At 38.1% G+C, this 70,062-nt stretch overlaps 10 protein-coding genes across 17 annotated transcripts in view; 3 read left to right on the top strand and 7 right to left on the bottom strand.

Annotated features, from left to right (window-relative positions):
* Positions 1-2,105, top strand: part of LOC131795769 (eukaryotic translation initiation factor 3 subunit G-like) — a 6,012-nt gene extending 3,907 nt beyond the window's left edge. The window contains exons 8-10 of the mRNA XM_059113380.2: positions 421-554; positions 1,579-1,685; positions 2,004-2,105. Of these exons, the coding sequence (XP_058969363.1) occupies positions 421-554; positions 1,579-1,685; positions 2,004-2,025 (263 nt within the window). The 3' untranslated portion in view covers positions 2,026-2,105. The remainder of the gene's footprint in view (positions 1-420; positions 555-1,578; positions 1,686-2,003) is intronic.
* A 1,211-nt stretch (positions 2,106-3,316) lies between these two features.
* Positions 3,317-4,135, bottom strand: LOC131795776 (transmembrane protein 163a-like). Its single transcript, XM_059113396.1, has one exon. The coding sequence runs from the start codon at positions 4,133-4,135 to the stop codon at positions 3,317-3,319; it is 819 nt and encodes a 272-aa protein (XP_058969379.1).
* A 1,189-nt stretch (positions 4,136-5,324) lies between these two features.
* On the bottom strand, positions 5,325-6,161 carry LOC131795777 (transmembrane protein 163a). Its single transcript, XM_059113398.2, has one exon. It carries the CDS (start codon positions 6,159-6,161, stop codon positions 5,325-5,327), a length of 837 nt encoding a protein of 278 aa, XP_058969381.2.
* Positions 6,162-13,457: 7,296 nt separating this feature from the next.
* LOC131795778 (transmembrane protein 163a-like) lies at positions 13,458-14,294 on the bottom strand. The gene has a single exon (XM_059113399.2). It carries the CDS (start codon positions 14,292-14,294, stop codon positions 13,458-13,460), a length of 837 nt encoding a protein of 278 aa, XP_058969382.2.
* A 2,743-nt stretch (positions 14,295-17,037) lies between these two features.
* On the bottom strand, positions 17,038-17,994 carry LOC131795779 (histamine H2 receptor-like). Its single transcript, XM_059113400.2, has one exon. It carries the CDS (start codon positions 17,992-17,994, stop codon positions 17,038-17,040), a length of 957 nt encoding a protein of 318 aa, XP_058969383.2.
* Positions 17,995-20,708: 2,714 nt separating this feature from the next.
* Positions 20,709-24,673, bottom strand: LOC131795780 (histamine H2 receptor-like). Its single transcript, XM_059113401.2, has 2 exons — positions 24,448-24,673; positions 20,709-22,634 (listed from the first exon to the last, which is right to left on the bottom strand). Exon 2 carries the CDS (start codon positions 22,620-22,622, stop codon positions 21,681-21,683), a length of 942 nt encoding a protein of 313 aa, XP_058969384.2. The 5' UTR covers positions 22,623-22,634; positions 24,448-24,673; the 3' UTR covers positions 20,709-21,680.
* A 1,454-nt stretch (positions 24,674-26,127) lies between these two features.
* Positions 26,128-28,688, bottom strand: LOC131795805 (alpha-1A adrenergic receptor-like). Its single transcript, XM_059113418.2, has 2 exons — positions 28,602-28,688; positions 26,128-27,685 (listed from the first exon to the last, which is right to left on the bottom strand). Exon 2 carries the CDS (start codon positions 27,662-27,664, stop codon positions 26,723-26,725), a length of 942 nt encoding a protein of 313 aa, XP_058969401.1. The 5' UTR covers positions 27,665-27,685; positions 28,602-28,688; the 3' UTR covers positions 26,128-26,722.
* A 3,055-nt stretch (positions 28,689-31,743) lies between these two features.
* LOC131795770 (retinoic acid receptor RXR-alpha-B) lies at positions 31,744-40,479 on the bottom strand. 8 transcript variants are annotated; one of them, XM_059113385.2, is made up of 7 exons: positions 38,552-38,704; positions 38,418-38,465; positions 36,964-37,224; positions 34,504-34,645; positions 33,554-33,720; positions 33,162-33,383; positions 31,744-32,803 (listed from the first exon to the last, which is right to left on the bottom strand). In XM_059113385.2, exons 3-7 carry the CDS (start codon positions 37,199-37,201, stop codon positions 32,556-32,558), a joined length of 1,017 nt encoding a protein of 338 aa, XP_058969368.1. In that variant the 5' UTR covers positions 37,202-37,224; positions 38,418-38,465; positions 38,552-38,704; the 3' UTR covers positions 31,744-32,555. The 8 variants fall into 8 exon arrangements, with proteins under 8 accessions (XP_058969368.1, XP_058969369.1, XP_058969371.1 ...); XM_059113386.2 differs by having other exon boundaries at positions 36,964-37,221; XM_059113388.2 differs by having other exon boundaries at positions 38,418-38,432; positions 38,552-38,702.
* Positions 40,480-44,717: 4,238 nt separating this feature from the next.
* LOC131795744 (uncharacterized) lies at positions 44,718-59,722 on the top strand. The gene is made up of 16 exons (XM_059113350.2): positions 44,718-45,179; positions 48,006-48,107; positions 49,414-49,551; positions 49,709-49,804; positions 49,910-50,053; positions 50,216-50,311; positions 50,852-50,947; positions 51,318-51,373; positions 52,163-52,261; positions 52,610-52,667; positions 52,872-52,938; positions 55,263-55,402; positions 55,888-55,941; positions 56,849-56,898; positions 57,471-57,614; positions 58,358-59,722. The coding sequence occupies exons 1-16, from the start codon at positions 45,078-45,080 to the stop codon at positions 58,497-58,499; spliced, it is 1,584 nt and encodes a 527-aa protein (XP_058969333.2). The 5' UTR covers positions 44,718-45,077; the 3' UTR covers positions 58,500-59,722.
* Positions 59,723-61,349: 1,627 nt separating this feature from the next.
* Positions 61,350-65,723, top strand: LOC131795745 (uncharacterized). Its single transcript, XM_059113351.2, has 3 exons — positions 61,350-61,504; positions 64,049-64,148; positions 64,626-65,723. The coding sequence occupies exons 2-3, from the start codon at positions 64,070-64,072 to the stop codon at positions 64,961-64,963; spliced, it is 417 nt and encodes a 138-aa protein (XP_058969334.1). The 5' UTR covers positions 61,350-61,504; positions 64,049-64,069; the 3' UTR covers positions 64,964-65,723.
* The last annotated feature ends 4,339 nt before the right edge of the window (positions 65,724-70,062 follow it).

Genomic DNA, 70,062 nt, shown 5'->3' with positions numbered 1-70,062 from the left:
GGATGAATTCTTTTGAATTCAAAAGGTATCATTGCTAATTAAAAGTGCCCCTTCCCCCTAAAACAATGTTGAACTCTTTGAAGTTAGATAGAAAAAACCTGGCATTTAACATGGGAAGGGTAGGGTATACTTGCCCTACTAGGTATTTTTGAGAGCAAAATTAATTTTTTTCTCCTTGACACCTCAGAGGTTAGTGTGAGAGTTGAATCAGCAGTGGAGCTATATACAATATGTAGCGTACAAAGAAATTTAAAAAATTATCCACTGCTATTATTGACTCTCACTGGAACTGTGCTACAGTGATAGAAGAGTGTGTCTTGCAAGTTTTTTAGTTGAATGTTGATTTGACCTGATTTTCTAGTGTGCAAGATAAGAGATAAAGTTGTGTATTAAAAACTATATATTGTACCTTCCATTCAGATGAAACAGCCACAATACGTGTGACAAACTTGTCAGAGGATACTAGGGAATCTGACCTCATGGAACTCTTCCGTCCATTTGGACCAATCTCAAGGATTTTCTTGGCCAAAGACAAGAATACCAACCAGTCTAAGGTAGTGGCTCCAAAGATAATTTGTCTACTGTGTGTGTGTATTTTCCAAGGGATTGAATTTGTGGGAGAGAATGAATTTATCTCATTTATATATGGTCTAATAGTAGCATAAGCTGTTTCTTGTCCTTGTAAACATCCACTTTTCATCTTTGCAGAAAGGGGGGGGGGGAGGGGGAAAGAGTTGCTTAATGGTTAGGGCACTTAACACTTTAGCTCCCGTGAGTGACCAAGACAGAATTTCCCCTTACTATATCTATGCAATATCATGCAGACAACTGATGAGAATAAAGGAAAATATCAATTCTGGGATTACCAATTGATCTGTTAAACCAAATTCTCCAAACTAACATAATGAGAATCATTTGGCAGACAGTAAGGAGAATTACTAATGAAATCTTGGGAGTTTAGGGGTTAACACTGAGTCAAAAGATTTCAGGTTCAAACCTTGGGCAAGTCATTGCGATCTATGAATAACTGTAAATATATGCAAATCATATATGTGAAATGCAGATGTAGAAATGAATATGTAAGAAATCTTTGTAGTAATGAACACATTGTGTTGTGTTTAAGGGCCAGATATTTTACTCCTGCTGTGTCTCTCTGTGCCCAGTAGTATATGTAAGTGCAGGTGAACTGTCACAGAAATCTGTTGAAATGCTGATGGGTAACTTGTGATTGACTAGGATCCCATTCAGAAGGAGATATTGCAATACTCTTTCTTGCTTCTTGCTAGAGAAATCTGTCCCAATTAGAGGCTTTTAACCTTTTACACCCTAACATCAGTATGCATATTCTCCATACTGTTCTCTTTACATTTCCTAAGGTGCTGACAAGGAGAATTTGTTTAAAAATCAAGAGCTTCTTTAGTTGGGGATCATTTCTTTTATTCTCATGCCCATAATGTTTGATTCTGGGGTGATATTTTAAGGAGAAATTAGATGCTAATCACTCTCAGAGGTCAAAGAATAAGGGGTGGAAGCTTTGAAAAAAGTATATTTACCCTTTTTACGCTTTCTGTTCTGCAGGGTTTTGCATTCATCAACTTCGTCCATCGTGAGGATGCCGCCCGAGCTATTCAAAGTGTTCAAGGATTTGGTTATGATCATCTGATCTTGAGCGTGGAATGGGCCAAGTAAGTTGATGTTTTGAAAGTCCTTTTTTGTGGGCATGTATCTGTAAGAATATATTTGTAAGATCCATGCACTTCACATTACAACTCTACTGCGTACATGTACATGTTTCAGGGTTCGTAAGAGTATTGATTTCTAGAAAAATGAAAACTTTTGGAATTAATGTTTGGCTTGAATTAGTGCATCATTTCTGAGTGTTCTATGTGAGGCAGCTGAATTACCAAAATTTACCTCAGCTGATACGGTTTTATGATGTGATCGAAGACTTTTAGTGTTCAGTCTTAATTAAAGCAGAAATTTGTACATGTTTCTCTCCACAGACCATCAACTAATCAGCAATGAGAAGCAACCAGAAGTGATGTGCGTCATTCGTCCCTTTAGAAAAAGGAAGATAAATGAATAAAAAATATATCATTCCATTATACTTGACCTAGTGCTTGAACCTCTTTTAGAGCTAGAGAAACGTTTGGCCTGACTTTTGTTTATAGCTTGCTTACCCTATCATACCACAATTTTTTTGCCCATCTGCAAAATTCAGAGCCGTGTGACAATTTTTTACTAGAGAATAAATACAAGACCATGTCAAAGGCAAGTTTGGCATTTTATTATATTTGTCAGTTAGTGCCTGCGCCATAGTTGGTCAGTTATGCGGGCCGTTTTTTACTGAACAGGCCGGTAAACTCAAAAGTTTGTTTGAATTGAAATCTTCCCATCTTTGAACCCAGAGTGATGATTAGTATCTTTTGAACCACGTTTTGACGGTGCGTGCTGTAAGTTCACAACACAGAACCTGCTTTTCTCTTGTAAAACTGGGGCTTTGATACCATAGCGATGGAATTGAAATCAATCGAAGGCAGTACAAGGTCCTATTGTGAAGGCTTGCCCCTTGTCCGACTTTTCTTTTTAAAAAACGTCACGTATTTTAAAATGACTACTAACTTTTACAGAGTCGAAATAATGTACCTCCTTTGCCCAACGAAAACGTAGTTTTAAAATGCTAACGGCACTCGGTGTTTTCAATTTCATTCATTTTCATGCAAATCTCCGACAAATTGAAGGAATCCCTTAAGGCCGTAGGGAGAAAGGCTTTATGTTAATCCATTCTTATAGAGAGGTGTTTTCTAATTAAGTTCAGTTAGATAATAGACTACTTTGCTCAATTGAATAATACGCCTGGTACATTGCACAGGACGGACTATTAAAAAAGAACTCCAATAAAATAGTGGGCTAGGAAAATCATTGACTCGCACTCCAGAGTGAATATTTTTCATCTATTTTTATTTAATATTCTTTTTGATCAACAAATGAGCTAATATTCATAATGTTCCATTCGCCAATATTCCATTGGCTATTTTTCTTTTCGCTCTGACGAAGGGCTAACGCACGAAATCTCACTTTTTGGAAACTTTACGGTGGTCAATTTACATTAACTCGGTTGATAAAGCCAAATTAAGAGGCTAATTTTCGGCTAGGGCACGTTTTCTGGGGAAATTCGGAGACGTGAAGGTGGCAAAGCACACAATTCCTCTCTACTGACTCTATTGTGTAGAGTTTTGACGGTTTATTGACAAGACTCAAGCGCACCCACGTCCCGTTCTGAGAAGTTTTCCTGACAAGGAACAAGGGTAAGAATTTAACCCAACACCTGGAAAGGAAGTTCTTTGCGCACAAAAATATCGATAAGAATCTTAACACCACTTGCAAGAAGAACAACTGCCAATACAATGGCGACTATATGATCTAAATACCACACGTAAGTGTATTGATCCACAAGTAAAGTACTTATTGCCATACCCAGCAAAAGACCACTTGTGACTGCGTCGTCAATACACAAAGAAACGAGAACTGAACTTTGGTATCTCTTAGAGATCCAGAACTCCAAAGTAGCTAAAAGACAGTAGGTAATGCTAAAACCAAGAAGAGCAGACCACAATAAGTTCGCATGTCTGGGTCTTTTTTCATCTTCCAAGTTAAAACTAGATACTATAATTGTTACGAGACCATTGAAAGTAAAGGCGATACCAAAGGCAACTGATCCGTATCTTTCCCTCCTTGGCCCCATGACCTTCTCATTCGAATAGTCCCGGAAGCGCCAAATAACAACAGCAGTACTGAAAACTGCGAGGAGAGTGTCGAGCGCAGTGGCAAGGGCAGAAGAACTATCTGTTGTAGCCGTGCCGTAAAATGCAGCAGCCGAAAAAAAAATTGAAGTGATCAGGCTCGCAACTGAAACAGCAACGATAGCTCGTCTCCATTTGTATCTTTCGTGAATTTCCAATACCGATTCCTGTTTATTAGTGCCGATGTCGTCAGCAGAAACACAAGGTGAATGATCTAGATCTCCTTCGCTTCCCGAGGGATTGAATTCAGCCCTGAAGTTTGCTGCTAATTTAGGTGAATGTATTGGTGACTGCCAACCTCGGACAGTATTCTGTGAGGAAAGCGGAAACATCTGTCGTTTCCCTATCTTCTGGTTCGCTCCTTGCCAATTCCACGATATATCAGCCGATGCAAGTTCTACCTGGGGAAATGTACTGTGTTAAAGACTTACTTGTGGATTATTCAGTGTTTCCTTAATGAGATATGCGCATACAAAAATAATGTGTGTGCATTGTTGTTGAAACAATCGAGAGCAGAAGTCATCTCTTCGCGAAAGTCCTCCTGACACGGAATTTTTTGTGCCTAAGTATTTAGCTTATCATACAGTACAAACCAATTCCGATAGAGGAAAAAATTTCAAAAAACTTAAAACTCGGTTTTTCGGGCCCTTAAATGCTCTTATTTTGTCTTAAAAGTGTCCCGTGGACTAGTAACGAACGAATTAGCGTTTCGTGACGTAGAACACTATGAAAACTGACAAAGACGGTTTCTTGCCTTTGGTGTTCAGGTCGAGATTAGAGCAAAAAATTCCCGTTTCTCAATATTTACTTTATTGCATTTGTGTTTTGTTTTTTATGGCGAAATCTATATTAAAAATGGGTTGGGTAATAATGTAAGGTAAGCGAAAATCAAGGACCGTGCCATGATGTTTCTTCAATCAGTTATTTTATGATACGCACCTGTAGGCTTAAGTTATTGGAGTGTTTAAGTCTCATTCTTCCTTTGTGTTTCAATATGCAGCTCTCAGTAATGTTAGGTAAGCTTAAATCAGTCACCGTGCCATGATTTTAAAATGAGGTCGTATTCGTCATCTTCATGTCGCTGTAAATACTGAGAAGTTTTCGAAAGGCAATGAGCTCAAACAGTACGCTTGAGAACTGCGCCGATTGAACAAAAATCCACGAGACTGCTAGCAAAGTGAAATTCACCCTATAAAAGTCTCGGTATTAAAGGGAATCAGTAATCTTAGTTCAATGAGCCATAACTGGCGAAACATGGAACAGCTAAATTAATCCCCCCCAAGTTCCGAGGCTCGATTATCAACGTTTCAGTCTGTTTCATTTAATGGTATCTCAGGGCTGAGTCATTTGACTCAAAGGCCAATATGGTTACAACTGTCCTTCTCTTAATGAAGACTCGGTTCAAAGAACGTGAAAGACAGGGTTAATTCCAAGTCATTTTGTGAGCTACACTTGCGTGCGATTCGCCTGACCGTGTACAAACTGGTCGTGCGTGTCCTTTTTAGAAAATTCGTCCTGAAATCATGATTTGAAAATTTGGAAAGGAAGTTTCTTGTGAACAAATATCTCCACCAGAATTTTCATGCCGCAATAAAACAGCATGAGTGAAACAGCAATCGCCGCGGAATGATCTAAATACCACAAGTTTGGAAGTTTACATTCAATTAATTCATTCACAGAAAGGGCAAACATTAACCCTCCTGTAAGTCCATCATCTATACTCAGGGCTATAAGAATAGCGCTCTTAAGCTTCGAAGATATCCAGAATTCCGTCCAGGCCAGTAAGCAATAAACAAAACAAAACGCCAGTAGACATGGCCACATAATGCTGGCTCCATCTGGTTTGGTTTTATCAGTCAGGTGCTTCACTGAAACTGCTATAACTATCAGCGCGTCCACGATGAATGCTATTCCAAAGGCAATGGATCCATGCTTTTCTTTCTGAGGAACGATTTTGGCGTTCGTTTCTTCATGAAATCTCCAGACTAAGACGAAACATGTGAGTACGGTGAGCGTTGTGTCTAGAGCAGTGGCGAGGACAGATGAACTGTTCATAGTGGCTGAGAGGAAGAAAGATGCCCCCGCAAAAATCACAGACACCAATAATCTCGTCATAGTCACTGCTAGCGCCATTTTTCTCCATTTATGCCTTTCACGAACCTGTAATATTGTTTGTGGCTTAGTTTCTTCCCTGTGTTCGTCGACAAAGGAAACGCAGGGTGATTTTTCACAAACGCTGTCATTTTGTCCGGGATTGAACTCTGCTTTAAGGCGCATTCCCAACTGTGGGGAAGATAAGGGCGAAAGGCTCTGAGCACTGGAATTGGCCACCTGCGTTGACGACTTTAGCTGAGCCATGATCATGTGAGGATCTCTTGAGAAGAGTTGTTCATTAATATCTACACACCCTAAGCAGGGGTGACTTGTTTGGATAACCAGCAGTAATGAAAGATAACATCAACGACGCATTTGCTAAATTTGAGACAATCTTTTGTTTTTGTGTTCATATAGGGTGACTGAATAAATCAGATAGAAGAATTGATCAGTAAGTTCATAATGATTGGAATGCTATTGTGGTTTTGTTACATGTTAGGTCAAAAAAGAGTCTAGAAAAAACATATATAACAAAGGAACTTGCCAGGTTATAAGTCAGTGACCGCTGCTAACTTTTGAAAAAATTATTCAGAAAAGTGCAGGTATTTGACATAAACTATTGAATGCGGTTCATTTAAACCGCCGAGGACTGAAAAATTGCTGTTAGTAACAACCTTGAGGACGCTCAATGTGAAATGAGGCACTGGAGTTAGAACCACGCTTCAATGACCTTTTTGAAAAGGACGACTCTAGAAGTAAACTATTCTGTTGTGCATGTTCCCCTGTAGAGTTAAAGTAAGTAGTTGTTATGTTATCATAGAAGCTTATTTACATATCATTTAAAGTTCTCTGAAGACTCCTGCTAGATTGCCGCAGTCTCGATGCGTCACTTAGGCTCCGAGTCTTTGACTTAGCTCGCCACAATTTGTGAAGCTAGAGAATTTTTGGGATCTTATTGACTGAGTTACAATGGCAGAATGTATACTGTGATACAGTGATAGAAGAGTGCGTCTTGAATTAGAAGAGTGTTTCTGCAAGTCTTTTGGGTGAATGTTGATTTGACCTGATTTTCCAGTGCGAAAGATAAGAGATAAAGTTATATATTTATAGGTTATTTTACGGTTGGTGAGCGCGTACGATTTTTATTCACAAGTTGAGTATTTGCTGGGGTTAGGAAGAGTTGCCTCACGGTTAGTGCACTTAAGACTACGTCAAGAGTTTTCTGGTTCAAACCTTGGGCAAGTCATTGTGTTGTATAAATGACTGTGAATATATCAAAATCATATATGTGAACCACAGGTATAGAGGTGAATATGAAAGCGATCTTTACAGTACTGAACACATTGAGTTGTGGTTATGAACAAGATATTTTTATTCCACGTGCCTCTCTCCACTCAGGAGTAAATGCAGGTACAGGTGAACTGTAACGGAACTTTGTGGAAATGATTTTTTAGAATCCCATTCAGAAGGAGATATTGCGATGCCCTTCTTGCTTGCTTGTCCCAACTAGAGGCTTTTAACCTTTTACATCCTAACATCAGTAGGTATATTCTCCATACTGTTCTTTTTACATTTCCTAAGTTGCTGACAAGGAGAATTTGTTTAAAAATCAAGAGCTTCTTTAGTTGGTGATCATTTCCTTTATTCGCATGCCCATAATGTTTGATTCAGGGGTGATATTTTAAGGAGAAATTAGATGCTTATCAATCTTAGGAGTAAAAGGATTTGGGATGGAAGCTTTCAAAAAAAGTGTATTAATCCATTGTTCGCCTTCTGTTCTGTTTGCAGGGTTTTGCATTCATCAACTTTGTCCATCGTGAGGATGCCGCCCGAACTATTCAAAGTGTTCAAGAATTTGGTTATTATCATCTTATCTTAGGCGAGGAATGGCCCAAGTAAGTTAATGTTTTGAAAGTCCTTTTATGGGCATGTATCTTTAAAAATATGTTTGTAAGATCCATAAACTAAACGTTACAACTCTACTGCGTACATATACATGTTTCAGGGTTCGTAAGAGTCTTGATTTCTGGAAAAATGAAAACTTTTGAAATTAATTTTAGGCTTGAATTAGTGCATCATTGCTGAGTGTTCTTTGTGAGGCAGCTGAATTACCCAAATTTACCTCAGCTGATACGGGTTAATGATGTGATCAGAGAATTTCGTGTTCAGTCTTTATTAAAGCTGTAATTTGTACATGTTTCTCTCCACAGACCATCAACTAATCAGCAATAAGAAGTAAGTAGAAGTGATGCTTGTCGTTCGTCCCATTGAATGAATAAAAAAGATATCATACCATTATACTTGTCCTTGTGCTTGAATCACTTTTGCAGGTAGAGAAACGTTTGGGCTGACTTTTGTTTACAGCTTGCCTACGCTACCATATAACAATTTTTTGCCCACCTGCAAAATCCAGAGCCGTCTGACAACTTTTACTCGAGAAGAAATACAAGAACATGTCAAAGACATGTGTGGCATTTTATTATGACTGTCAGACAGTGCGTGTACCATAGTTAGTCAGTTATGCGGGCCGTATTTCACTGAACAGGTTGCTTAACTCAAAAATTTGTTTGAAATGAAATCTTCTATCTTTGAACCCAGAGATATGATTAATACCTTTTGAAACTCGTTTTGAAGGTGTGTACTGTAAGTCACGAAACCTTTACAATGCAGAACTTGCTCTTCTTTTGTGAAACTGGGACTTTATTGCCATGGTGATGGAATTGTAATCAATAGAAGAAGGCAGTTAATGTCTTATTGTGAAGACTTGCTACTTGTCCGAATTTTCGTTTTAAAAAACGCTCCGTATCTTGAAATGACTGTTGACTTTCACAGAGTCGAAATAATGTACTTTCTTTGTAGTAAACGAAAACGTAGTTTTAAAATGCTAACAGCACTCAGTGTCGTCATTTTCATTCCGTGCAAATCTCTCTGACAAATTGAAGGAATCCCTTAAGGCCGTAAAGAGAAAGGCGTTACCTTAATCCATTTTTAAAGGGAGGGGCTTCCTAATTAAGTTCAGTTAGATAAGAGGCTATTTGCTTAATTGAGGAATAGCGCCCGGTACATCGCACGGGACGGACTATTGAAAAATAACTCCAGTAGAAATAACAGCGGGCTAGGAAAATCATCGACTCGCTCTTCAGAATAAATTTATTTCATCTTTTTGATCAACCAATGAACTAATATTGATTAAAGTTCTAATCGCCAATATTCTATCGGCTATTTTTTCTTTTCGCTCTGACGAAGGGCTAACGTTCGAAATGTCACTTTTGGAAACTCTTTCCTGTTTATCAGTGTCCACGTCTTCAGGAGAAATGCAAGGTGAATGATCTAAAACTCCTTCGCTTCCCGAGGGATTGAATTCATTCCTGAAGATGCTGCCAATTTTGGTGAATGTGTTGGTGACTGCCAACCTCGCACAGCATTCTGTGAGGAAAGCGGAAAATTTTGTCGTTTCCCTGTGTCTGGTTTGCTCCTTGCCGATTGCATGATATATCAGCAGATGCAAGTTCTACGTGAGGAAATGTACTATGTGTTAAAGACTTATCTGAGGATTATTCTGGGTTTTCTTAACCCTTCTAACTCCCAAGATCTGATCGTAAATTCTCTCTTGGAGCTGCTTTGCATTTCCTTGTAAATTAATTGTAAGAATATTGTGTTAGATCAAGATAACAACCTTTATCTGATAAGTATGAGTGTTCTTGTTACCTGTTGGCTGAGAGAAATTTCAAGTTAATCACTTGTGGGGGTCAAAGAGTGAATTAGATATGTGAATACAAAGAACACCGTTGTGTATGCATCGTTGTTAAAACAATCGAGCGCAAGCAAAAGTAATCTCATTATTTAAGGGTTTTTAAGAGGTGAATTTTTTTTGCGTAAATATTTAGCTTATCATATGTACAAACCAATTCCGATAGAAGAAATATTTAAAATTCTTAAAACTCGGTCTTTTTGGGCCCCAAAGTGCTCTTATTTAGTCTTAACCCTTTAACTTCTATGAGTGACCAAGAGATCATTTCTCCTTACAACATCAATACAATATCAACCAGATAAATGACGAGAATAAAGAAAAATATCAATTTGGGGATAATTAGTTTGTGCAATACTAAATTTTATGAACTAATATTATAAAAATTGTATATTTGACAATAAGGAAAATTACAAATTTGATCTGGGAGTCAAAGGGTTAAAAGTGTCCCGTGGACTGGTAACGAATTAGCGGGTGATGACGTAGAAAACTGTGAAATTCTCAGCTGACACTTGCAAATCTCTCACATCTCTTGTAATTTTGTATCAGTCAGCGTTGAAATACTCTTGAAATGATGTCCGATAGCGATGTATACCTACTTTTTCAGCAAGCTCTAACGAGAGTTATGCTACATTGTACTCAAGTAACAGTTCAGCCCTACGAAGGAGAACCGCGTGCATCAAACGAAAATTTCGACGAAGACTGATAAAGACGATTCAGTTCTCGCCTGCAGTGTTCAGGTCAAGATAAGAGCAAAAATTTCCCGTCACTGAATATTTATTTTGTTGCGTTTGTGCTTTGATTTCTATGGCGAAATTTATGTTAAAAATCAGTAGCATCTGAAGGCATTTTATTCCTTCGCATTACGTGTGGCGAAGATTCTCCTCGGTCAGTGCTCTAGAGTTTCGTTGCTGTAGAGAAATTCCCTTAGTAAACCAAGAGCTAACTTTTTACGAAAGAATTAGCTGTATCAGGAGGCACGATGGTTTTTCACCAAGAAGTTATCGGGCAGTTTCACTACAAGTTGCTCCTTTCGCTAGAGATTGCAAAGACAGACAAAGACGTCGAGCCGGCCAAACCGAACGGAAAACGATTGAGTTTATAGTCATCTGATTCAAGCTAATCTCAAATAGGGTTTTTATTAGAGAAAAACGTCTTTAGTTGAAGTGTAGTATTGCCATAAGACCCATTCCGCTCAAAGGAAACAACTCACATCAGTATTGTAAGTAATTATTTCGTATGCATCGATTTTCACACGGCAGTGGGATTCGCTATCATCTAATTAATTCAATAAAATTTGTCTCTTTATTTATCTCGATGCAGTGCTGCTATCACAATGATATTACTACTTTTGCTTCTTTTAGTTTCTCGAGGACAGGGAAGAAATGATGGCTCGTGGGGTGGATTTTGGGAAACCTAGGTTGGGAGAATTCACGGCCCTTTCGAGCTTGTCTTTATGCCAGTATCCGCCAGAGGTTTCGCACTGTTCACGCAACAGGATATCGGTTAGGAAATCTCAGGAAAGGGCTTGAACTGCATTACAAATGATGCATTTCTGTTGTTAAAATAAGATGGAAACTACAATTGATAGGATTTTCATTCAATAAGTAAAGCGCAAATGTAGCCATGTAAAAAGACAAGGAGTATGGGTACATCTCAAGCGCGTGAAATTAACAACAATAAGTTAAGAAACTCACCATTCTTCGCCTGCGAAATGTCAGCGGAAAAGAATGTTAAACAATCGTGTGCGGTGTGGGAAAAGGCCCCTTAATCAGTCCCCTGATTTGGCTAGTCGTATGTGTTCATGACAGGCGTCTTCGAAGCTGGTACGGAGCATGAGGCCGACAACATTGAAGAGTAAAATCTCCTCGATGTCGACGATCGAGATGCGTCCATTTTGGTCATACAGCTACATCCTTTAGAAAGTAGTGTATAGAAATAGCCGGTATATGTGTATTATTCTTGTAGCTAACATCATTTGGCGCTCTGGCCATGCAATACGTTCGTCCTTTCTTTTAGATTTCTCCGCCTTCTCCACCATAGTTGCCGACGTGTCTTCACAGTTTTCTACGTCACAGCTATGTAACATGATATAGTTTTGGCCACGCACTTAATGAGGACACTTTTTGGCCGACAAATCGTACTTTCAATGCACAAAAAAGTGGTCCAGGAGAACTCGCTAGGCGCTAAAGTCGATTATTTCTAATTTTTAATACAGCTATCAACCAGAAACTGCGAAAAAAAATTCGTGTCATGGGCACTTTAACTGATTACTCAGTACCATCAGGAGCCCATTACTTAATGAGTAATGGACTCCTGGTACCATACAATGTTCTTCGGCTACAGAAGAAGAAAACAGAGTCCTTAATACCCATAGCAAGACAAAATCGCAAAAATGCTGCCGCTGATTTTACATTTGCATTTGCTTGAATTCTCCAGCGGACCGTATCGCTCAAAACATAGCTTAGCCTGGTGCCCATATATTTTCCAAGTGGAACGTAAAACAATCGACATTGCAAAAGGCCCGAGGTAAATAAACAAGAAAATTTGGTCTTATCAACTGGGTTGACAATGTAAAGTAGGCACCATAAAGCGAGTTTCTAAGCTGACGTTTTAAGCGTTAGCCTTTCGTCAGAGCGAATAAGGGAGTAAACCCTTTGGGTATAAATTGGAGCACAGTAATTGAATTTCTGGCCCTCTGACTGGCTGAGGGGAGCTGTGGTGTCAGCTAATAACCTTGCTCCGAGTTCATAACCTAGCTCCGACATATATGGTCAATGAATTCGTCAGCGAAATGAGCAAAATTTCTGTGAGCGAGCCTTGCTCTTGTTTTCCGGTGGTTGACAAAACCAAATAAAAGCTTGTTAGCAGAGTTATCTTTTGTGTGCAATCTTATTAAAATATGTTATTCTCTTTATCCTTGCCGACTATGAGAATACACTCGACGCCGTGCACCTCGCTAGTTGTATACCATCTCATCTTCGATCGATGCGACTCCGTAGAACAATCATTAATTAATTCTATGATTTATTTCACGACGTTTCGCGCCAATATTTTGAATTTGAAATATTATTGAATTCTAATACATCGAGCGATTTCAAATCTAACGGATTCCTGGATAATTCGAATGAAGTTTTCCAGTCCTTACTAATTTAAAACATCTTAAAACACCAGCCTAAGTTAATCTGAGTCGCAAAGCGCTCTTAGTTATGTTTTTTTGTTTCGTCACAGTTATTTTATGATGCGTGCCTTTAGGCTTAAGTTACTGAAGTGATTTTGCTTCACTCTTTCTTCGCTGTTTCAGTGTGTAGCTCTCAGCGAAGATCAAGGCCCGTGCCATGATTTTAAAACGAGGTTGCATTTGTCATCTTCATGTCGCTGTAAATACTGAGAAATTTCGAAAGGCAATGAGCTCAAACAGCACACTTAAGAAGTGCGTCGATGGAACGAAAACCCACGAGACTGCTGGCGAAGTGAGATTCACCCTAAAAGTCCCGGTATTTAAAGGGAATATTTCTTAGTAATCTAGGTTCAATGAGCTATAACTAGCGAAGCATGGAACAGCTTGATTAATCTCCCAAAGTTCCGAGGCTCGATTATGAGGGGACAGTCTGTTTCATTTAATGATATCTCAGGGTTGAGAGTCCTTTGACTCAAAGGCCAATGTGATTACAATCGTCTTCTTTTAATTAAGACTCGATTCATAGAACGTGAAAGACAGGGTCAATTCCAAGTCATCTTGTGATAATGAGCTGCACTTGCGAGCGATTCGCCTGACCGTGTACAAACTGGTCGTGCGTGTCCTCTTGAAATCATGAATTGAAAATTTGGAAAGGAAGTTTCTTGTAGACAAATATTTCCACAAGAATTTTGATACCGCAATATAACAGCATGAGTGAAACAGCAATCGCCGCGGAATGATCCAAATACCACAAGTTTGGAAGTTTACATTCAATGAATTCATTCACAGAAAGAGCGAACATAAACCCTCCTGTAAGCCCATCATCTATACTCAGGGCTATAAGGATAGAGCTCTTAAGCTTCGAAGATATCCAGAATTCCGCCCCGGCCAGTAAGCAATAGACAAAACAAAACGCCAGTAGACATGGCCACATTATGCTGGCTCCATCTGGTTTGGTTTTATCAGTCAGGTGCTTCACTGAAACTGCTATAACTATCAGCGCGTCCACGATGAATGCTATTCCAAAGGCAATGGATCCATGCTTTTCTTTCTTAGGAGCGATTTTGGCGTTCGTTTCTTCATGAAATCTCCACGCTAAGACAAAACATGTGAGTACGGTGAGCGTTGTGTCTAGAGCTGTGGCGAGGACAGATGAACTGTTCATAGTGGCTGAGAGGAAGAAAGATGCCCCCGCAAAAATCACAGACACCAATAATCTCGTCATAGTCACTGCTAGCGCCATTTTTCTCCATTTCTGTCTTTCACGAACCTGTAATATTGTTTGTGGCTTAGTTTCTTCCCTGTGTTCGTCATCAAAGGAAATACATGGTGATTTTTCAAAAACGCTGTCATTTTGTCCGGGATTGAACTCTGCTTTAAGACGCATTCCCAACTGTGGGGAAGATAAGGGCGAAAAGCTCTGAGCACTGGAATTGGCCACCTGTGTTGATGACTTTAGCTCAGCCATGATGATCTCTTGTGGGGAGCTGTTCATTAATATCTACACACATTAAGCGGGGGTGACTTGTTTGGATAACCAGCAGTGATGAAAGATAAAATAACTATGCATATGTTTAAATTGAGAAAATCTTTTGTTTTGTGTTCATAGAGGGTGACTGAGTAAATCAAATGAAAGAATTGATCAGTAATAAGTTGAAAATGATTGGAATACTATTGTGGTTTTGTTATATGTTAGGTCAAAAAAGTCTAAAAAAAAACATATATAACAAAGGAACTTGCCAGGTTATAAGTCAGTGACCGCTGCTAACTTTAAAAAAAATTATTCAGAAAAATGCAGGTATTTGACATAAACTATTGAATGCGGTTCATTTGAACCGCCAAGGACCGCAAAATTGCTCTTAATAACGACCTTGGGGACACTCAATGTGAAATGAGGCATTGAAGTTAGCACCACGCTTCAATGACCTTTTTGAAAGGAAGACTCTAAAAGTAACCTATTCTGTTGTGTATGTTCCCCTGTAGTTTTAAAGTAGGCAGTTGTTATGTTATCATAGAAGCTTATATACATGTCACTTAAAGTTCTCTGAAGACTCCTGTTAGATTGTCGCAATGTGGAAGTGTCACTTAGGCCTGCAAAGTATTAAATTAGATGCATAGGGCACTCAGGGGACTTGCGGTCTGAGTTCGGGAACAAAACTAACAAGATATTCAGAAAGAACCAATTCACCAAACAATTATTCAAAGATCAGTCACAAGCGATTTGTATACCTCTTATTCATTGAAAGCAAAATTTGTCTTCCTCCTACGCTTGCAAAATAATGTAATCATGAAGTAATTGTTCATAGATCACTTTACGGCGGTTTGTATACCTCTTACTTTTTTAAAGAAAAATGTTTCTTTTCTTCTTAAGGCCTATTTACACGGCATGACTTTGTCGCATGCGACAAGCTTACGACAGGCCTACGACATGACTTAAGAGTCGTAAGCGAGTTGTAGGTTTTATTTACACGAAACAATTCGTGTCGTAAGCCTGTCGTAAGCTTGTCGCATGCGACAAAGTCGTACCGTGTAAACAGGCCCTTACGCTCCCGCCAAACGAGTAACATCTTTCTCTATTAGACGACAGAAGAGAAAAGTATTGTCAGAGTGCTTCTTTTTCCTCTTAATGCATGTTTCCTTTGTCCTAGTAATGTGTTCTAAATACTTTGATTTACATCATCTTCGTATCTGAGTGTTAGCTTGCCACAATTTGTGAAGCTACAAATTTTTGGGATCCTATTGACATCCACATTAAGCTTTTGAAAAAACCAAATAACAATAAACTAATTGTAAGCAAACTTTTTCTTTTCTTCCCGAGTTCTCGCGCCACATGTGTGACATCCAGATATTTCTTTATCAGGCTACAGAGAGAAACATTTCACCTTTTTCGTTCACCTGCCTTGTAGTGCTGTGTTCAAAAACTTCGATTCATAACATCTTTGTATCTGTGATAAAACCTACCACAATTTGTTTAATCTTAATAACATCCATAGTAAGCTTTTGAAACGAATAACAATAACAAACTAATTGAAAGAAAAAAATTTCTTTTCTCCTGTTGCTCCCGCCAAAATTGGGTAACGCCTTTCTTTATAAGACGAACAAAAATTTTCACCATACTCGTTCATCAGTTAAAACATGTCTGTTCTATCTCAGTACTGAGTTCTATACACTTTGAATTCTAGTATCGTCGCATTTGAGATTCAGTTCACCAAAGTTTGTGAACAAAACCAACCGATTGTATTAACCAATCAAGCTGTACTAATCTTATTGAAACCTACAATAAGCTTTTGAAACGAACGAATGACAATATTACCACCCCCCTCTGATAGGCCTCCTTTTCAATGGCCCTCATCTTCAATACCCCTCCTCTTTCATAAGTTCGTCCTCCCTTCTAATTCTCCTCTTTTTAATGCGTCCCCTCTCCAAAGAAGCCCCCGACTTAGATATGTCCCCCTCTTCAATAAGTTCCCCTCTCTGTAATAAGCCCCCTTTTTAATGATTCCCCTCCCCAAAACCCCTTCCCCCGATTTCAGTAAGTCCCCCTCCTCAATAACTCCACCTCTTCAATAAGCCCTTCTATTTAATAAGTTCTCCTCTTCATTAAGTCCTCCTCTCTAATAAGCCCCTGTTTTTAACGTGTCCCCTCCCCAAAAAGCCCCCCCGACTTCAATAAGTTCCCCTCTTCAATGAGGACCCCCTTCAAAACGTCCCCTCAATCTGAAGTAAAAAGTTTTTTTAAAAAGCCCCTTCTGAACCTCCCCTTTCAAAAGTATTGAACTCAAATAATTCAAATAATGACAGGGTAAAATACAATGTAAAAGGTAGGTTTTATTCAGATTCGAAAGGATAAGAAAGCTTTACATCCAAACGAGAACTATGCCTGCACTATAAGCATAACCATTTGAAAAAAGCTTGGAAAAGACTGACACCAGACTGGCCATAGAATACACTTTCTTTCAAAGGTTCCCAGCTGTTCTCCTGAAAAGTTATGTTTCAAGTCTTCTCTGGTTATTTAATGCATCGTTAGAGAGCGTATAGACAACGCTTGGCCGATCAAATGAAGTAAAATTTCTGACGCAGTTCTTGTTTCTTTTGAATCTTACTAAAATTTTATAAGACAGCGATATCTTTAAAATATATTTTGAGAGATCTTCCGGGGAAAAAAGGCCTTACGGCGAAACACCTTCCTCTCGTTTGATCCTCCCCAGACGCTATGACACAGAATGAATTCTTTCACCACAATAAACTATACGCAGTACTTTAGCGAATTCTCTACGGTATTTACTGCTACGCATACAATAAATAAGTGGATTGACTGCTGAATTACAAGCTACTAACGTCTGCACACAGCTAAAAGCTTTCTTGAATAGAACAACGTTCTCAGAAGGGTGTAAAATGAGCGGAAGCAGAAGCAAAGGCATCCAACATAAAGCATAAACTCCTACCACTGTTAAGATGGTTTTAGTCACCTTTCTCTCTGTCATGGTATTACAAGACCGCGAATGTACGTTATGAATTCTGTTTTCTTGACGTTTGGCCGTGATGAAAATATAGATATACACGATTGTAGTTGTGATAAGTAGAGAGGAGATGTAGATTGAGACATAGAACCTGGGAATCAAAACAGGAGAAGCGTACAAGACAGCAAATAGAAGAGAAACAAGCCAGACAAATGATATTCCTAAAAGTGCTTTTTCTGTTGTCAGAACGGCTATGTATTGGAAAGGGAATCTAATCGCACAAACGCGATCTATTGTCATTGCAAATATGTTAGTTGCCGATGCAACCGTGGAAATATGGCCGAAGAAGCTTTTGGTGATGTCAAAGATCCTGAATTCTTTATCATTTTGAAACTTGTAATTGAGGTCATGAATCACCATGGGTAGATACACCAAGCACACAGACAAGTCTGAGATCGCCAAACTTGTGATGAAAAGATCAGGAACCCTGCGAAGATTTGTGTTTGCGCCAACAGCAAGGAGTATCAAAGAGTTCCCCAAAGCTCCAAGCACACTTATCAAGGCGCAAATGAGAGAGAGGACGACCGCTACCTCTTTACTTAATATTTCACTAATACGGAGATACTCAAGTGTTTCTTGTGATGGAGAAGTAGCTGTGGAATGGTTGCAGCTTGTTTGGTTAAAACAGTCAAATGAACTTGTAGTCATACTACTCAGATGACCTCAAATGTCTTCAACCTGCAAACTGGAGCGCAAATACAGCGGTCACAGCCGTTTTATTTCCTAGCGGTCGCTTTGTCGGAAAGTAACTAAAGAAAACCTTCATTACAGGATTGAATTACCTTTAAATTGTTAAAAGCATCCTAAATAAAATTTTAGATTTGCGGCAAAAGGGGGAAAGAGGGATACAATCTATTTGAGTCCTTTTTTTTAGCACACAAAGCTCGGCAACTTGTTCCAGAAGCATTAATAAGAGTTTATGTCAAGTTTCGAGATAGAAATCTCGAGCCAATGGTCTTTTTTGGTGTTTGAGGTCCAATAAATGAAAGAGCAGGTGAAATTGGCGTCGTCATATTGCAGTTTTTGAGTGCAATTTTTTTTGAACGGTTTGTAACTATATATGTGGAAATAAACTAATAAATTGCTTCAGATAAAATAAAAGCAAAAGTGAAAACGAAATAAAAGAAAGTACCGATAATTGTTTACGCCGAAATAGGCTCAATCTCTCTGAGTGCTGAAAATCTATCTCTTTATAGGCGGCCGTCACCACCAAAACTACAAGGATGTCAAACAGATCAGCAGACACACAGGCCGTTTAGGGGTCAGTTGTAAGACAGCATGTTACCTCTTTTTAAGCTTCTATGTTGTACGCAAACGTCTCACGATATTTCTGGTTTTGTCTGTGCTCCTTCTTAAGGTGTTAAGCGATTTATGAGTATCTATTTGCACTCCTCGCCACTTAAAGTTACCATGATGATGGCGGAAGGTTCAATATACAACATGATATCGATCTCAGAGCAAAGTTCGCAAACGTTTGATCAATAATAGCTCTTAAGCTTGGGCAATCAAGGTAGATTTATATTTATTTACAAAACAATTCGCAAATTTTAACTTTAAAATTTTAAAATATAATTTTTGAAATCATCAATAGTGCTTTCTCGCCTCCATCTGCATTAAGTAAAGAGGGTCTTAATGGAATAATGGCTTTTACGACTACCCTAAAATTTTGGCCATTTTACGGCTAACTGTCCATTTCTTTCCATTGTTTTTCAAATGAAGATTGTTACGGTCAACTTTTTTTAAGACTATCTGTTAGAACTCGTCAATTTTTACGCCTAACGGCTAAATTTTAATGTCGTTTTTCTTCCAATGATTAACCAAACTGAGGCCCTAGGTAAAGCTCTTAAGCTCATAATGGAACTATTAGTCAATCATTTTGGACTACGTGAATATTGCTTGATACCATGATTTCAATTAACTACTCGGCCCTTTTTGTTAATATTAGGGTAGTTTCAAAATTATTACGTCAACGGAACACGGAAGATGCAAAATATTAATACTCTTGCTGTCTTCCTTTCAGCCGTTTTCACTCTTAATCAATTTGACCCTTAACAGTGACTTGCATCTATTTTCTCCTTCTCTCATCGCCGCTGAATCACACATTAAGGTCACGAGAATAACGGAAATGGTCACCAACCACAGAAGCTCTTGATTGGTAAACAAATTCTTCTTGTCAGTACCTCAGGAGTCATTTCCAAGCAGTGAAAACTAACTTCGACTTCACGGACTTTAAAAACTTAATCACTTCAGTAAGATAGGAAAACAGTTCTCTTAGAGACACTAATAGACCACAAACACGAAACGAAAAAGCTAAGGTTCGAGTAGATTATTAAAAGGGGGTTGCTGTTTATTTACTTCTAAATTGAAGGTAATTCATTGAAGATTCATAAACTTGAAGGTCACCATCTTCAAGAGTAGAATTTTGTTTTTACTCTTCTCTTATCCCTTCTCAGAACTCTGAAACTACCAGAGATGAAAACTACCGGAAATTATCGCAATTATTGAACTGACAATTGTAGTAATCATTCTCTAACCCTGTTGCGGTTTGATAGAAGAATGGCTAATCGATTATTCGAAATCCAGGCAAAGAAGGTACCAAAATGATAATAGACCGCCAAGATTTCATTTTAAGGCCAACGGAGAAGTAAATGCACTTATTGGATGATTGAGATAAACTTATAAGAATCATTGACATGTCCCCACCAAAATTTAGTAACTGGATTCTTCAAGACGATAAAGAACTTTTTACTGCCTCAGGAAGCTTCTAATAACAGCCTTCTTCACTTAAAACTCAATATTGTCGACATTTTATTTTTCCACAATGTGTTATCAGTATTTACATGAGTCCAGTAATTATCTTCCATATTTATTGTAAAACTAAAACTTTACTGGGCGGGTACCTCTTTCAAAAGGGAAGCTGAACTTGGACACTGCGAGATATTTTATAACTGAGTTTTTATATTTTACGAAAGCTGTAAAGTTTTGAAATTGCCACGGTATTCTGGTAAGGTTATAAAATTTTACATTTATTGCTGGCGTAGGATAATAATCTGTTTCTTCATCTTTTCTTTCGGTCTGAAATATGGTAACAAGTACCTCCCAGTGAGAGGATTCAAGAAGAAGATGTGGACCATTTGTTTTTAGTTAATATTGAGAGGATGACGCCGAACTTTAAACAGTTCGGCTTTCTATAATTACATTTGGGCTTTTGATCTCTCTCAGAATCATTAATCTCTGTTTTACCTCACTTAACTACTTTAAATGTTCTACATTTACATTTTGATACAAATGCATCTTAAACATGGAATTTTCATAGTTTTTGAACTTTTTTTTTTTTATGGTGGTTGGATATATTTTCCTCAACCCTAAAGGCCGGTTATTAAAATTTTTTTTTCCCATATTCACCCAAACCGTGCTCTAAACAATCTTAGATGAAGCGGAAAATATAACCTAAACGTTAAGTTTATGCGAAATTTTTAAAAGGGCTTCTATTTCAATTAGCGCTGAATGAAATATCCTATTACTTCAAAAACCCTACTTATGAGGAACTTACGAAGTCCATTAATCGTCAAAAACCGTGACCCAAATTAGACCTCGTTTCAATAACCGACCCTGACCGGCTATAATCAAAGCTCTCAAAAACCAAACATTCCCTTTTGCCGTCGAAAGATTCTCTCATGCGTATTGAACAAAGGAGTGCGATTTAAAATATGGGATTGGCATGGCTGAATCGCTAGAATTATATTGATGTTATGGGTAAATCTCGTTAAACAGCTCTTGGGGGCGGTCTCGGAAGATCTTTCTTAGATTTTTCCCAACTTCACGCTTTTTAATCATATGGCCTTGTTGCTGAATAAATTTCAACCAGTTAATTGCACTGCTGTTTCAAAATTATGATTCCGCTTGGTTTACAATTAATTTATCAGCTGTGACATGATCTTGTTTACAGTAAGAGCCAGCCGCTAACGGTTAGAATTTTGGCCATTTTTACAGCTAACAATTCACCCAAAATAGCATCAAAGACATGACAATTTTTTTACGGTTAACTTTTTTACAACTAAGTTTATCAAGTTTTACGCCTAAAGACTATACGTTTTGGCTGTTTTACGGCTAACCCCATTGAGACCTTCCTATTAATGAAGAAAATACTCTTATTCGCTATGCTGAAAAGCTCGTACGCTTTGCCTGTACATGTGGCATAGGCTATTTTTTAAGATCTATTTTTCATCTGTTTGTTCAAGCAAGAAATATCCGCTCATCTCTGATGGCAAATAGATGGTGAAGTAGTTGACTTAAAGTTATGATTAATTTTGTAAGTTTTGTTATTACATCCATTATTCATGACCAATGCAAAGCTGAATGTACAGTATTTTACCAAATGCCGCACGATATTTCTTGCTTCTCATACAGTAAATGTAAGGATTAATAGCTGAATTGCAGACCAGAAGGGTTTGAGCCCAAAAAAATCCTTTACCAAACTGAACTGGGTTCGTTGAAGGGTTGGCAATTGCTGGGAGAAGAAGCATGGGCAGCCAACACAAATTATAGGCCCCCACGACTGTGAAAACGGTTTTGGCTACTTTTTTCTCAGACACAGTCCTTTCCAATGTTGACTGAGCGTTCTGTATCCTGTTTTCTGCTCGTTTTGCAATGATGAAAATGTAGATGTACATGAGCATTGTTGTTATCAGAAGAACTGAACAATAAAGGGCGATGTACATATTGGACACCAAGAGAGGAGCGTACAAGACACCGAATGCAAGAGAGACTATCCACACAAGCAGTATTTGAACTACAGCATGTTTGGCTGTCATGAAAACGTACTTGAATGGGAATCTGATTGCAATGATGCGATCAATTGTGACCGCAAACATGTTTGAAGCGGAAGCTACCATGGAAGTATGCCCAAGGAAACTCATGGCGTAGTCGAAAGCTTTGGATTTGCCCTCACTTTCGCTGATGGTATGAAAGAAGTAGTAAATACGCAACGGTAAATAAAGTGCGCACACGAAGAAGTCGGAGACAGCCAAGCTTGTGATGAAAAGGTCGGGTATCGTGCGAAAAGTTTTATTTCGTTGTACGACGAGCATGACCAAAGAGTTTCCAAGGCATCCTATCATACACGCCAAGGAGCTGATTATCGAGAGAATGACCGCTGAATCTCTCGTTAAGAATTCACTGATGTTAGTGTATCCTTTTGTCGTTGCAGTTGTTTTCAAATGGGGAAGAATGGTTGAACAATTCCAACAGGTCTGGTTAAAAAGTGTCACCGCCATTCGCCGATCGCTCTACAAAACGGAAAAAATATTAGCCAAGAAATGGTTAAAAAATGGGTGAGACTCGCAACCGTTTACGAAGTCATCCCGTTCAAAGAAAAAAACAAACAAAGTAACGAGCTATGACATGGCAAAACAGCAGACTTTGCTATACGCTTTGTATTAATTTTTTCCCACAGATTTGTTACACTGCTACTTTGTTCACGGTCCGATTTAATTTCATTTCGGTCCGTACGATCTGTTATAGGTCGTAATCCTGGTTTGGTTAGACAAAAAAATATTAAGTTTATCGATTGTATTATCATAGCCAAATTCAGAGCTAAAAATAATTAAAAGATAACCAGTTCTAATAACAAAACTGAAATCAATTTTGGAAGTCGTTAAACTACAATACTATATCTCTTTTGGGGATCAAACAACTTAAAAAACATTTCGTTTTAGATTATTGCTCACTTTGTAAGTAATGAGAGTTTTTAAGGCTGCCGAATGTTTCGTCTCATTTTATCGATTCTTGAAACAGTTTCTTTAAAATTTAGAATGTTATCCTCGTTGCATTCTTAAAAAAAAAATTGTTGTATATTAAGATTTTTCAAATCCTCTTCATATTAAATACGGTGGGGGTTGATTAGCCCTCCATGTTTGAATGATTTCATATCGAACATTCATCTGGCTTGTTGATATCCAAGCGTATGCATAAACAAACAGTGTTAGAAACATTTGATAATTACTTGAAATGATAATCAGACTAGATTTCCACCGAGCTCGTGTGTGCATGCCCTAATGTCATTTTGAACAAAGAAATCTGAGCCCATTTACCCTATCTTGGGCCACCTTAATCGGAATATACATTACAATGCTTATATCGTGAACTTTCTCTCCGGCGTTGCTGTATAATGTTACTCATAGAGCCTTTCCGAAGAAGAGGATTCAATCGATCTTATTGAAGTCTCTAGTCTATGAATTAGAATATTTAGTAAGCCCAACCTCCCTTTTGATGCGTTAAAGCTTCTGAATCACATGTGTTGCCAATTTTTTTTTCAGGTGGTTATTTTTTATTTATCGGGCCTTGAAAAAACAAGGGAATAGTTCTTTGTGTAAAGACCCCTGGTCCTTCTTTAAGAGCTGTACCTTGGTAGCTGCATCTGTGTATCATAAATAATTAATTAAAATTTATTATACCCTTTTCCGTATTTTTTCCGTTTTTTCTCAATTTTTCTAAGCCTGTTCGATAAATTTAGATTCCTTTACGGTTCCTATGTTCCCACCTGAAACGAAAGTTTCTGAATTGCAAAAAAAGGAAAATATATTCTAAACCACGAAACCACGGAGAAAGACATTGAGCAAAGTACAATAGCCCCTGTGGTAGTGTCAATTGGCAAATACACTCGTACTGTGTCTAAGAAAAGTTCAAGTGATAAATTTAGATTCCTTTACGGTTCCTATGTTCCCACCCGAAACGAAAGTTCCTGAATCGCAAAAAAGGAAAAAATTTTCTAAACTACGAAACCATGGAAAAAGACATCGAGCAAAGCACAATATCCCATGTGGCACTGTCAAATGGCAAATACACCGTGTCTAAGAAAAATTCAAGTAATTATTGATTTACTCGATCGAACATATATTTCCATTAGCAGTGAAAATCACTGGTCTCCAAATAACGTAAAAGAGAGACATTTTTCTGCATCTGAAAACACTACACACATGCATGACGAAAAAAATTTACATTCCTATTCTATCTTCGTTCACAGTTTACAACTGCATCGGTCCTAAAACTGATGCATCTCCTTGACAAAGGTTCCCAAAGACGAACTCGAAATTAACTTACCTTGGCAAATGTTCCGTAGTCTTTTCTGTTTCTTTCAGTCAATAAACAACGTCTCTATTCTTTTACGCTTAGGTAAATTGGAAAAAAAAAAAAAAAAAAAAAACCGACCGGTCGAAAAATAACAACGTCAACTATAATTCACTCGCCATCAGAAATAGAATCTTATTTAGCGAAGTTCCCGGTCTTAGCTGAAAGATAGCGAAATATTCATCTCATCAATTTAACAACTCGCCTTTTGCATCTATCGATAACTGGAATCGCACTCTTGTTCAACGACTACTTGTCATGTAACACAAACAAAAATATGCAGAATTAACCATATCACCGCGTTGCAGCTGCACATTGTGTTAGCTCAGGCCGATATTAATTCTAGCTGTTATTGGCAGAATTCATTTGATGGCTTTTTTAATAACATTGTTCACCATTTCAGATAAAATTGGTTTCCCTAAGTGCAGGGCGAAAATCATGATTTATCCTCTAACAGCTTCTCACGGAGTTTGAAGGTTCCAAGGGTTTTTAGGTTTTTTTTTTATTATTTGAAAGAAAACGGAAAACCAACGGACTGTTTTGTTTAGCAATAAGAGTGAGTTAATGGCGTGTTTTGCGAACAGGATAATAAGTTAATACCGAGTTTGCGAGCAGCTGCTGACAACAAAGTGACGTATACAGTGGTGACATTTTTACTTTAACAAGGCTCATAAATGGTTTCGGCCCCTTTCTCTGTCTTATAGAAGATACAAACCTATGCAATCAAATTAAAATTAAATTCGGTGTAATGTTGAATTTTCGGCCAATGTTTTATTATGGAGCTCAAGTAACAAAATTATTATCTACTTCTGTCATTCACAGGGGATCTATCTTCCCTCGGTTTTTGTGTTTACATTCTTACTGTACCATGTAGAACCTACAGGGTTAAGCAATCCCTCAGCTTTAAAACTACACTGGATATGTTGTTTATTTTTTTGACGTTAAATTATTCAGATGCGCAGCTGACAAGGAGATGATTTATTGCTGAGTATCACAGGGTTCAATCTTCTCGTGTTCAATTCGTGTCGTCACAATTTGATAGACAAGCGAATGCCTCAAACCACTTATGCACTCAAACAGAGATTTTTTTGGAATTTTTGGCCTAAAACATAATTCGAATTGTGTTAGATCGTTAAGTCTGATTGTTTGAGTCAGGGGAGACTTGAAAAGGACTGTGGTCGTTCGTGGTGTATCGACAACCTGAACGGAAGTCATCATCAGAGTTGACTGACTCTGACGCCGTCAAGAGAATATTCTCTTGCACCATATAAGAGGAGTGAATTTTGACATAAGTTATTTGCCACACCCCTCTTTGCTTTGTTTATAAGCCGTGTGGATCAGGAAAATTACCGAAAGGCGACTATGAGGGTTCAAAATGTTTTCTTTCGTTCGTATGTCAAACCTCCTCCCTATAATAGCCATAAAGAGCCAGGTCTCTAAAGAGAAGGTTGGGTATCGTACGAAACGTTTTGTTTTGCAGGCGAGTACCACTGAAGATTTTCCACTCGTGCGATCATACACGCCTAGAAGCCGATCAACGAGAGAATGAACGCTTTATTTCCTTTTGAAAGTTCACTGAAATTACTGTACGCTATTGTCATTGCAGTTTTTTCCAAAAGGAAAAGACTGCCTAAGTAAGCAGAAGTTGCTGTATGAAAATTAAGTTATTTTTGGTTGATGAAGTACGTAATCTCGTTGAATCGGTGTAACTAGTCCAGAAAGCAACCGGAGAAATCCAGAAGTCTTTGCCACATTCTTTGTATCATTTGATACTCGCGATTTGGTTAGTTGTCCGATTTTACGTATTACACCTGTACTTTTTACAGTGCATTAAGGACATCAATTGTCTATTGTTAAAACAGTACCGAGCCAGTTATAAATAGAAACAAAGTAGTTGCATCGATAAATGACATAATCAGCGCATTACAACTTTAGTCTGGCTCTGCAATTTGAGCCGATGGAAAAAAGGATAAAATATTGTGAAATAGTCATTTATAAAAGCAAGTAGCCGTCATGCAATCGTAAGCGGAATCGACCTCCTCGTGAGATTTTTTTCACCTCTGGAAAAATCTGTGAAAACATTTGTAGGGGTACGTGAAAATATTTGTTAGGTATGAAGATGTGAAGGTGTGAACGATTGCAATATACATCCCCTCTTTCATTTTCTCCTCCTTTCACCTACACACGACTTAACCGTCTCACTAATCTATTATTGTCAAATGTCATTTCGAGTGATTGGGCTCAGTGATTACTGCCGAACGATCCACCTTTGTATTCGCAGTATTTTGCCAAACGCTGTGCGATATTTCGTGCATCTCAGGCAATAAATGAAGGGATTTATGGCTGAATTACAAGCGAGCGCTGACTGAGCCCAGTTGAAGCCTTTCTTAAACTGATCTGGTTTTGATTCAAAATCGATGATGGCTGGAAGCATGAGCAAAGGTAACCAACACAACGCATACACTCCGACCACCGTGAAAATGGTCTTAGCTACCTTCTTTTCTACTAAGACGCCATCTGTTCCCATCTGCATGCTATGAATTCTGTTTTCCTGGCGTTTAGCGGCAATGAAGATGTAGACATACATGATCATTGTTGTGATCAATAAAGCTGAGCAGTAGAGGGCAATGTACATTCTGGACACCAAATTAGGAGCGTAAAGGACACCGAATGTGATAGAAATTATCCAGACAACCAGAATACCTGCTAATGCATGTTTGGTCGCCATGAATGCGTACCTGAATGGGAATCTGATTGCAGTGACGCGATCAACTGTCACCGCAAACATATTAGTGGCGGATGCAACCATGGAGGTATGCCCCAAGAAACTTTTCACCTGGTCGAAGTTTTCTAGTTCGGCTTCCGATTTTTCACCCACGTTTTGATTGAAGTCGTATACAAACATGGGTAAAACAATTGCACAGACTGTGAAGTCTGAGAACGCTAGGTTTGTGATGAAAAGATCGGGGATCGTGCGAAGATTTTTGTTGCTGGGCACGGCAAGAAGGACGAGAGAGTTTCCAAAGGTTCCAATCACACTGGCCAAGGCGCAGATTATGGAGAGAATGATCGCTTCATTTTTAGTTAAGAGTTCACTGGCTCGAGTATATCCCGGAGTTGTTTGTTCAGGTAAACTAGTGGAACAGTTCCAGCACGTTTGGTTAAACAGGTTGAACTGGTATTGATCCATAAGTCAAGAAGTGTCTTTACTCTAAACAGAGAATAAGACAAAATAATGAAAACGATATCTTGATTTAGGAGCAGGGTCAAAGTGCTTACAGTCTTCTCTGTTTATTTGGTAACCTGCCGTGTAGGATGAAAACTATGCGAGCACTGATTTCGGGACTTCTTTTGAGTGTTTTGCGAGGAGAAAATTTTGAGGTATGAGATGATTTGCTATAATGACTTTTGAGAACAAATTTGTGCAGTTTTCTGGTTGAGCAGCAGAACACCAAACAACGGAGAAAATATTCTCACTTTTTCTAACATTTTGAGGTAGATTACTGGTAGGTTGATAATTCTATAGCATCTACTAAACCTATCCGTGCTTTTATTTAGCTTCTATGTGGTCTAGCATAAGTGTCAGTCTTCATAATCAAATCCAATAATTGAGTTTCTTCTTCCTCGCCTCATTAATTCGGTTTTTAATATGAACGTGAAAATGTAAAGAACAAACAGACAGATAGTTGTCAGTAATACAATAGCTGTTTTTTTTTCACCTATTTCTTCTTTTTCAATTACCAGTCATGAGTGTTATTTTCACAAATTCTACTATTGCTTCATAATCTAGCTTTACCAATGGTGGCAAAGCAGACACCTTGAAATATTGAAATAATCTACTTCAGCTATATGTTCATAAAGTCAGTGGCGTGTCAAAGTGAGCCTGAAAGGACCAAACTAAAATATTTTGAGGGTGATTTAGTGTTATGAAATGAGTTGAAAACGTAAATTGGCCACCGTTAAGAGTTTAAAAGCTGGCATTTCGGGTGTTAGCCCTTCGCCAGAGCGATTGGATAAAATATTTTGATAGGATAGTTCTTTGCCTAAAGGAAGGTAAAAAAACGGTTGTATAAAGGGAAGTAACATTTAAAACGGCGGTGATCCCGAGTATAATTTTGATCAGTTACCTTAATCTGTGACTTGTCCTTCAATAAAACTTGCTGGTTACTCCAGTTTAACGTTTCGTCTCAATAGAAATGAACTTGCTTCGATCTGTATGAAATAAATAACCACGAATTACCATCTCTGAATAACACAAGTCGCCATGATATCGTCTTTGTCTCACGCTCGTTCATGACATGGGATCTTTTGGCTACCAAACATGGTTCAAAAATGGCGTGAATGGCTCAAAAATGGCGTGAATGGCTCAAAAATGATGCTTCTACTCAAGACTCGTTCAGGGGACAAAACTTATACATTTAAGTAACTTGCACCTGTTGTTTGTAAGTGACTTTCATTGTCGTCATCTAAGGATAGTGCAATTATAATACATAACTATTATTCGCTGTTTCAAATAACGCCAAACTGACGACTGTCACATTAATGCAAACAATCCCGTGAAACCTATGGTCCTTCTAATGTTTCATTTTAAAGTCAATGGTTAAACAACTACCGACTGGAAGGTCATCAGATCCTCTTTTGTTTTAGGTTTCATTCAGTTACTGAAATATGAGCCAAGCACAAGGAAAACGTCTTCGGGAAAAACTTCCCGTTCTTTTATAAAAAAATGTAAACATGGCTCAAGGTACTTGCCTCAGAGATAACGGACAATGAGAAATTATACAGCCAATTGGTATTATGGTAAAAAATAACCGTAAGGTATATCATTGGTGACGTTAGTTGCGGTGCTCTAAACGCCTGCGTTGGTGGATGATGATTCCGCTCGAAAAGCTGTTATTTTGAGGTCTTAACTCGTGAAGATCAAATCTTTGTAATTAATTCTCTACTTAGAATTAAAGGTTGGCCAAATCCACGACGCAAATGAACTTGAAGGTCAAGAAAACCATGTTTCCTTTTTTTGTTCTCCGCAGAACTGATGACTCCAGAGATGATTAACATCGGCTGGAACATCATTCCATTTAAGCTCTTAAACAAATAGAGAGTGATTACATAGGTCTTACCTCTATTCTATGATTAGCCTAATTATAAGGAATATATCTGTTTTGACACCACGTAAACTTTGATACAAGTCACCACCCTTCATTAACAAGAAGGTATTCTGTGAAAGCTATTTGGTGGAGACTCAAGCCTTCAATTTGCAAGTCTAATTTTTATGTGCAGCTTTTCACAACCTATATGCTACAATTTTGTGTCAATTACATAAATCTATTACGTAACACGTGCGTTTATATAGAGTGTGGAAAGATAAATTCTTATCACTAAACTTCAGCTCCGAACATACTTGAAACTTAATGTTAAACATAAAATGGGTTAATTTGTGTAAAATTTTGATGAAAATAGAAAGCATGTGTGTTTTATAAATCCATTACCCAGTCCGTCCATCACAGCGAAGCTTTCAAATCGATCGACATGGGGTCTATCGACACAGTAACGGATGCTTTTACCAGTTTTGTTCTTCTTTTCGAATATTGATACGTCTGTAAAGTAATTTAACTTAATGGCGTCGAACTTCTTTGTAAAGTCTTAGAGGTTATATTGCCTTCACACTCTTTCTTTCAAAAATTACAGACTCTTTCATATACTATTTGTTGAAGGGATGTAGTAAATGTAGAACATTCAATGAAAGTTTAAAGTAAATGCTAAGTAGTTAACGAGACAAGAATTTTAGCTGAGGATTGAAGATAGCGGCCAAAGATAATTTCTTATAGAGATTCAATAAGCTGTGAAAAAATATGACCTGTCTAGAAATTAATGTGTATATGTTTCTTTCAAGAGAGATGAATGATTCATAGAATAAGGCAGGTCTGATGTATATTCCAGTGGATGGAACAATCAAAGGAAAAAAAATAGTCACAATATAAAAGGAAAAATGCTCAGCTAATTCTCAGGAGACTAGTCTGATGTAAGGTATAATTTAAGAAACTTTATGCGCTGTTCACACCACTTTTGCGTTGGGTTTTGACGAGGCACGATTCCGAACCGACAAGAACTCATTACGGATCTGCAAGGCGTTAATTTTGGCTTAACGACCTTGATTCGAATATTTTTTTGTTAGATTTTAGAGAAAGTATCATGAAAAAATGCTTACGTAGATGTCAAGCAAAACTGTTGCCATTTCTCATCAGGCTTCACAGTCAGAAATATCATCATATTTATAAAATGAATACACATTGGAGACCAATGAGCATCGGTTCAAACCCTAAATTTCATGTTGAAGGATACCCGTCTGACCTATGTCCACCTTTAAAACAGCCGAAATAAAGTATGTAGTTTTTTTCTGAACATTCTTCATATGATACTTTTCAAAAAACTCAATGTAAGGCAACTTACCTTGGCAAAGAAGCTTCTATTTGTATCGCTGAGCGGGGATCAACAACGTCAGTCGGCGAAGAATAACATGAATTGCAGATCAGACCACCCGCAGAATTTGATAGGATCAACTTAATATGTTGCTTTAAACAAACTGATTTAGCTATGAACAAACGAATAAAAACCTGGAGCTTCGGATCCGAAAGTTTCTTCTTAAACAAAGAAAACAACGTTTACGTGTTTTTTTTTTCCTCAACTACCTCTTAATTTTACGCGATTAATTACACGCTATCTCAATCGAGCGAGCAATCTCGCTAGGAGGGTCTTTTGACAATGTTTGTTGTATCCGAAATTTACATAAAGATCCCAAGACACTTTAAACAGCTGAATATCAAGTTTATTCTACGGTAACTTAATACTGTCTTTTACATGATTTTTTCGGTCTTTTGCTCTTCATTGTGCTTTTCAACTTTTTCTAGAGAGAAAATAAGTTTAGACAAATTTTATCACAACTTGATTCAAATGATTTTCTACCCTACTTTCCCCGAAAATGCGATTTAATTTTGCCGAAGCCTTTTCTCCTTTCAAGTCTTTTTAATTATTTAGAAACATTTCACAAATGCTGTCGAATGGACGTTTTTTAAGCGACGAGAAACCTGCTCTAACAAATAAACTCTTTTCTAAGATTGTCGAGATTGGTACAAATTACGGTTCTGTGCTTGATACAGAGAACATTTCCATTTCAGACTTGTAAAGTACCGTTTGCTAGCTGCCTCTTTGGAGGACCTTAATTTGAAAAATTTAAAACGATAATAATAAAGATTCTATGAAACATTAATGCGTCAGATGTGGGCCTTTGGACAAATTATAAAAATCAATAGAAGTTTCTCTTGCAAACTACCCCCTCAATTTCTTGAAGTACCAGCAGGTTACCGATTACAGACTGCTATTAGATGGGTTAATTTTTTCCGTTGAGACACTAAAAATGTTTTCTATAGCACGATTTGGTTCTAATTTCCTTCTTACTTAGATCTGGCATGGTATAATAGTTCATTTCGCATTGTTTAAGTTTGGGCGAGGGGAGGGGAGGGAAGCTGTTTTGGCCCAGGTTGGTTATGATAATTTTCTTAATGCCTTACAAGTTATAGAGGGTAAAGGATATAAAACTTATCAAGCGGTCACCTGGTTGAACGGTTTTATTCTTAGTTTAACAATTATCATTTATCGCTTTGTTGACAAAGCATCAATAACTATGATACAAGAACAAGTAGTTAGTTACAACACTAAATTCATTATTATTGTAATTTCTCCTCAATGCTAAATACCTGCTCTGACATTGGTTCCTAAGATTCTTACCTAACGCTTTTGTCAATGTTAATTTATGCATCTGAGGCAGTACTAGTGATTGTAATCTTCATAATTCATTTGTGTTCTTACATCTCACATTAAGGTGAATGTTTTATTTTGTAAAGTTTCTATCCAACAAAATTAATGAAGTAATGTAATATTAAAAGCTGTAACAGACACAAGTACACACAGCGGACCTCTTTTGACATATGATTTTTTTTTTCTAGGACAACATATATCAGCTGTGTTGTACCAGGTGAATAGTAACAAAATGTGACGAATTTTCATTTTTATGACGTACTCAGCTAAGTTTTCGTTTCTAGAATAAACGACAACACTTGAGGGACCGCCATGTTGAGAAATGACTGCGCAAACAGACTCTCATTCGACATTCTAGAACAGACGCTGCGCAGTGTTGGAAGTCGGAGCAAAATGTGGGCAAAACGGCTGGGCTTGTCGGGATATGAACACTTAATGTAGTCTCGCAAAGCATCAAGGGAACGATTGAGAATGAAGTCCACCATCTCCCGGTTTTTTAGTCCTGAGCTCGTCTCTGTGAAAAGGAGATGATGTAATTTGAAGCAACAGATATCATCATAAATAAAGGAGTAACAGTTCCCGTGCAAAGGTTTCTGGATAGTTGTTAGATTGGGTAATCTTAGGGTAGCAATAATGTGTAAGATTCCCTAAATTCAGCGAACCCCATAAATTTTCGTTGAAACCCAAAAGCTTCATCAAATTGACAGAGGCTTCATCGGTTTTGTGCCTGCTAGTTGGTTCCTTGACGTTTTTCACAAATTCAAACGGATTAGGGTTAGATATTTTATAAACGGATTTGCTCATTGAATTATAGTAGGTCTGAGGGTTTGCATACCCCTATTTATCCCCTCGTTAATTGTGGGATAACTCACCTTGCTCAAAGAGCATAATGGCATTTACGCAAGCAAATTCTGCCATGTCGAGTTGCAAGCTTTGTAACTTGTAAGCAAAACAAGCCAACTGTGATGACCATTGTTCCAGGACCAGATTAAAAGAGTGCTCAGGAGTAAGAAGCACATCTTTTGCTAGCAGCACTGAGCCCTGGTGTGCACTGGACCGCTGACATACGCGGAGGACCAACAGCTCTAATAAAGCTACAAAAAGAAAAAAGGAATTAAATTGCGATATTTCTCCTTGCATAAGTCACTTCCTGCGCAAAGATCGTAGTTCTCCGGGTGCCTTGCTTGCGGCAGGCTGTTCGCTTCTTCAGTGGTACAGGTGATGTCCATGAACAAATTTGTCAAACAAAAGCTACTTTTAATACCTGTGGAAACGAGGCTTGCCTGATCCTCTCTGTTAAGTTCTCTAAATCCGGGAACTTTGAAGGCCCAGGCCAATATTAGGTCCACTTCTTGCAGTACCAGCTCCATCACTACTTCTACAGGGTTCAAAGGGCAAATCTCGGTAAAACCGAGCTCTAGATAGTCCGGTCTGAAACAGAAAGTAAATAATGTGACAGACTATTAGAAGCCTAACCCTTCCTTCCTCAGTTAAATCTATATCGTTTGCCCTCGGAAAATTCGATTAAAAATAGAACACACTTTCCCCTAATTTTAATTTTAATTGAACTTACTCGATAGAAAATCAAAGTACGCTTGATAGAAAGCGATGCCTGGTAATCAATACAGCCAAGAGCGAAATTATAGGATAGAGAAAGAGTCCTGTGACGAAAGCCTTGGGATACGTCAATTTCCACCACCATGCGTGTGTTGAAATGTAAGACTGACCATAGAAAATTGAGTTTAGAAATCAGTAACGTTTACATAGATAATGCCCAGGATAATAACCTTTTTCAGACTATTCAAACATTACGAATCCGTTTTTCCTTGTGAAAAAGGTGCATAAAATGAAACTGTTTTCCAAGACCTTGGTGTTTGGAAATTTTTGTTTTGGTGTCGAGAACAATTCGGAATTGCATTGGGTTTGCTTCACTTAGCTCTGTGATAAGTGCAGAAAACTTGCACCACTCTCCCAACCAATCAGGTGCGAAACTGAAACGAATCACCACTTGGTCGCCTACGTCCTCTCGGGCTTTAGAAAATTTACTTATTACTTTGACTTCTCATCGAGTTTCTTCATTGTTTCATGACTCTCATTGTGATTACCAAGGTTTTGGTTTATGTCACTCAATCGAAAAGCGCTCTATTCTGAACGACTAAGAAATAAAGCATTTAACTCTCGCCATACTAGCAAGCAAAGTTGAAGCCAACCAACCTTCTTTTGGGAGTAGCATCAGGGCGTGCTTGGATCAATTGCGTGATTAACTCAGACGAAACGAATGTGTCCGCATTCTCCTTCATTCCGATCAGGGACTTGATCCTTGGTCTGCCGCCGGGTGCTCGGTCCTCTCGGACAGCTAATGGTGAAACAAAAACAGAATTCCACTTTGATTTGCTTCTCTCGGTATCTTTATTTTAAGTCTTTTTCAAAAATAATAGATTAGGTCATGTCAAGAGAATACGTGACAATTATTCCACGAGTGCGCGTTGACTCTAAGATGGTAAATAGCCAGGCGATAACCAATCTGTGTATCCAATAAGCACCAATGGAATAATAGCGGAGCTCGCAGAGCGTAGCCCCATAATTATACAAAATAGTAGTAACCCATCAAGTTGAAAAAATTTGGATGTGCGACTAGTCTAGGTTCTAGTCCTGGCCGGGCAAGGCGTTGTGCCCTTGAGACGTGCGGGAAAAAAAATGCGAGCTCCGCTTTTAGGCTTGGCTAAATCTATATATTAATTTTATTAAATTTCATTTTATCCTGAACGTTAGAATGTTTTCGGCAAAGGTTTTCATTTTCCAACACGTCGCAGTGCATTCTCTTATAAGATGACTGGGAATATGAGCTGATACTCGTAGTTGTGTGAAGTAATCGGAATATCCGAAGTTAAAAATGTAATAAAAGCTGATGTTCTCTTGATCATGTAGATGTGACCTATCTACATGGTTTTCATTTTCCAACACGCAGCCCTAAGGTTGATTCGTCGACATGAGCGCTGCTCGAGCAAGCTCGCACGCTACACCAACCATCTCACCTTCCTAACAAGGTGCATCAAGAACCGCGTTGTTCGTAAAGATCTACGAGCGCGACCGCCAGGCCTTGTAGACCGCACCACGCTAACGCCTGCACAGATCAGCCTTCATCCGCTTCACCATGGAGACAGAGAAAGAAAACAAACTCGCCTTCCTTAGACACCGCAGTTTTAAGAGAACCTGACGGCCCCCTCACCACCAGCGTATACAGGAGGTCCACGCGAACCTATCAATACTTAGCGTATGATTCACACCACCCTCAATCAGTAAAACGCAGTATTGTTAAGTGGCTTTACGAGCGCGCCAAACGTCTCGTAAAAAAACCCTCCGTCATCTTCGAGGAGAAAAAACATTTGACATCTGTTCTGGTTTCTAATGGTTATCCTTTTTCTTTCTTGCAGAAACTTACCAAGACCGGAAAACCAAACAACAGTGCCGAACCCGCTAACGAGTTCAAAGCTACTGCGGTTTTACCTTATGTCAAAGGTCTGTCCGAACAGCTTCGCCGTTGCCTACAAAAACAAGGCGCTGTTTTCAAGTCGGAGACTACGCTAAGATCTCGGTTAGTACGACCAAAAGATGTTTTCGACCCGGCTAAACAAGATGGCGTAGTTTACAGGATTCCCTGTGAATACAGCAAGGTGTATATCGGAGAGACTGGAAGACCTATGCAAGACAGAATTAAGGAGCACGATCGAGCCATTCGACTCGCCCGTACCGAGACCTCCGCCGTTTCAGAGCATGCCCACAACACCGGAAACAAGCCATTCTGGAACGAAGTAAAGTTTATTAATCGTGACCCTTATTACTACACGCGTAGGGTCAAAGCGGCAATTCATATAAGACTTCACCTTAACAACATCAACAGGGATAGTGGAATAGAAATTCCAGAAGCGTGGATGCCTGCGATCAAAAAACACAGCAACAGGAGAGCCGTGCGACAGCGGTCCGCCAAGGGAGCAGATCACTGAGTGAACAGCAAGGATCGAAATGCACCAACCAGAGCTGTTAAATAACAACTAATCACAGCAGAGCATCATGCCTTATAGGATCACACATGACCAGTCGACCTCATTGCCTGAAGAAGACTAGCAGTATGCAGTCGAAACGTCGCGATCTACATCACACTTGACTACATCGTGAGAAAAACGAAAAAATTTAGCTTTTAACATTAAATTTCTTACCAGTTATGATTTGTATCAATTTTTGTTTAATGAAAGTAGACTTAAAATTTTGTTCATTCATGACTTGCTTTTTCTACGTTCTTACATTGAATCTTCTATGCTATGGCTTTCGTCAATTGATCGGCCGAAGTTTCGTTCAAAACATCAACCGATTATCGTTTAGGTGTTGGCGACCATCGCCCGACTTTCATCGACTGTTAGTCGACTGTAAATCAAGAACCGGCCGACTATCGACCGACATAGAAACCGATTATCGAGCGATATATCGGGTTTGTCCTTTCATTACTTGAGTTATCAATTTTCGAAGCAGGTTGCTATAGACACAGTCCACTTATCTGCTCTTATTTTTTTAATCGTATCAGAAAAGAGTAAAATGTGAAAAGATCTCGCTTTCAAAAACTGGACAAGCTATTTACCAAATGAAACGAAAAGTTCTCAAGTTTTCTTTATTATCTACCTTCTTTCAGCATGCCCAAGGATAAACACTTCTGGAACCTGCAAAACTGGCATCGAATACGGTTATTCTTGTCTATCTGGCATGACATGTTCTCTACGCATGTGTAATGAAGTTGCTTCTGGACGGTTCGCTTGAAGAAACTTTTGCAGCCTTCACAGCTCTGTACGCCATAATGAAATCCTGATGAACGATCCCCGCAAATGGCACAGATGCGATTACTTGCATAGGACTTTTCCATCTTTCGCTATCCTCTTGATTCTGCTGAAAACGATCCAGTGTTAAAGTTAGTTGTACTGTTTTTAACTTGCAGTTAGATTGTATTTATCTCAAAGACTCTCTCAGGCTGTGTTCTACTTCCCTTTGAACAACCATGAGGGATGTTAAATGAACCTATCTCGTTTTGTGAAGACGAGATGATAACTGCAGCATTAAGGGCAAAACAAGCTGATATGCCGTAAAAGTCAATAAGACATTGCTAAATGTTAGTCGGACGTACGGCCGCCTCGCTAAAGACCTAGTCAGTCAAACTTTTTCAAAGCTCAAAATAGCAACATGAGTATATTAAACTACATTTTTATTTACATTTTGTTTTAGTATTCACTACACAGCGAGCATTGAGGTAGTAAATTGCAATGCGAAATAATCGTAAAACGTCTTTAAAAAGTGCTTTTTCACTTTTCAACTTGTTAGGCTGATCTTTATGAAGACCTAAACGCGCCCCATATTTTTCTTTGCGTTCCCAAGTAAATTGGGTGTTAAAATTAAACACAATTTTTTCTATTACATAATTAAATATGCATACATCATTTCTGGGAAAATCGCACATGTCTACGAAGTCTCGTTTTTGTTATTTCTAGAAAGGAGAAATAGTTTTCTAAAAAGGAATTTCAACTCGATTTGATATTGATTCTGTATGATGTTCCTTCCAAAGCTTTAATGTTAAAAATTTCAACTGATACTGGTAGTCAGAAGTTAACTTTTCCTACCTGATGCGAAGCCGAGTAAACATATCAGGCTCTGTACAAGCTCTTTTGAATTTTCATCAGCAGGTGTTATAAAAAGGCTATTTGGATACAAATCAAAGTCGGCAATTGCATTTCAGGTTTCCTTAACTTTCGATGCTGAGAAATTATTTTTGGTCCATAGTCGCTGCTCCTACAAATCTCGAAGTTGATGTCGTGTGAATGGATATGAGCGAAGAGCAACCAAATATAATTTCCGTTTAACAAGGTAGATAATTAACCTTTTGACGACTCGGTCGTTTATGCGTGCAGTATTCGCTAAACAAACTTTGTGTTTACCCTAGCCTGGTAAATTGGCCATAGTTTCGTTAAAACGACTACCTGTCTTCGCTTACAGTTTTCATGATTAAAACGACCGAAAGTGGCAAATTTTGTTTTAATTCTCCTCAGCGGTAGAAAATGAATTAAATCATTATCAAAAGCCAAACGTACCTGTTTATAACGTAACTGCAATGAAGTTTTTCCCGACGGTTTGAGAATCTAGTTCATAACCAAATGTGTTTACAGAGTAAACGATTAAAAAAGCCAACAAAATATCAAGGTATCAAAACGGACGAGCGACTCACTTGCGTCGAACGGAAAAATGGCGGTAATTCAGTCTAGTCGGTCACAAAGACAGAGTTATTCCTGATCAACTCCTTGCACTTATAGCGTAATAAATTATTCGCGCATTTAAACAAAGCATCATTCAACTCATTTCCTGGGAACGTTTCCTTAAAAGAAGTTCTGCACAAAATATCATATTCCTAATTAGAATCGAACCAATGATCCGGCCATTCAATTGTTTCTGTGGGGTGCCATGAGCTCGATAAGACAGATGGGCGATTTTTTCATTGTTTGCGTGAGAACAGCTGTGCCACAGCTGTTGATTTTCTCATTTCTTCGACAAAAATTTAAATAAATTTTGTAAGCCTTATGGTAATGTTTTCTTGTTACTTTTGATATCCTTATACACCAATCATTTTCACGTTCATTCAACCGGTTTGAAAAGGACATTTGTAATTCGAGAAAATAAAATCTTTTTACCGTGAGTGTAAAAGAGTATTAAAACTAACTGAATAAATAACTATATGTAAAAATTTTTCAAGGAGAGCGCGATTCTGAGCTAAAATGTAATTTAATTGACTCTGTTCAATAAACTCTGTGGTATGTTGACCAAAAAAAGCGTGTTCCCGCTGGTGCTTTTAGAAATAAACAGAGGCCGTTTTATTAGAGAATTGATGTACTTCAACTGAACACATTTATGATTATTTCCTTGCGCAAACATCGTTGCCTTAAAGTTGAATTTTCCTTTAAAATTGTTTATCTAACAGACACGCAATATTCCGAAAACTTGAATTTCTGTTTGACGTGTGACTGATAACTATAAAAGACCATTATGTTTGAGCTAAGGATATAACGAATGTCGTGCATTTGGAAAAAAAAAACTGCTATTTCGTCGCTCGTTCTAACGGTGTCTTATTCACAAAGAAATTTCTCTAATGAAAATATATGCCTCAGGCTTTGTTTTCTTTTTTCTGCTTTTTTCGTGGTTTCCTCGCTAGCGATCACAGTTTGATTCATCATTACTGCGGGATATTTTACGAAACGAAGTCTCGAGCTTAATGGATACTCAACAGAGAAGAAAGAAGAACTCTGTAGAAATTATCATCAGACTAAACACGCTTTTTTACTAATTTCGCCTTTCCTTTCCTCTACGGCAAGGCGCTAATGAAAGGAAAATAAAGGTAGTTCCCGAACTACACCCGAGGCACTCTCTTTTCTTCGATGTAAATAGGTTAACGCAAGTTTTTTTGTTCATAAAAATAAGAACACAGATCGTTTACACTGACCGCGTGGAAAAAATGGATAAAAATTCAATTAACTGAAGTAAACCCAGGAAGCTGCAACAAAAAGAGATTCTTCAGTGTTTACAAAGATGTACATTCATCGCTGTTTGCACAAGAAAAATGAATAAACAAAACTTATACGGTTATTGATAAGACTTCGTATTCTCCTACAGTTGTGAACTATTACGGAAACATTGTATTACAATAATAATTTACGCTCCTTATAGTAAAATTCCATTAAATTTTTATCGAATGTTTCGAATCATTCTAACGCTGAATATCATTGATCGATAGGAAAAAACTCAGTTTTCCCCTTGATTTAAAACCGCGTCCGATCGACAGCAATTACCATGATTACCACTGCTGGAAACGAAATTATCGTTAAGCAACATCAATAAAATTATTATGCCGTGCCTTTATCCGAAGGTAGAAAATACCTTTATAGTTAGGTAACAGCGATTAGCCGACTAATTTTCACCTACCAGTGAAAAACTCATGAAATACAAACAAATTATGACCAACGACCAAAGCTTCGCAAGCTTACCGAAACTATCGACACTCTTCTTGGTTTTTCGTTCGGGCTTCAGTCTAGATGCTCTTTGTTCGACAGCGACAAATTAAAAACGCGAAGAGCGAGATGCTGTCTTTTCATGCGTGTAAATTTTAAAACATGCAAAACTGACTGAATAGAGATATAAACAGCCGTGCACACCTTGATAAAGTAAGAAGTCGACATTTCTTTTTATCATATGAAATTTACTGACAAAGACTTTTTCTGAAGTTTTAGTTTTGTGCCTAGCGAAGCGTCCAAAGTTGAACAGAAAAATGCTAGTTTCTCTCTCAAAGTTTCAATTGAAATCATGTTTTTAAAGGCCTCCGGGAATCAAATTCTGATTATCAATTAACATATTATGCTGTATTTTCAAACAAAGAGTCTCGACAACCATTCACGGTGGCTAGTTTAATAACCATATTCGGATTTGAGGCACGCGTTCATATCCTGGTCAGCGGTTGTAAATAAGTCCAGCCCAATGTAATGTCGTATCTGAGGGTCTCAGTGGGGTTAGTCGTGAACCGTCAAATGGCAAAAAATTCACCGTCGTGAACATACGATTTTTTACCGTCAATCCCTAAAGAAAGCTAGCTAATTTTAGTCGTAAAATCTCTCAGATATTCCTCGTCAAAAATCAAATTGTGTCAAGCCAAGGTGGGTATAAATAGGATGTTTTTCATATGTAAAAAATACTTATATGTACAGGTCCATCAATTCCCTTTCAAAACATTAGGACAGAACAGAATTTTCTCTGGAAACACTTTACAGGTCACCTTGTGATGTGAGTTTTTGCCAGCTTTGTAGTAATAGGGATCGGTACACACGAAGGGACTAACTCAGCGAGCAGCACTGCTAAGTTCTGGCTGTGAGAATAAGGTTTCACTCCAAAGCGTTTCGTCCGACCGACACAGAATTCTTTAAAGATAGGGATCCTGTAGGGATAGCTTAGAACTAAATATTTTACAGTCACAGTTTATGATAAAAGAACTATAATGAAAGGCTGCTGGGAATCAAATGCTGATAAGCAATCTTGACTGAAGAAAAGAATCTTAACAGTCTCACTATCATACAGCTATCTTCATCACGGGCTGAACAAAACAAGAAACATCTGGTGTTTAGTCTAGTTACAATGTGACCTCGTGTAATTGGGCTTGACTTTGGGTATATACTGACGTCTCTTTTCAGATTTACAGCACCGTTATAGGCTTTGAGTCACAAGGAGTGTGGAAAAATGGCTGGGACTGCTGTCAGTGAACTTTGGGTATCATAGAGAGAGTTTAGAGAGAGCTGATTGAAACACGTGGCACAGGAGGAAATGTGAACAATCCACTTCTGGTCATTATCCTTTTCATCAAATTGTCTTTGGTCTTCGTACGTCCTCAACCTGCTTATGAATTTGCCTAAGTCACGGTACAGTAATATATCTATGATTTGGCTGAATATTTTCCTGTAAGTTCCTTCTTTTCTCACGTGTGGGTTGGATTTTGGTTTTCTTCTTACTGTCGAAAGCGTGAGGGGATCATTGACTTGTCAAGGAGTAAGCATCAATAATAACATGGAGAACTTTTCGATTGATTGTCGGGGTAAAACTGTTAACCAAAATAATCACAACAGCCACCTCCCGGAACCCGAAACAGAGACCATGACTCAAGCGTTGAAAATATTTATGTTAATAGTTACGCTTTGTCGAACTCGAAAGGTATCGCCTAATTTTTTTGAAGTCGACTGCTATATTCTGTTCCGATTTCCTGTCTCCTCGACCATCATCGATCCTCTTTGTTTTAATCTTTCCACAGAAGTATTTTAGTCTTACCAAACAAATAACTTTTGGTGTACACCACATATTCTTTCACCCCCAAGAGCTCATCAGTAACTTTCCTTACTTTCTCAAATACATTAATTATTCATATGGTGATCAACCAACCATGACATGCCAATTTCGTCACGTGCAAGTGGTTTGAGACCCCGGTGAAACACTGGAATGACGCAATATTCGTGAGTTTCGTATGACATCAAACCCTTGAGTTTGATAATGCATCGTACTCCCGTGAAATCATTTCTTAATTTGAATATTGAGAACACGTATTTGAATATTTTAAAACATATTTTAAAACATATTTTAAAACAAAGACACCAACATGAACAAACAACCTTTATCAACACCCTTTCTAATGAGAGGTAACAATACATTTTCTTAAGAAAACATTATCACGATAAGGCCATTGCAGAAGAGAGTGAAGAATTCCAAATTAAACCTTGATTTTATCATCACACCCTTTCTGAAAAGACAAATCACCACAATAATACAAGTTTTTTCGTGACAACAAACTTGCCGACAACATGTGAACAATTCGTGAATATTTGTATTTTCTTGTATTCCTGAGACGCGATTAAGAAGCTGTTTCAAACAACTCATACATCAGGTCTCATCATGGAAAAAATCAACACTCGTCATCATCAACACTCGAAAACAATAAACGCCCTCGGTCTGCGGCCTCGTGCTTTCATCAGTTTTCTCGTGTTTGGAAACCATGTTGAAACCCTCGTACTCATTTTTTTTAAATAGTACGTCTACCATACAATTCTTATGATGTAAAAGGAGATATTACTCAATAAACGACAAAGGCATACTCCGAGAAAAAAAGGAACTCCGGGTCGTCCTAATAGGAAGGCACTGAGCTCAAGGAGACTCATAACACGTTTGGCCATTTAACTGGGTTTTTTTTATGATGATTGTTAGGAGAATTTGGCATTGGATCACCTAAAGATCCTTTGTTGATGTCTTTTTTCATTCTCAAAACTTAATTGATTGATATTGTAAGGAGAAATTCTGTTTTGGTCATTCTTAGAATTCATTAGTGAAAAGTTGTTTACTCATGATCACGTGACTTAGCCCGTGATTTATACGAACAGAATATTCAATTGTAAATAACATAAAACAGATAAGAAAATAAATGAAATGCCTCCAACTGATTAGAGCTAGGCAAGAGAATAATTGATGCTAAGTCAAAGTGGACACGGATGATTATTGACTGTGAGAAATATGGCTCCTAACAATTTCATATCGATGCATTTTTAATATTTCCGAAAGTCCGGAAAATTGACGATCAAGGGCGCATCTTGCCAAAACTTATCTCGGTTTTAGAACGCAAGGCGCTGAGGAGCGTTGGCACACTCTGGCCTGGACAGGATTTTGGTCCATAGGGGTCTATTTCCTCTCCCCAGTCCTCTTTCCCTGGTCCCTAACGTTTGCTTTCCGTGATGCTTCCTTGGCAATATGACGCAAGCTATTTGATCAAGGCACTGCGAGAGGAAACGTATTGCTCAAGCGTGATTACAAAAAATGGTGATCCTGCATGACAGTCTTACGGTATTAAGACACCGCGTCTTCAACCCGCTATCAGGCATTCCAAGGATATTTCGTCGGGGGCACTACACAAATAAAAAAAGAACATCTGATTGAAGGTCACCACATCTTCCACATGGCGAGCCATGACGGGTATTCTAAAGACAATCAATTCGTGTTGTGATTTCTAAAAAAAATGTATTTGTCTTCATCTGATATTGTGACATATCACGCGCGCAAGATAATATGATACAATTTGTGGTCACGTCCGTCTTTTGATTGAATTGCACTATCCACTAATCGAAAAGTGAAGGAGAGAATATTTTTATTCTCTTGGAAACATGAGAATTTTCTGCTTGCGCGAAATGAAATACCTTTCCTCACGGAAGTATATATTTCATTCACAATTATAGATTAAGAATTATATCTGGGGTATGTGCAGGATCCTGGAATCTATCTAAAATCAGTCTTTACCACTATCTTGTGATTTATGGAATCACGTTGTGATGGTCATATGACACAAACACGAAAAGAAATACCTGACATGACACTGGAATCTGAGAGAGGAAATTTAGTAACAGCAGTCATAAAAAATTTATTTCTATTGGGATCGAGGAGAAGCGCTAGAGCGTAAGTATCTCAGAGAGAGGAGAAAATAGAAAAAGAACGAGATTACTTTGTCCAAAAATGACAGAAACTATGAATTTAAATACAAGCTAATCATCTTAATGGTAAAGTGCAGACAATTTATGAACTAGTCCTAAAGCCATCATTAACATATTTCATATTTTTTTGGGGAAGAAATTTTGTGGAAGTGTCTAATTACGTTTCAAATGTCCTTCTTTCTGCTTAGTGTTCATCCGATATAGCGTGAGATCAATGTTAATTCGAGACAAAAACACTCTCACAGCGGAAGAATTATGGTAGGTCTCATGACTATCGAAAGTCTGAAGAGTATCGAATTTTGATTCTTGATTGTTTTCATCCATAAGAGCAGCTTGGCTTGTTTCACCAGCGTTGTCCTCAACACTGTTGATGACCGTTGTGGCTTGAGGAAAACCACAGAGAAAGGGACCACGCATCGCATAAACGAAAGTAAACTCAAAGCTGTTTAAAATTTTGCGGTTCTTCCTATGTGGGCAGCTTGCGATGACACCTAGACCGCCAGCCGTCCTTGTCTCCACTCATCCCGTACCCAGTCCCTCAGAGAGAGTCTAGTGGCGATTGACAAAAAATGTCGTAAGAACGACGGCTGAACATAACGTGCGGAAATTACGAATTTTCTTGACCAAATTAATTCGCAAGTAGGTCATGTGTGGTGGTAGATTGACAACTTGACGATTAAGCGATTTTTTTGCTCCAAAATGAGCTTTTTCCTATTGAAAATGAGCGATGGAAGTTCGACTAATTGCCCCAGCAACTGCAACGACCATGGCTTGTGTGTTAGGGGATCTTGCATCTGTGAGGTACCGAATCTATTTTAAATATGTTCAGAAAGTTGTCTTTAAACTTCATAGTCACAACTTATTTTGTAAGGTCAACTGTGGAGCGCTATTGTATACTCAATCCTTGCAAGGAATGTTTCGTTTTAATAACGTTTTCGAAAGTTCCTATCGACCTCAACCATTCCGTGTCGAGATCTCCCGCATTGTCTCATGTCAGTAAGAAAACGGAAAAAATAAATGTACGATAACGTTGTTCACTCACAATGTGAAAGGTAATAGCCTTTTTCGTTTCAAAATCAGAGTGAACAAATTTAAGTAATATCCTTTTTTCCTAATTACTTTTCTCTCTACGCATCGTTGAATGTTTACTGGAAACAGAACGCGAAACTCTTCTGAGATTTCGTTTGTTTCTAGTTTCCACTCAGATCAATTGAGTCCTTAAAATGGCTCTCAGGGTACATTTCCTCTTTTTTTTTATACACCAAAATATGTAAATATGTACTGATGTTTACGAAAATTACAAAAATTACGTGTTGACAATTAACCTGATGTTTAATGTGAAAAGTAAAGTTCAACTTTATCTTCGATCAGTGGCACATGCCTACTAAGAAAGAAGTGATTTACGTTGCTGAGCAAGATTTTGAATATCACCAAGCAATGGAGATTTGTGGTAGCAAACCATAATCTGCAGACCCCCTGAGAAACAGCTTTGATACACAGGCTACAATCACGTCTTTAAATTTGCATATTGTGGTAAATGATGGTGGAAGATTTTGATGTAGTTGTAAATCTTCAGTGTGAGAATTAAATTTTTCCATCTTTGTGAATCCCATCAAGAGGAGATACTGTTTAGTCTCATGGCGAGATTGACAGATTTATTAGCATAATGTGGTGAACATTGGTTTTGTGATGCATCTTTTGTCAATGCAGACAGATGATGAAATGAATGTAACTCATGATATATTTAAGTTCACAAGGCAACCAGGCTGACAATCAGACATGGTTTGATGCTACTCTGGATTAAAGATTTAATGAATGTAACTGAGAAGTTACAATTCATAGACCCAAGGTTTCGACACTCCTATCTAGTGCCTTCATCAGCAACTTAAACTTTGTGGCTATTCAAAATTCTCTTGTTGGGTTCCATAACACCCTGAATGTAAGAAATAACAGCAAAACCAGTCGCTGCTTCCTTCTCATCAGGAGTGTTACTAGTTGTGACTGGTTTCTGGCAGGTATAGAGAAATGTATTGGTATAGCCATTAACCGTTAGGACATCAGAAACATATTTCTTCTCCTCAGCCTTTGAATGAGTGAAGATGGTAGACAGTCAACCCTCCTGAGTTAAGTTTTAGCTTAAGACTTTTTATGGCAAATAGGGTGGCTAGAGTCAAAAGTGAGGTATTGTATGCAATTTGTATACAGTGGCACCTACTGTCAACAGGTTTTTGGTAAGTTGCTCAAAAACCTTTTCAGACTTTAGGGCATAGTTTTGCCAAACCCTAGGATCCTGTTGTGAAGGAACAACAACCTGATGCTATTTATTCTATTCTATGTAATGACTGTGATCACAAGTATATCTGACAGACCAAAGGTCAGTTTGGTGCACATTTGAAAGAGCATCATCAAAAAGCTCTCTTCTTTTGCAAAAAAGAAAATTCAGCTTTGTGGGAGCACACATGCCTGACTTACCATACAACTGGATGGGATAATTCTAAAATTATCAATACTAATTAACATTGCCACTAGTGCCTTTGTTTGGAAGCCTGGTATATCATTTCCACCTAAACTCTTTAGATAGCGATGATGACGGCTTAATACCTGACACCCACTTACTCCTCGTCAGAAAAAAGGGCAGCTAATTAGTGAGCATAGAAAAGGACCTCATGTTGCAGTGGTTAGATCACCCCTGATGAAGGCACTAGACAGGAGTGTAAAAAGTGGCTTGTAGTATCTTTAAACTTAGTGGCTTTGGTTTTCAACAGCTGACTTAGTAATACTCTTGCATCTGGGAACTGCCCTTGTGTCTACTTGATTTAGGGCTTTTGAATATATTTTAAGTATCATATTGTAATTCAGTTATTTATGACAGTGAGCCAATGAGGGAAAGACGTGAGAACCAAGACAATTTTTGATTTGCTTGTTTATATTTAAACATGTGTACTCATGTATGTTCGATCAAATTGTAGTGATCAAATTGTTTGAACCCTTTAACTCCCAGATCAAATTTGTGGTTCTTCTTACTGTCAATCATACAATTCTTATAATGTTAGTTCAGAGAATTCAGTATTGGATCAACTAATTATCCTCAAATTGATATTTTCTTTATTCTCATCACTTGTCTGGTTGATATTGTATTGATATTGTAAGGAGAAATTTTGGTTTGGTCACTCATGGGAGTTAAAGGGTTAAGATAGATTTACCATATTCTGCTCGCTTGAAAACTTTTCTAATTATTTTGTTGTAGTCAAAACATCTAAACTTTAGAAATGTGCATCAAGGGTTACCATTAACAGAAGGCATTGTTGTATTAGCATTTGCAATTCTGAAAATTGTATCATCATCTTAGGTTTAAAAAAAAGAAAAGATTTTGTGAAAAAAAACTCTTTTTGTTACTAAACCCTTCCAATCGCAAGATCTTATTAGTAATTACATTTACTTTTTGCTATTCAATTATTTTGATGCTACATGTAGTTCTGAGAATTTGGTATTGGATCAACTAATAATCTCCCACTGGCAATTATTTTTTTTCTATAATCTCATCACTTGTCTGCTTGATATTGTCCTGATATTATGAGGTGAAAACCTGTCTTGAATTCTGTTGATTTTAATTTTTTTTATCCTCAGCTCAAATATAGCGGTGGAGCATGTGATGATGCAAACATAGGATACTTCATTGGTTTTAGTGTGGTTTTCTTCTTTGTTTCTGCAGTGTCTGCAACTCAACTGGTATGTAACAAATACTGTAGAAAACTTGGTAGTTGTATTGGTTAACCCTTTTGCTCCTAAGATGTCATTAGTGATTCTCCTTACTGTCTGCTATTCAATTCTTATAAATTGCATATGCAAGTTCGGAGAATTTGGTATTGGATGAGCTAATTATCCCCTAGTTGATATTCTTCATTAATCACTTGTCTGCTTGATATGGTATTGATGTTGTTGGGAGAAATTCTGTCTTGGTCACTCAAGCTAAAGGGTGAAATAGTGGGTAAGGAATAACTGATTTGTTTTGAATGATAAAAAATAACAGCTTTAAACAGGAAGTGTATTTGAGAATGAAAGCTAGGTAGTTGGTTTATGCATAACTTAAACCTTATCTTTACTTGGGAGCCAGGATGTAACTCCTTTTCTTCCCCACCCCCTCCCCCTCGCACTTTCTCACTAGTGGTGGTGGTGGTTGAGGTTTCCCTTCCACCCTTTTCTTAGGAATCTTGAATTGAATTCCATTTAGTGTCAGATATCATCCTCTTTGGACTACACCCTAGCAGATCAGACTTTTTTGATCAGACTTTTTTAAGTTGGAAATGGAGAGGAGGAAAATTAAATGAAGTGTATGTATTCAAGACACAAAATGTAGGATCATATGACCTATTTATATATATATATACAGTTCAAAGTGACTAAAATGAAACACGCATGATTCCCTGTAACTCTGAGTTTCGTGCTTATGCACTCGTCAGACAGTTTTAATCTGTCTGACAAGTGTCAGATCAGTTTAATCTGTTTGACGAGTGGGTAAGCACGAAACTCGTAGTTACAGGGAATCATGCATGTCTCATTTTAGTCACTTTGAACTGTATTTTGCTCTACACTCATGTGTATTGAGCACTTTCCCAACAGCATTTGCTATATATATATATATATATATATATAAAATTATGTATATATTTTTTTGAAACATAATTTGACTGTAAAAAATATGTGGTATGGTGGCAGTATGGAGTGGCTCAAGCAGGGCCAGAAAGTTTCATATGTATATATATATATATATATATATATATATGTATGTATGTATATATTTTTTGGAAGCATAATTTGACTGTAAAAAAAATGTGGTATGGTGGCAGTATGGAGTGTCTCAAGCAGGGCCAGAAAGTTTCAGATGTGAGCTAATTGAGGAAAGTTTGGTCTTAATGTTGTGTCCTTCAACCAAATGTTTTATCATTCGGCTTTACCACTGGGTCAACAACTACATGTACCCTGGACCATAACTTTGCTGAAGCTAACACTGATATTTCCTCTGTTGTATTTTCAGTTCCTTTGTGTTAGATCAGAGTTTAAAAAGCTGAAGAGACCAAGCGTAGCCAAAGCCTGCCGGCTGACAGTGCAAAAGACATTGTACATTTGTATGATTATAGCTTGTGGATCAAGGGGAGTGTATTATTCAGTTCAGGTAAATTTAGATTTCTTTTTATCTTGAAATATTTTGAATTCTCTCTCTTGTCATCCATTTTAAGTGAAAGTGATAATTTTACTTAATCTTTATTGTATTGATAGCCAAGGTAAGAGTTGCCAGAAATTGAATTTTTTTTTGTTTTTGTTTTTTTCAGAGGTACCTTCCTGCCTGGTTAGGAATCAATCTATTTAATGCGTACTATCCACCTATTATTTCTGGATTCTCTCTAATTATTTGCTTTTGGGCAGAGGTAAATTACCATTATACTCTCATAAACATAAATTGTGATTGACAGTAGTAATCCTTCTACAGTAACACTCCTTTATTTTTTGTTTTTGTTTTTGCTCTCTTGCAGACATTTCATGTGGTTGGTCTGCGGCTTGACAAGCCACGTTTCCTCAGCAAATCTTCACTAGCTTTTATTGTATTCAATGTATTTTTGTTCCTGGTCTTTTTGGCACAGTTCATAACAATAGAGATCACAGATGAACAAAGAAAGGTCAGAAAAATCATCAAGCTCTGATTTATTTGGTTTCATTTGAGAACAGCTCTTGTTTATAGATTATTCAATTAACAGGAAACATTTTCACTGGAAACATGAAGCATAATTGATTAATATATTTGACATGTTTTTTTTTTTTTTTTTTTTTTTTTTTCCCAGGTCTATTTATCCAATATTTTTACTGGCATTTTTGTTGTCCTGATGTTCTTGATGCTTACATTATTTCTCATATATGGTGTTGAATTGTATTACAAGGTAAGTACAATGTATGTGCTATACTCTTGTGAGACCTTTTGGGCCTCTGTGTGTCATGACAGAGCCATCCATGAATAATTTGAAGCAGTCTGTAAACTTAGTTAATTAAAAACCATTCAGATACTGGTTTCTTAGAGATTAGTTCCTGGAGCTGAAAGATTACTTGAAAGAAGTGGAGCTTACTTTGAGAGAGAAAACATGAATTTGTGAATGCAACCTTTTGGTTAAGGGTAAATGAAATTAGCCAGTGGGGAATCAAACAGAATTATCCATAAATTAAGGTAGCATGGAATGTGCATTATTTACCAATTTTTTTTCCTTGGACAATGCTGAAATTGTGATTTGATGATAAAAAAAGGGGTTCACCAACTCATTTTAGAGTCAAGGGCACGTTCTGAGAGGCAGTAGTGTTGTCATGGTGACATGTGGTATGGGAGAAAAAGACTAAGAAATTATTCAATGATGGTTGAGAATTTGGATAAACCATTTTTAAGTAACTACATGTAAATGAAAAAATCATCATTACTGCATTTATTGCAGGTGCGGGGTGCTTTTATAACTACAGAGCCATCAAATGTTGACATCACCCAAGCTGCAATGTCAAGATTTGGTCTATTTTCACAAGCATCCCTACAGGTAAACTGTCAAATTCATCTTTATTTTGCTTTTTAAGTTCTGGAAGGAAAGGTGGGCATGTACAGTAACTCTATCTCATGGTTTACAATATTCCCCTGTTTTGTTGCATCCATTTTTCTGTTGTTGCCAAATTGGCATCAAATATGTGCATCTCATCCTCAGATTTGCCAATTTGCCCCTCTCAGAGGCAAGTAGGTTGTTTTTGTTAAAAGATACTTCTCTTGGTGAGACTGTCCAGAAATATTCCAGAACTGCCGCAAACAAGAATAGTACTGGGAATGGTTGAGACTTTTTTCATGTTAATGGTTGATCAAAATTTTAATTCGAGTGAAGTGTGCTTAATAATGATTTTTGAGTTGGTTTTTTTCAGCTGCTCACATCTCTTTTCCTCCTTGGTGATATTATGGGGGCAAAATGGAAACACAAGTAAGCATATGCATTGTACAATATTGGTAGTAAATATTGCTTATTGCTTCCAATGATTCCTCACTCTAGCTACTTACGATGATACTTAGCTGGTAGATTATCAAAGAGAATTTGGTAATGTCTCTAGTTAACCCTTTACCTCCCATGAGTGACCAAGAGAGAATTTCTCCTTACATTATCAATACAATATCAAGCATAAAAGTGATGAGAATAAAAAAAAATATAAATTCGGGAATTATTAGTTGATCCAATACCAAATTCTCCAAATTGACATCATAGCAGTTGTATGGCAGACAGTAAGGAGAACTACTTAAGAGATCTTGGGAGCTAAAGGGTTAATGCATCACAGCAGATAATTTTTCACATTCTTCTCACCCTCTTGCCGGATCAAATTGACAGTTATTCCGTGAGCGTGAGTTGGATTTGAGATGGTAAATAGCCAACGAGGTGCGTAGCGCAGAGATTGCTATCCAACAAGCACAAATGGAATAATTGTTTTATTAAATTAACCACTTTTCGGTAGTGCCTTTGGAGCTTACTGACTTTGTTGTTACGTTTAAAGTAAATTGATCCTAGCAACACTCAGGTGAATCGTTTTACATATATACAGTGATTCAGAGTATGAGCTGATAACCGTTATCTGGTAATCACTTTGGGACTTTGGGGGTTAAAGCATCAACTGTAAGTGTGCTTGGGTTGGTGAGATGCTCTCCTATTTTGATCGATTTTAGAGAAAAAAAGAAGAAAAGAACATGCGAATTGTAAATGTGAGCTTTCTTTTTTACTCAGACTGCCTATGGAGGGAAGGAATGCTTTAGAGGTTGTCTTTAGAGTATTTGAGCTGGGCGTAGCACTCTGGTTTTCTTGCTGTCTTTGGAATTGGAAAAGGTGGGTTTGGCTAAGTTGTTATCCTCTACTCCAATGTTAGTCGTAACGCTCCCCTCTAGATGTGATATATGCCTCCTTCAGATAAGTAAAGAGAATTTAGACATACATGTATACTTGTATAGTACCCACAGGTTGATGCATGCGGCTATTTTTATCACCTTAAATGGTAGATGATGTTTTGATGCTGCGAGAAGTTTTAGGTAATCACATCATCGTGTTGAAGGGTTAAAATTGACATCCTGAATGCCCCCTGACCGCCAAATCATGTTGCATATACATGCACTTGCTTTGCCGCAACTGTGATGTCTGAATATTGTTACTGACAGCCTTTTTTCTCGATCGTTTCAGTCCCAGTCAGCTCTGGATATTAAACCCTAAGCGACTGCTTGTACACGAGACGGATGAGGTATTGTGCTTTCGAAGATTATTTAGGTTTCAAGTTTTGTTTTTATTGTTTTATTTTAATGTTTTCCTGTTATTTGTGCAAGGTGAGGTAACAATCTTATACTCGAACTTAAGTTCCAGTTCTGATTAGAGGGAATATTTAAAATGGTAAACCTTAGAACTTCTGTGTTTTTATACTGATTTAAAATGTGTCAATTTTTTGTAGGAAACCTCTCATTTATTGGGTCAATCCCATCATTATCATTCATACGAAACCATTGAAACAGATGCAGGTGAGAGAGGCTATATAGGCTTTAAATTCGTTGTTTCCTGTTTCACCTTCTGTAGAAAAACATAATGGAATTGAGTGTTGCTTCTAGCAATGAACGGTTGAAAAGCATTGTGATTTTAAGTGTAGCATGTCATTAACTCTTCACTTCCTAACATCATTATACACTGACATACTCCATACTGTTATCTTTAGATTTCCTATGTCACTGACAAGAAGAGTCTGTTTAAAAATCGAGGGCTTCCTTCGTTTTTTCACTTCCTTTATTTTATGACCATAATGTTTGATTGGCAGGGATTCTGTAAGGAGAAATGACATGTAGATGCTTGTCCCTTCAATGGGTTAAACGGTGAAAGCCTTCAGCAAAATGAAATTAGTTATGACGCTCATGGCAAACTACAGTAAATTCTTGATGAGGACAGCTGTTCCTCCCACGCCTCAATATTCGAATCCTAATATTCATTTTTGTTCTTTACTCTTTTCATCCGGTTGCTCACTTAATCCCGAGGAGCGAACACCACGCTTTGGGCATTAACAATGTTAATAATATTGGCTCACGTCAGTACATGTGGGAACATTGGAAGCTTGAAACGAGATTTATCAGAAATGTAAAGTCGCTGCTTTTCCGTTTCGTTCGATGTATCCTTGTCAACGCGTACCGACGCAGAGTTAGCTGTTGAGTCATTGCGTTACCGGCTATCTTATAACTTTTCTTATACGTACGCGAATGTAGCCGTCAAGTCATTCCGTTGCTGGCTTTCTTAGAATTTCCCTGTAGCCGTTAAATTTTTGCGTTACTGGCTTTATTATGGTCGGTAATAATACATACTATCCGATGAACTGAGTGGCTTCAAGAAATGCTCGTATGTATATGAACGAACGAAATTACGACTTTCGTCGTTATCTTAAAGTCGCCCTCAGATCTCTGATGTTTTGTTGCAAATGTAAACAAACCAGTCTTCCGTGACGTATGGTAATAGCAAATCAAATTTACGACTGACTCTGATTTAATGGCTAAAAATAAAAATATCGTAATCGGTTTGTATGAAAGAGCTGCAGTCTATGGCTTTATACCTGGTGGAAGTACAAGCTACATGTGCTGTGTTCTGTAGATAAGGAGCGTTCATGGAGCGCCCAAATCCTCTGACTCTCACCATTCGTGACCTAAGAAATGCCGTCTGTTGGACTCCGTGCAACCGGCATGCAGGATTCATCGGTAAATTTATCTTCCTGTACATTTTGTTACAGTTGTCGAGCCAAAAGCAGCCGCCTTGCGCTTTCCGACATGCATAACGGTAGTTCAGTTTCTTGCAAATTACGTGTTTAAACGCTACCATTTCCATTGATTTATCAGACATATTTAGTGTTTTACCCCTCTCTAAGGTCATGTTCTGTGCATGTATGTTGTGCAAGGAAAGAATCGCACTGTAGAGTTTCAAATCGATATTTGCATTCAACTTTTTGCTTATGATAAGCCTTGAAATTGCTTCTTTTAGCCGTAAATTACCTTCAATACACTTAACTTTTCTTTGCATATCGCAAAAGAGTTGTTAAAATGATTCTTGTAATAGTGCTTGCTATTGTTCATTGTATTCATTCGATCACCATATTTATTATGATGATGATGACAGAGATATGTGTACTCACATTGGTCAATGGTTGAGTCGGTTTAGTCATATCTAGCTGTGATCGTCCCGCGCGAGGTGAAATATTGAAGCATTGAAGCTTTGACTGGAGAAGGAAAATTAGGGAAAATGTGGTCGCTGTCAATCACCTGGATAATGATTCTAAATCAATTATTCCCTGAAGGTTCAACGAATATTGTCGAGTATTACCGGTCAATCGCGCCATTAGTAATACATGTATTATTGCTATCACTTACATGAAGATAATTTGATAGAGAGTACCGCCGAGATTTGTTGAAAATTATTCGACAAATAAATGGAGCCGTACAGGGGAAAGAAAAATCAGTCTTCGAGTTTAGCTGTAAAACAGCTTCTCCCATAGAGATATTGGCATTGACGGCTGAGAGGGGAAATTTACCATCCTCCTTCCTTTTGCAAAATACGAGTAATTTTTATGATGTTGAAAGAAAATTCTCTTTAATTACTCTTGAAAAACATGGCAATATGTGTATATAATTGAGTGTATTAGACTCTAACAAGGTCCTCGACCACACTAAAGCAAACAAGCTGAAGGAAAGAAAACAGACGAATAAAAACAACCAAAAACAGCGTAAACAAGCAGCGCAAGGATAAATCGTGATAGCGTGACATTTTGTGCTCTATTACTGGCTTTTGTGTTTACGTATTCTATTTTGATTGACAGATATTGACGCACCTCACCGTGACTGCTGGATTTGTTATGACAGTGATCGCACTGATGCTGGCCCAATGATATTACCATGTAACTGCAAAGGAGATGTCGCTGCCGTACACCACGACTGCCTGAAGAGATGGCTTCTTGAGGTAACCTACCCGCGGTAGAGTAACCGTGTGCTTGCTCTTATGAATTTCTCAGATAACTGCTCTTGTCTTATTGAAACCATTATAAACGTCCTGAACATGTGGGCAAATTCGAGATGGTACGTGTTTAGTGTTAGTGTAATCGTTCGTGTCTACTGTTAGTCTTGAACGGGGCTTGTGTCGGTGACAGTGGATGACGACCTGACCGGAAGTCATTGTTAGAGCCAAGTGACTTTGTCTTGATCTTGATGACAACTTCTGCTCATTCACTGTTCAAGATTCCCCTCACTCGGACGATTACATTTCCGCAGTAGACGCTTGGAGAACCTGTCTAAAGTTTCGTAAAAATGGATTCAATTCCACTCCCTAACCTGTTGGTAAAGCTAGAGGAGATGAACGCTGTAGCAGTTTGCTTGAAGATCTTTATCACATCTTTTAAGGTTTAAGAGATAGCCATTTATTTTTCATTTGTATTCCTTATCTCCCAGTCTTGCCCTGAGAGCCGTTTGGATGGGCCCAAATGCAAAGTGTGCAGAGAAGAGGTACTCCTTAGCTGAAGTTTTTTTTCCGTTTACGCTGTGTATCCTTAGCTGTAGTTTTTTTTTCCGTTTACGCTGTGTAGTCTATGGTCTTTCTTGGTTGCTAAATTTAACATTCGAGTCTGCTTTGCAAAGCGCCAAATGTCTAGTCTACAATTAATTGTTTTGCGTGTAATGAAACATTTCCATCCAACGTGGAAAGTCTAGTCTACATTTAATTGTTTTGCGTGTAATCAAACATTTCCATTCAACGTGGAAAGTCCTAATTTCATCTCATCAGAACTAAAAAAGGGAATAAACTTCAAGATCGAGGCTTTCATATCATACTTTCCATTTGATTTGATTACGAATTGTGTTCGTAAGAACGAAACTTGTGTTAAAGGTCACTTTGATATTCTTTGTTCTTAAAACAAAGAAAGGACGCCGAGTCAGTTTCTGTAGACTGCATTGTATTTGTGCGCGTTTTTTGTACCAATATACAACTTCTTCTTAGCCTTTATTTGATGTAAGGTTCATACGATTTCATAACCATCGGCGAAAATCACTCGGCGAAAATCACTCGGCGAAAATCACTCGGCGAAAATCACTCGGCGAAAATCACTCTGGTTTCGCTCTACGCAAACTTATCATAATCTTCGTGAAATATGTTTTATTTCATTTAACGGTTGCATTAATTGAAAGGCTATACATAACTTCTGAGTCCCTTTCCCTTTTCGCAATGTACTACTACATGTTAGCTTTCATTTGATGTAAGCTTTATACGACAGGCTACGCATAACGTTTAAGTCAAATCGCCACCGGTGGAGATTTGACTCTCAGTGATGGCGAATTGTAAACCCCTGTAATAATGTAGACGTGGTCTTTTACGGTCATTGATGGTATCGTAACCGCTGTCTATCTGCTTCGACAGTACAAATTGGAAACAGGAAGAAAGTGGTTACCGAGTGGTCTTACTGTCAGGTAGGAAATTATTTAAGTTGTTCTGCTCCTATCTTTTGCTCCCATTATTAACAGCCCAAGAGAAACCTCTCGGTTATTCAATTGTTAGGTGCTTTTTAGGGTGATATTCTTCGTCTTCGATTAATTTTCCAATATTTTTCTAGCACATGAATTGAAGAAAATCTGAGAGCGAGCATAAACCTGCCATTAAAATTGGCTCGATTTACGATTAGAAGGGAATGCAAAAGCAGCTCCACTGATTGTCAACCACTTACCCTTTTACGAAAACCTTTTCTTTTTTTTCCAAATGTTAATCTTGAAGGACATTTGAAACCGCTCACTATGACAGAACAAGCACAGGTTATAAAATAAGTCAGATACTACGAGCGCCCTGATTAGTCGAAATCTATCGTTTATAAAACCGGTAAGCCCATAGGAAGTTTGTGAGTCGCTCGCCTCCGGCTTGTGTTTTACAAACTTTTCTCGTGTTCTCTTAGCATCCTATGTGGGTTATTATGCTGATAAAACGATTAAAAGTGCGGTCTATAGCTTAGTTATGTAATTGAAATTATATTCCTCTTTTGGCGCTCAAGGCATTGGATTCAGACAACGCTGATTCTGTCCATGATGATTGGAACTCCAATTAGTGTTTACTTTCTTTGTTTAACCAAAATGTCTGAGACTTGTAAGGTTGTGGTCATAGGACTGGGCGTGGTACTCGAGTACGTCTGTCTCAGGTGAGTGAGTTCCCCTCTTCCACGTGGTCCATTGATTGATTGATTGATTGATTTATTGATTGGTCGTTGTATAATCTATGAAATAAGTAAAATGATAACGATTAGAGGATCGGTGTGTGTCACCAATCTGTCCGTATCTTTGCTAGGTTGATCTTTCTGTTAGTTTGTTAGTTGTTTGGATGGCTTTTAATGATTTTTAATGATTCTGTTTTTGATCATCGAGGTAATGCGTCGCTTGTGTCTTGAAACTTCTTATTCGTGAGTCAGTTGGTCAGTCATGTTGGTCTTGTTCTTTCTCTTTCCGTAACCCTGTATTCTTAATTCTCTGGCTTTTGCCTCAAGTTGTTGTCTTAAATTTGTAAATTCACACATGTACTGTTTGTCTGCCACAGTCTGTCTGCCTTTCTGTCTGCCTGTCCATCTGGTCATACGTCATTCATTCGCTCAATTGTCAGTCGGTCGGTCGGTCCGTCGGTTTGTCGGTTGGTCAGTCCGTCAGTCGCCACTCAGTTCGTCTTTAAGTGAGTGAGTGAGTGAGTAGGTCTGTCAGTCCATCAGTCTGTCAATCCGTCCATCAGTTTGTCTGTCAGCCAGTCAATCTATTAGCCAGTCATTTAGCCTGTCTCTTCGGTAGTCAAAGACTTTTAACCGTCAGGTAGCTGTTTGATCGGTCAGATTGAGCAGCGTACGTCTGATTTAAACGGTTCGACCAACTCATGTATCTTAATATTCTTTTATTTCAGGCTTTTGGGTTTCAACATGTTGCTTGTTTATCGCCGAGCCCGTCTCGCCACTATGAGTATCATTGGTGACCCTGTGACGGGTTCTCAGCTGCCTGGGGAGATTCACACAACTCCAGAGGCTGTAAACATTACTACAGCTTAATTTCAAATAATTTTGAAACAGAGCGCTTATTGATTAACTGTTTTAAAGTCAAACAAACGTGATCGCAACCTGCAATCAGAAAGTAGAGGTAAATGTTGCAAGAAGCGAGTAGGAAGTCGAAAAAAGCACATTTTGATGAACTGACGCGCAGGAAAACGCTTATCCACAGAGTGATTGGTTTGAGTTTTGTCTCTGACGTGTGAGGAGAGTGGAGAGAAGTCTTGAAACCAACCACGGTTCGTAGTAAAGCAGATATACGAATTTAAACCTGGAGTTTTCACGACACGGGTGAAATGCCCCTCACGAAAAGCTTTGAGTGTTAGTGTGACCTCAAAATAGATGAGTCTCCTAGATCATCATAAACTCTCAAAAGAAGCAATTCGATTATTTTATTGAAAATGAAATCAACTCATCATCTTGGAGGAGGAAAAAGTGTACAAATTGTGTTGCAAAACTTTGACCACAGATAACGCAAATTTGGAGTATGAAGATTGTATGAGAACCCATTTCAAGGTAAAGGTGAGATTTCCCTGAGTCCAAATATTTGCCGGATCTCTGCCAGATTCGCTAAATCAGGAAAATAACGCTATTGTCAGAAATCGTTCTCTCATAGGATACGTCTCTAAGATTTGTGGAATACGAAGAGTCTCGAATTCTCACACACAGAGGATAATTTAACGACTTAGTCGTTGCTGTCGGTATTTGTTGACCAAACTATGGCTTTTTCATTCTGGAAGTAAAATTGATTTCATCTTGTAAATATGCTGTGAAGTCGTAGACGCGGAAGAGTCAATTTGTAAAGAAACGTTCAAAGTAACATTCTGCAACTTTTATGCGCACACTGGAGATTGACCTCATCTTTACAATTAATCATCGATTGACGTCACTCCCTTTTAGTATCTATTAAGTGTGTACTTCATAGTAGGAGTCGTCCTAAGGTTTAAAACCCATTTGTATCGGTACTGAATCGAGAACTTATTCTTCGAAGCTGAAGTATTGAGTATTGAATTGACCGACATTTTGGTAAAAAATTACCTTATTAGATGGGTGAAAAGGTGACTGCGTTGCAGCGGCCTTCTTGTGGATTCTCTTGCGATTTAAAAGTGTTTGATATGCAAGTAAATCGTCGAAATATGATGTTATCAAAATTGAACTAATCAATTTTAAATCGTTTTCAGTAGTTTGTAAATCATTGAAGTTCCAATAAAATAAATTTCACTTTGCCAATGTTCCAAGTTTCCCACTTCTACGAATTAGTCGTACAGGTAATTGCTTCTGCTCAGGGTTTCGATGTGTCAGTTACCTCGGGAGTTTCCAGAAAAGCTGGTTATCAGTAGTCTACAGTCTCGTACAAGACCTCTGACCGCCGTCTGTTGAGCCTGCGAGCAAGTCTTGATTTTGTGATTTGCTTTGACGGAGCTGAATAACGTCTGTGCATGCGCTAGGCTTTGGCGCGTAAAACGCGTAAAACGGATTTTGAGCCGTTGGCACGTTTGATTTCTATTCTGTGGCTTCTGGGCGTTTTTCATTTTCAGAACAACCTCCAAAAACTTTCTACACCCCCTAAATATTTTTTCAAAAATTAGCTTTCTCATTTTAAACACTGGAAATAGAAAAATGCTTTCAACGACAACAAAATGCCTCGGTACTAAATCCCAGCCCCTTTTCTCTCCGCAAATTTCGCTGAATTTTAAAACCCCGAACGGTTGAGCCCGCGTTATTGACCGCATACCTGTGACGTAGCATTTCGTCAATCAGCTCTATCGTTTGCCTTATGGTCCCTTTGCTGGCCCGGTCGCTGATTACATCATAGGCAGCCGCTTGTGAGTTACAGTGACTGATAGTAAACCGTTACAAGTCTGCCCTCATCGGAAGGCTTGATTAGACTGTGCGATCAACAGTTGAGCGAAATCTGCCGAGACATTAAGAAGGCACGATACAGTGATTCAACACGAATATCTTATCAGAGAATCGCACTTTAGCCGTGTGAAACATTAAGATAGCTGGTTGTTATGATGATGGACGATCAGACCACATATACAATATATAAGTAAATGTCAGTCCCGGGTCGAAACCATTTGTATAACTATTTACTTGTCAAGCGAGCCATGTATGATACTTAAAATACGGCCACAATATGAGTGACTTGAATTTTGAGAATCGCGATGAATTTTAAACCCCTTGGAGTGATAAGCATCTTATTTCTCCCGAAAGCATCACCCCTGAATCAAACACTAAGGTTATGAGAATATAAGAACTGATTGCGACTTTAAGAAGCTGTACATTATTAGACAAATTCTCCTTGTGAGCAGCATAGGAAATGTGGCAAAGATACACACAAGTTGCAAATAACGAATCTTGTGCCCCGATTACACCAGCAAAACATGTTTTGTTAATATGGGTTTGAGTGAATGAAAAACAGACACAGAGAACGGAAAAACGTTATATTTCATCGGATTGTGGAAGTCACTAACTAGAAGTCGACAAACATCTGTTTAAGCAGCTTATATGAGGAAAACAATTTTAGTCCGTGTTAAACAAAACAGTTCTATAAAATGATTAAGGTTTGGTGTGAATGGGGTATTCCTTATATTCAGGTGGAATTATTCAAGGTGGGACACTGGTAAAACCCTGGTAATCTAAACCTTCCAATGTCAGTTGTTTCACTTTTTCATCATGACAGCATTTTTCCTTTTCTTTTCTTTAAGTTTTTTCTTCCATCTAAGCACCTCGCATATCTCGTTTTAGCTTAGAGAACTACCAAAGAAGTAGTTCCACCCGTCCGGAAGTCTTAATTACACGCTGAAGAAGACTGTCAAAATTTCCTAAAATATTGGGTCAAAGTTCGGACTCTTGACGTAGCATTGGCATTCATACACGGCCAAAGTTACCTGTGCGTGGCGAATCGATTGAAATTATGTTCTAGAGTTTTCTGCATGGTGAAGCAGTCCAGAGGTTTGATTTAGAAGTTGGATGAAGCAGTGATTCCACTTATCTCGACAAAGGTAGGTGGTTTGTTCACCGAATTAAAGTTAAGATTGACACGATAAGACGAGAGCCTCTCGGGTAAAACAGTTGGGTGAGGAAATTGTTCAAGTCACGAAAGGAACGAGATACCTTGGCAGTGCGGTGAGATCAAAATGTATTCCAAGCCTCTGAGAAAATTGTAATTTCTGTTTTTTCCCAACATTTGCAACCGGGGGAGAGAGCCGTGATCGGATCAGCGACACATTCAATGCAGACGTGATGACAGTACTCGTTCGGCGATCGTCAGGCAGTGGTTTCCATCTACTGTTTTCGAACCAATCATCTTTTGTAATTGCTTAACCCTTCTCATGCATACCTCTGTCCAACGGCACAGATGCGAGTTCTAAGCTGAAAATTATGAAACTTACTCCTTCTAAAGAATATTCAGTAATGCTTCGTGTTTTGTGCGTGACTGCTAAGAAGTTGCTCATGCGTCAGTTGAAAAATATCACATGCGTTCTTTGCTAGCCGGGTATTTCACCGGTTACGTGATGGTATGTTGAAGCCTAAAAGTTTGCCGACAAAGAATTATAGCTGTCTTCAACACGACGAAATAAAATTTAAGAGGCGAAAATTTGATTATAAACATTCATCAAGGACTATCGACACTTTCAACTAGCTTTCAACTCAAGTTACTCACGATATTTAATTCAAAGACGTAAAAGTTGAACTGTAATCAAACAAGGATGAAATTTATGGACTTTCTTGCTGATCCCGTTCACTGAAGCACGGTCAAAATTAACATTAACACTGGACACAGTTGAAAACGTTTAAAACATGAATTATCGCCTTTTAATAAATTAATATAATTTTTATTTTTTGTTCAGAATTTAATCAGATTTCTTCATTAGCTCTCAGTCACCCTAACTCAGTATGCATATCTTCCACACTGCTCTGTTTACATTCCATGTTGTACTGACCCGAGAATTTGCGTAACAATCACAAGCCTCTTAAGTCGGCGATCTTTTTTTTTTTTTTTTTGTTCTCGTTTCCTTAGATTTTAAACTCAGCAGTGATACTGTAAGGAAGACTTCGATACTGGTCACTTCCTAAGGGTTAAAGGGTTGAACAATTACATAAAGACTGAGGATTAAGGATTTATAGCTGTAGGGAATCCTCGATTCACGCTATGAAACACGCGCGGGGTGGCGCGCGTGCATTCTTAATGTTATTGGATCTTGCATTCGATTGTATCAAATGCAGTACATAGATTATATTACTCTCGATAGGTCCTCCACATTGAGCATTGCGTCAATTTTCTAGCTACCGAGAGCACTTTACTTGGGGTTAGTCACATTCATTTGGGAACTGTGACTATATCGCGCGCACATAAAGCCAAAGATTTCCTTCCTGCTTATCGCAATGAATTTGAAAAAACTATATTTCGGTTAGACAGCCTCCGACGATAACACTCGGTATATCTCGGTTAGACAACGACCGACGATAACACTCTAAATTAGTGTAACTAACTCGCATCTTTCTCGAAAAAGGATTTTTCACTTCTACAACGAAATAACCAAGTCTCCGCTACATGTTTATTGTCGCGTTTTTCTTCGATGCAAGGTTCCAGTTGCCAATAAAATAAGTTTCCTTATTCATTAGTTGTTTTCCTATTGAAAGACAGTTCATGTGGTTATGCGCCACTTGTATGAACTGACAATAACAAGAGAAGCACTATCCTTCGTAATGCATCTTAAAAGGCAGTTTGTGTGCACACATAACCTGTTTGTGTGTGCAACGGCGGGCAGCAGATGATGAACGTTAAAAAATAAAACCGTGCTGTAAAAAGCCAGCGGTTATACGCCAAAAGAAACAACATGGCGGATGCAAGTGAAAAGGCAACAGTAAAATAGCGAAATAGCAAAAACGGGGCTTGAGGACTTTGCCTTCGTCCTGGCGACAAGAAAAACGATTACCGACATAAAAGCGAGCTTCAGTTTCGAACTCCTATCTCTCAAAGAAAATTTTTCTTGCCATTTCCTTGTATGTTTTAGATTGGCGGCTTAAACACTGTTCTCTGCTTTTCTCTCACGAGAGAACAAGTTTCAATATGGCCGCTATCTTAATTTTTACCGCTAAGAAATCTTCAGTTCTCATTCGTTTTTATTTCACCGTGCGTAATATTTCGCATTGTTGGCACCTCGTTCGTCTTGTTATTCGTCCCGTCTCTTAACACCAGACGCATACCATGAGAGACGCATTATTAAGCTGTACGGATAATGCGTCTTCTAGTATAAAAACGGCCACTGATTTATTTATCCTCTCACTCCCAAGATCTTATTTACAATTCTCTTTACTGCATTTCTTACGCCAGTTTTGGTACTGGATCAAATATTAATTCCCTAACTGGTATTCCTCTATCTATTCTTGCCCGGTTGATATCGTAATGATATTGTAAGGAGAAATTTTGAAATCATGGTAGTTGAAGGGTAAACCATTTTGATACCCCGTTATAATGTATCATGTTGACTGAGAATAAGAACGTTGCAAGAGAAGAATAAACATTGTTGTACCTATGACAGATATTACCCAGCACCTGCTCTATGGACACGAAGAGAATCACAAGAGGATTATTTTTAGTGGTTTTCGTCGTCCTGGTAATTTTTTCTTTCCAGGTCGCTGGTAAGTGACTACTTAAATGGCTGATTTATGTACATGTTTGATGGTTTCATATCACAATTGAGTCGTGTAACTTCGTTGATCAGAAAATTGGTCAGAGTAAAAAATAGATGGCAGAAATGAAAAGGATGGGATGAATTAATAGATAATGTAGTACTTTTTATTATTAAACTATGGTGTTACACAAAGATTTCCAGCCCTGTGAAAAGCCGTAACGACACAAGTGAAAAACAATACATCGCCAATCATAAGCTGCTGCCACGTCACACGCCGTACGCGCTACTCGGTCGGGTTGATGAATGAACGGCAATGCCTTTGCGACTTCCTCGTTGCGCTCACTCGTAGCTACCGAGTTTAATACTCCAAATCTACGTGCGTTATACTTTATTTATTTGTCTGTTGAAGAAATTTTGTCAAGGAATAACACAATTGTTGATTTTGTTCATAAGGAAAACTGAATTTTTTGTCTCCATTTTTTAGGCAGGACATGCTTTCTATGTGACTCTCGCAATGAGCCGTGTTCAGAAGATTCAGTCAATGGTACGAGAACGGCGACGTGCTCTGAAGGAAACGAATTCTGTGAAGTTGTCAAGGATGGAAGACATGGAGAGACACGATTTTACAGGGACTGTGTCAACAAATGCGACAAGGAATTTGTCAACTGGGAGAAAGATGGCGAAGAATATTGCAAAATGTGCTGTGATAACGACCTCTGTAACGTTGGACGTTGTGGGTCCCCTGTGGCACTTACTTTGAGTGGTACACTGATTGTCCTTAATGCAATCGTTGCATTTCGATGCATGTTTGTATTTGCATAATGCCAGCTGCAACAGCCAGAGGCATAGACACATTTATCATTGAAAGCTACTATTCGTAACAGAACGACGTGAACTTAAAATGGTATGAAAGCTTTCTCTTTCAAAAGGAAAAAAAAGAAAGACTATTATTATATAAACTGTATGTTTCCCTGAGAAAAGCTGTAACAGCACACGTGTGAAAACGACATATTTTATTCACGTGTGTTTGACATCGTCAATCAGCTGCTGACACGTCACTCGCCTTTCGTGCCACTCTGTCATTTTGACGAATGAATGGCAAGGCGTTCACCATTCTCAATCCAAGATCGTTCGCTGACATTTTCTCAGCTAAAAAAAACGAGTGCGATTTTTCTTATCGTATGTTCGTTTTCTTCCGCTTCTAAAATATTTTGAAAGTCACTTTCTGAAAGCGATGTGAATTTCAGAACATCCTAGAAGCGGAAGAAAACCAAAATACGAAAAGGAAAATCGAAATTTACGTACTTGGGTTTGATAGTGGCATTTCTAGCGGCTGAGAACGAAAATCGACAACTGTCGGTAGGGAAAAAGTCAACGCTAACAATTTTGTAGATTAAAAGTTCCGCACATCGTTTGTTTTTGTAGTGATTTAACGCATGTTTTTTATCTTTTATCACCGAAGCACTTGACGAATTTTTTTCGCGCACTGTGGATCCAACTTTTATTAATTCATTAATAGAGTCCATTCAGTTTTGTCAGTAAAGGCCTATTGTGTTAATATAATAAAGAAAAATAATACTTGTTTGTTGAACACACAAAGAGACATTCCCTAGGCGCGGCCACGTATTATTTTTTAAATAACACTGCTTCCTTTTTCTTCCCTTCTCAAGAGACTTGTTCGATCGCAAGCCGCCAAAAACTGCGCCAGAAGTAATTAACCAGACTGTTAATCCCAAGTGTTCATTGTTTTCTCTGTTTTTCAACTATGTAGCCACGAAATTTTCCCTATTCATATTTATTTTGCTAACGCTTTTTGGGCTTAATCATTCGGCCTTAAATGACTGGTTTGACTATAGATTTCGGCTCCACTTTCAAAAAATTAAATTTAACGAAATAAGAATTTCTTTTGCCAGATGTGCTATTCAGTGAGAAATGCTTCAGTACTGTTGTTACTGATTTTGTTGTTGTCATTTTATAAATAATCAAAAAAAGGTTTACAATGGAATCCTTGGCATAAGGCGTTCCACTCACAGCATTTTTAATTGTAAAGGTAATCCTTCAGCCTTTTAGACAAGGATTTGTTCTCTTTCATCCGCTAAAAAGTATGTTAATGGTACGGGTCGTAATTAAGACACCACGGTCATACTTAGTTTACCAGGCTACAAGTCAATATCTTCTGTCTACTTTCTTCCTCTCTTTAGTTGCTTCCGCGAAAGTATTTTCGGTTTTTTTTTTGTTCCGCATAATTTGTTGAAGTTCTATTTATTTCATAACCTTCAGCTGATTGTGCTCGGAAATGCAGGTTCATTAATGAGCCTGGCCTGTGGATATGGAATAAAGAGGGTAATGTGACTGTCAACGAGAAAGCTACAGTCTCTTGACAACTACTGACTGTTGAAAAAAATGATTTCATCCGTACAAAGGGACTAGGCCTAGAAAAGTTGATAGTTGCAACCTCCACTTTTACGTTTGACCTATATCCAGCAATTTTTTAAACAAAGAATTACCTGTGCTCTTTTTAAATCCTTTTTTCGTCATTTGGGGACAATTAGCTAGGATCGGCCAGCTCTGAAGTATCTTATTAGCACATTTGGTCTCATACCTTCATTATAAAGCACGAATTTGTCCAGGTTCCTATATCTGTCCTTTTTTCAATTGCAATTGATCTTTGAAGATTGTTTCGGTTGTTGACATCATTCCCAGACGGAAATGTAACTTACGGACGTCTTTATTTTGCTATGTGGTAAAGTATCTTACAGATGAGTGCGCCTTTTCAATTAGTTATGCACACGACTATAACACCCGTGAGAGGGTACGTAAACAACTTCTGTTATGGTTGTTTTCGTTTTCATTAGTGCCATACGTTTTCGATTTTGTGAGTTTAAAGATTTGTAACAACTTTTAAGCTCAGGTTGCTCCAAAATATTGGTTATCATTGTGGCTCATTGGAAAGAAATAGCCCATCCAAGCCCACCAGATTGGTTTGAGGATATCATCAAATGCTTTTTGATCGAATAATGAATAGGTAATATGTTTTGTTGTCACACATGATGTATTTTGGGAATTGTATTCCGTTTACCTAACACGTATGCTTGTAAAATAAGATCAAAGGTTCAAATATCGATACATATGTCTAAATCCTAAAATATGTGTCCAAACTGAAAAGTATATGGGTTGGAAGACTGCAAAATATATGTTCAAGTCGATATATATTGAATATCGTTTTAGATTGCCTCAAATTAATATAACGAAGATCAATAAACACAATCAACATACGCTATGAAATTGACAACAATATGACGAAACTGCAGCCGATGATTAAAGCCGAATTTTTTAACTTTTTTGAGCTAAAAGGATGATAACAAAGATTTTGACGCGTTAATTTGGATATAGGGTTATTTAGATCTTTTGTGTCACGCATGAGATGTTCCAATGTGCATCCTAGGTAAGATGTTGAATAACAATTTGTAGCTAGAAAAGTATTATGTCAGACTTCCAGAGACTGCAAAAATATCTAACTGAAGGAACGTTTGCGAGAGAAAAATTGGTATATTGCTAATCATGCAGCATAACGGGCATAAGTGTGTTGGTAGAGTGTGTAGACAGCCCGCTGTTGTTCTGTCTCAATCCTTTGGTTTTCCACCCTCGAGGACGTTCATCATTCTTTTGATGGTAACCGGTCAAGTCGCCCGAGAGTCATCTCGCCCGAAGTCATGTCGCCCAAAACCTGAGTTATGTTGCCCGAAATTTTAGTTATGTCGCCCGATACAAAAAAGTCAAGTCGTCGGATGAAACAAATGCTAAAAAGATCAGAATGTCAGACTGTAAATAGGCAATAACGCTGAGAAATTTTTATCACTAAAGCGCTCTTTGTTTCCGACAACACCATGAAGATTCTTCAAGTGTTGTTCGTTCCTAACAACAAAGGGAAACGTTGTTCGCTTCCCACAACAAAATGCAGCGTTGTTCGTTTGGTAGGTAATCGTTTCTTACTCACGGACGTTTCGTAAGCTTGAGAAACTCTTTCTTGGTTTCTAACAATGCCACGAAGACTATGAGCTGTAGGGCTGTAGGGCTTGTTGGCCTGGTTTAATTTCATCATCACACTCAATGCAAGGATGAATGCTCATTTTGACCAGTTCGCATTCGTATTGTAGCTAGCTTTACCCTCTTCATATATACTTTGATCGGATCAAAACATACATGCGACCGCCAGAGAAAACAGAGCAGAACTACGTAATTTATGCCTATTCTGATCCTAGGGGAAATGATGCTATCAGACTACTACTGTGAAAAGAAGTCGCAAGCATAAATAATAGACTGTTATCTCAAAAATATCACACTTGCCTTACCCAAGGCAACAAGTTAATTTTTAATGTTACGACAAAAAAACACGACATAACTTTATTTGTCTGTTACTCGCTTTACCTTTTACCGACTTGTCGAACGCGACAATCGACATTCGTTTATCAGGTGTTTTCATCTGTTTTGTTAAGAAAGTCACAAATAGACACAACAGAACTTTACTTGTATGTTACGCTGCATCCGTGCGTTTGTTGTTATAGAAACGAACAACGTTTCCCTCTGTTGTTAGAAACGATCAACACTTTTAGAGTCGTTCCTAAATATATTTCTATTCCGAGCATTTTCAGTGCATTTTGGAAAATTTAAGAGATCGGATGAAGTGGTCTGGAATTCTGCAGTTGCCCTAAGGCATTTTAAGCTTCTAAAAGTGGAAATTGTGCTGATTTAACACCTTAAATCCTGCTCGTTTCCGTTTTAAACATTTATTTTGCTGCATCTTTTACTAATTCTTTTTTGCATTAGCTATCCCAGATGGAATTTTTCCTCGACTTCATCATAAGAAATCTGATTTGCCCGCGATCATTTTGAACAAAGGCCTGTCTGCTGGTGGGAAATATCGGCTCTCGCGAGAGAGGAAATGAAACCGTCTTGGTGGTTTGTGTTTAGTTATTAGCCCTCAACCGCCACAACCATGGAATAAAATAAATTACCGACCCTAAACTTTTAAGTTACAAAAAATTCAAAGGGACTAATTTGCATTGTTTTCGTGTTAATTGTCTTACGGATGAGAGCGCCTTTTCAACCAGTTGTGCGCATGCTAATAGATTATGACGAATCGCCGTGAACAGCCAATATAAACGTAAACAACTAAGGGGCTCTTTGTTTTTCGATTGATTTTAGAAAAGCCTCTTGGAGCTTTTTCTCTACCTTATTTTTGATTTGCTAAGGCATAGGACTCGTGACTGTCTTGCGGCTAAGGTTACTTAAAAATATTTCTTATTGCTGTGGATTACTCGAAAGATTCAACTCATCTTTGCTCACCGGATTTATCTGAAGGAGTCATCGATTGCGAGTAGTGAATAGGTAAGTTATGTTGTAAAATGTAGTAAATTCTGGGTATTCTATCTCCGTCGTGGATCCGACGTCCTCTATTTTCCAATTTAGAGGCTAAAAAGGTCTTCTATATTGGATGGACAGGGCCTTTGCTGAACAAACTACTTAAGCATATAGATCTAATATTGTTTTTTTAATTACTATGGACTAAATGGTAGTTTGAGAAAGCACCCGGCAACGTGTGTCAGTATAGAAATTAGCAAACAATAACGTGTCTGAAAAATAATATCTCGTGTTGTCTTCAACCTGTGGTTCGATATTTTACAGACAGGTCCCTTAACACTCTTTTGTTGCTGTTTGCCTGTACTGATGAAGCATATTTCTTGCTGTCTATTTTCTCCGTCATGATTTTCGTCAATAACTGTTTTCGTTCGTTTGGGATTCATTTTGTTGCTTCCCTCGACTATGCAATATTTATTCGTCTAATATCATGACCGCATAACACGCACTTAGGTTCTTTATACTATGAATGTATGATTCATGTATTTATTTGTCATCAAATG

This window comes from Pocillopora verrucosa, chromosome 4 (assembly GCF_036669915.1).
Source record: "Pocillopora verrucosa isolate sample1 chromosome 4, ASM3666991v2, whole genome shotgun sequence".
Lineage (NCBI taxonomy): Eukaryota > Metazoa > Cnidaria > Anthozoa > Scleractinia > Pocilloporidae > Pocillopora > Pocillopora verrucosa.
The sequence above is the reverse complement of the archived record's forward strand: the minus strand, read 5'-3'. Positions and strand labels throughout refer to the sequence as shown.

Bases quoted from the DNA above. Each gene is read 5' to 3' on its own strand.
- LOC131795778 (XM_059113399.2), bottom strand. From the start codon at position 14,294: ATGGCTGAGCTAAAGTCATCAACACAGGTGGCCAATTCCAGTGCTCAG.
- LOC131795779 (XM_059113400.2), bottom strand. From the start codon at position 17,994: ATGACTACAAGTTCATTTGACTGTTTTAACCAAACAAGCTGCAACCAT.
- LOC131795776 (XM_059113396.1), bottom strand. From the start codon at position 4,135: ATGTTTCCGCTTTCCTCACAGAATACTGTCCGAGGTTGGCAGTCACCA.
- LOC131795770 (XM_059113383.2), bottom strand. From the start codon at position 37,201: ATGGAAAAGTCCTATGCAAGTAATCGCATCTGTGCCATTTGCGGGGAT. The intron at 34,646-36,963 runs GTAGATAATAAA...TTTCACCATTAG, and splicing joins CTTGGGCATGCTGAAAGAAG to CTGTCCGAGAGGACCGAGCA. The intron at 33,721-34,503 runs GTTGGTTGGCTT...TTTCTGTTTCAG, and splicing joins GATGCTACTCCCAAAAGAAG to ACCGGACTATCTAGAGCTCG.
- LOC131795744 (XM_059113350.2), top strand. From the start codon at position 45,078: ATGAGCTTTTTCCTATTGAAAATGAGCGATGGAAGTTCGACTAATTGC. The intron at 45,180-48,005 runs GTACCGAATCTA...TTTTATCCTCAG, and splicing joins GGGGATCTTGCATCTGTGAG to CTCAAATATAGCGGTGGAGC. The intron at 48,108-49,413 runs GTATGTAACAAA...TTGTATTTTCAG, and splicing joins CAGTGTCTGCAACTCAACTG to TTCCTTTGTGTTAGATCAGA.
- LOC131795745 (XM_059113351.2), top strand. From the start codon at position 64,070: ATGGACACGAAGAGAATCACAAGAGGATTATTTTTAGTGGTTTTCGTC. The intron at 64,149-64,625 runs GTAAGTGACTAC...TCCATTTTTTAG, and splicing joins TTTTTCTTTCCAGGTCGCTG to GCAGGACATGCTTTCTATGT.
- LOC131795805 (XM_059113418.2), bottom strand. From the start codon at position 27,664: ATGGATCAATACCAGTTCAACCTGTTTAACCAAACGTGCTGGAACTGT.
- LOC131795780 (XM_059113401.2), bottom strand. From the start codon at position 22,622: ATGGCGGTGACACTTTTTAACCAGACCTGTTGGAATTGTTCAACCATT.
- LOC131795777 (XM_059113398.2), bottom strand. From the start codon at position 6,161: ATGGCTCAGCTAAAGTCGTCAACGCAGGTGGCCAATTCCAGTGCTCAG.